Source organism: Hibiscus syriacus, unplaced genomic scaffold (assembly GCF_006381635.1).
Source record: "Hibiscus syriacus cultivar Baekdansim isolate YM2019G1 unplaced genomic scaffold, ASM638163v2 tig00110319_pilon, whole genome shotgun sequence".
NCBI classification, from domain to species: Eukaryota; Viridiplantae; Streptophyta; class Magnoliopsida; order Malvales; family Malvaceae; genus Hibiscus; species Hibiscus syriacus.
In genome coordinates, this window is record NW_024062678.1 from 2,433,153 (window position 1) to 2,489,364 (window position 56,212).

General features: G+C 34.8%; 3 protein-coding genes and 1 pseudogene across 3 annotated transcripts; 2 read left to right on the forward strand and 2 right to left on the reverse strand.

Moving 5' to 3' along the window:
- The first annotated feature begins 4,094 nt into the window (after nucleotides 1–4,094).
- Nucleotides 4,095–4,493, forward strand: LOC120117210. Its single transcript, XM_039137504.1, has one exon. It carries the CDS (start codon nucleotides 4,095–4,097, stop codon nucleotides 4,491–4,493), a length of 399 nt encoding a protein of 132 aa, XP_038993435.1.
- Nucleotides 4,494–19,526: 15,033 nt separating this feature from the next.
- LOC120117433 (meiotic recombination protein SPO11-2) lies at nucleotides 19,527–22,042 on the reverse strand. Its single transcript, XM_039137722.1, has 11 exons — nucleotides 21,929–22,042; nucleotides 21,764–21,847; nucleotides 21,547–21,676; nucleotides 21,313–21,450; nucleotides 21,099–21,187; nucleotides 20,678–20,806; nucleotides 20,490–20,584; nucleotides 20,351–20,413; nucleotides 19,972–20,048; nucleotides 19,755–19,882; nucleotides 19,527–19,674 (listed from the first exon to the last, which is right to left on the reverse strand). The coding sequence occupies exons 1-11, from the start codon at nucleotides 22,007–22,009 to the stop codon at nucleotides 19,540–19,542; spliced, it is 1,149 nt and encodes a 382-aa protein (XP_038993653.1). The 5' UTR covers nucleotides 22,010–22,042; the 3' UTR covers nucleotides 19,527–19,539.
- A 1,190-nt stretch (nucleotides 22,043–23,232) lies between these two features.
- Nucleotides 23,233–34,967, reverse strand: LOC120117211 (annotated as a pseudogene).
- An 8,667-nt stretch (nucleotides 34,968–43,634) lies between these two features.
- LOC120117212 lies at nucleotides 43,635–46,388 on the forward strand. The gene is made up of 6 exons (XM_039137505.1): nucleotides 43,635–43,882; nucleotides 44,036–44,476; nucleotides 44,526–45,311; nucleotides 45,393–45,585; nucleotides 45,703–45,884; nucleotides 46,133–46,388. The coding sequence occupies exons 1-6, from the start codon at nucleotides 43,635–43,637 to the stop codon at nucleotides 46,386–46,388; spliced, it is 2,106 nt and encodes a 701-aa protein (XP_038993436.1).
- The last annotated feature ends 9,824 nt before the right edge of the window (nucleotides 46,389–56,212 follow it).

The window sequence follows — 56,212 nt, forward strand, 5'->3', positions numbered from 1 at the left end:
ATAGTAATAATAATAAATAATAGTTGATAATGAATATTTACTAATAGGGTTCCCAATATTGAAGGAAATAGGAAGTTAGGGGAGGCTAATTTACTTGATGATATTTGGCAAATAAGTTGACTTTTGACTAAAACTTGATCTCACTAATGCATTAATCATTTACCTAAGCAGCCTGGTTTTAATTTGATCGGACTTGAATGGTGGCTTCTAATCTAAGGTCCGCCCGCTTCGTACTCCGGCGGTCAGACACAGAGACTGAACAAGTTTGAAGCCCTTGGTAGGCGTTCAATTCCATCCACTTGCTTTTAACTTTCACTTTCGCTATCCATTCAAGTCTTGTATTTCATATTTGATGCAACTCAAAATATTTGACTCACGCAAGAATAGCGTTGAAATTTCTTATAGATAAATAACACTTTGGGTTATTGTTTGGTCACCAATTTTTCCCACTCATACATGTTTTTAAAAGAAATAAAAAAAAGTAAAACAAAAATAAAAACAAAAAGGAACATACGCCCTTCATATCAGCTGCTACCTCTGCCACCTGCTGCTCCTGCACCAAATCAACAACAAATTGGCAACCATGCAAAAGGAAAGCAAGATGCTGTCAAGACAAAGATAGAATTTTTTAGGCCTTATTATCATACAACATGTAAAAAAAAAAAAAGACCAAGGTGTAATAAACAAATAAAAATCAATCAAAGAAACAGATTCAAAAATCCATTGAGAGTAAAAAATTCTAAAGGTTTTTGGGAGTCTTTTCGTTTTTGCCTTTTCCATTCTTTTGTGGACTTGAGCGTGAACCAAAGGGAGGAGGGAGGAGAATCATTCACCCTAGCGAGTGAGCCCTCGTCGGTTGTTAGCCGGCGTTGGGAGCGTCGGAGCCGGCGACCTTTCGGCCGTTTGGAGGGGCGAGAGTTTTAGCTTTTGTAGGAGAGGCTCCGTTTTTTTTTTTATTTAGGGAAAGGGGCTGTTTTTATTTCAACCTTGGCTGAGATGGAGTTGTCGGCCACCTTTGGTGGTGGCCCGTGGGCGGAGGAGCGCCAAACGGCGGCGGCATTAGAGGCTTTCTAGGCCTTTCCGGCCTTTGTAATGAGAATGGGGAGAGGAGAATAGAAAGGTGCTGCTTTGGGTGGTCACTTCGACCCCCATACTTTGGCCACCGTTTACAGAGTAAGAGCGCCGCCTTAGCTCGGCCGGCGTGGGTTGGGTGTAGAGGGTGGAGAGAAAGTTTAGGGTTTGAGTCTCTTTTTGCTGATATGGAAAGGGGGATATTTGTGTTAAGAAGAGGTATCACGTATAGGCCCCCTTATTTTAGCATCTTTGCATTCTGGCCACATGTTTTAGGGGGAATTCATGTTTAGATCATCCGTGTTTAGCGCTTTTTACATTGTGGTCACCATCTTTTTTTTTATTGCATTTCTAACCCTCTAACTTTATTAATTCTTATTCTAACCCAGTGACTTATTTCAATGCTAACCCCTAACATTTTATTTTCTTGCACTTTCATATTTTGTTCTTTAAATTTCAGAACTTTAAATTTTCTGCATTTTAATTTATGTCCATTAATTTTAGTAATTTAATTTCAGCCATTTAATTTATGCTCTTTACTTCTGTTTATCCTATTTTGGTCACTATTACTGTTATTTTTATTTTATTTTGTTAATATTTGGCACTATTTTATCAACTTCCATTTTAGCTCTCGTTTTCTTCTTTGTTTTTCTAATATGCTTGATTTTAGTTTTAATTAATATTCGTGTCAGTGCTCATTAATTATTTGAATATTATGATTGACATTTTTTGCATATGGCATAATTGGCCTGCCTAGTTTACCATTTCCCTTATTTTAATCCATAATATATAATATATATATATATATTAGTTAAAATTCAATACGCATCAATACATATTAGTTTTAATTAAATTCAATTTCTTGTACAACAAGTTTGTACATATAAATAATTCAATTAATGATTGTCTATTTCAACTCTAAGCTGTGATCCTTATAAGTTCATGTAACATTAATAGTAGTATTAGAACAATTCTTATATTGCAAATAATGTGTAACATCTAGCAATGCATCCTTTCTACCTAAGTTACAGGAAGTCTTGGTTCTAGATAATCTTTCTATGATTAATTTTTCATGCATCAAATTCTTTTGTTCTTCGAATCTAAATTGGACACAATTCATGAAATAGTCACACTTGTATAGTTCATCTAATGTTTCTTGATATCCTAAGTAGACTACAATAAATGAATAAGTATAATATCTAATATCAACTTATTTGAGCATGCAAGGGCGCATGGGCGGATCCAGGGGGTTGCCAGGGGTAGCCTGGGCAACCCCTCAAATTGTGAGGAACATTGATCAAATGATATTATTTTAGTAATTTTATATATATATTTTGTGATTTTTAGGTAGAATCCCCATATTTCAGTTAAATTCTTATAGAAAAAAAATTTTGTGCAATAAAATTGTCTACTTAGTGTTAATTTTTTTTTATTTTTTTCTAATTAATACAAGTATCACCTTTAATATTGTGCAACCCCTAAAAAACTTTATAAGAATTTTTTTGTGCAACCCCTGAATTTTTGTCCTGGGTCCGCCCCTGCAAGGGCGGAGCTAGGATGAAATTATTGGAGGAGCCAAGTTGCTTATCTTTGAAACTAACAAGGTTCTAAAAGGTGATTAAACTAAAAAAATAGAGGATTGAGGCTTAATTTAACTAATTTCAAAGTTGACATGTCCTAGAAGGTAATTAAAACAAAAAGGTTAGAGGTAAGACTTAAAAAGTAATTAGAACAAAAAGTAATTTTAATGGCTTCAAAAATTTTAAGGGCTTAAAATACAATTAAATTATAAAAGTTGAGATTGGTCATGTCCCTCTTTGCCCCCACGTGGTTCTATCATTGCGAGCATGAGCATATATTTTTAGTCTCACTCAATCAATTGGCTTAAGATATTGCTCTTGTTACGTAGGAGGGACAAATCCTATATTGATCCACCATATCTCACTCATGAATTATGATATATATCAAACATAAATTTTTATGGTACAACTAGTTATGATAAACATTTTACTATATTAAAATATGCAACTCACGAAGTTAGGTAATGATGATCTCAAGTCTATAGATCATACATAGTTATCTTTATAACTGATGTAGTGACTATTATATAATATATTGCACCCGAATTCAAAACTAATTTTTTGATGTATTTAGAGACCAAAATTAATTTTTAGAAATTTTGGATCATATTATGTGAGATTTCAAAAATTGTAAGAAAATGCCATACACTTTAGCTTCTTTTTTTTTTTTCCTACCATCTTCGATGTCCATTCAATGAATTTCTATCATGTTGGAGACTAATTAAGGTTGGATTCAAATTTTTGTATAAAAAATATTAAATTCCTTGTCATCAAATCTTCTTTATCTTTTGATGATATATGGAGATACAATTAACAGTTCTGAATGGACAAATTATAAAAAATTAAAGTGATTAACAATATTTTACCCCCCAAAGATTTAAACAATCGTCATGATCACAACTATAATTTTTTATATTTTTTAACTCGCAAATATTTTTTGCGATTAATTAATTTATTTTTATTGATCATGATCATGAAAACTTAAAATATGATTAAAAATTATTTATTTAATGGAAAAAAAGTTATAGCGTAAGAGATTTATTTTTTCCCTCATATATATATATATATATATATAATTTTAAACTTTCTCAATTTTTTTTACAATTATTATATTTTTTACAACTTTTACTTTTTAAAATAATATTTAATTGCTTTCCAATTTTTTAGATTCTTTAGTTTTTAAAGTTTGTTTTATATGTATACAATTATTAAACTATTTTTTGCAAATTTTACATGTTTAAGTTTTATATTTTTAAATATTTTATATTTTCCAATTTTTAATTTTTAAAATTTTCACATTCATAAAAATTATAATTTTAAAAATTTATTTTTAATTTTTTGCAAAAATAAAATAACGATATCAATTAAAAAAACAAAAATCAAGAGATAGGAAAATGATGGAAGAGTATAAAGTTAACATAGACGCCAACCGGAATTTAACGAATGGCAACGCAACGTGTAGGCATCATAAGGAACCATAGTGAAAAATGGACTATAAGATTATACAAGTTCATTGAAGAATCTCGGTGTTGGAACCATAGCTATGGGAGAGCATATATTGGAATGTTGAAAGCATGGGATCTAGGGTTCACACAGCTTGAAGTAGAGATAGACAGTCTGGATGCGATCCGCCTGATCAAAAGCAAAACTGTCAGGCAAGGCACACCTTCAGTCATGCTACACATTCGTGTGTTAGAGAAAAAAGAATGTAACGTGCAATTCCAGCATGTTCCTCGCGACGGTAATCAAACAGCCGACAAGTTGATCGAAGTTGCGATCTTCAGATCTAGAGGTGTACTGTCTCCCCACACCACAACCAGACGTGAGAAGACTGCTCCATGAAGATGGAGTTTTGATTTAGTTTTAGAAGCTTTACTCTTTCATTCACCAAAAATATATATAAATAATAACAAATAATAATAAACACCCTCTTCATTATCGAAAGGACAAAATAGATTAAGTCAGCAAAATAGCTCCGTCGGAATTTGCCAATCTGACAAAAATTGAGAATCCCAGTGTCAAAAGATATGGGAAAAAATAAGGACTACAATGAAAAACGTTGTAAAGTTTAAGGGTAAAAAGTCATTATGCCTTTTAAAAAAGAGCCAGAAATTCGTCCATTTACAGATTTTCTTGTAGTGGGAAGTTTTACGTTCAACGACCAATATTTGAAAGGGTAAAATTCATAAATAATCCCCTAACTATATAATAATGCGTTGCTTTGTTAAATTTTTTTACTATTAAAAGTTACAAAATGATCATTTGACAATAGGGAGTTATTTTGTTGAGTCCCAACTATTAAAAGTTACAAAATAATCTTTTTAACAATAACGAGTTGTTTTGTCGAGTCCCCTAACTATTAAAAGTTACAAAATGTCACCCGACTATTCATTAGGTTTTAAACTCGTCTATTTTACAACATTCTCTTTTACTACCGATGTTACTCCATGAGTCTAGCCTTAAGATTTTACAACAGGGGGGGTCGGCTACTAGCAGCTCAGACTAGCCTCCTTGTGTAGGCTCGGTTTAGTCTTTGAAGAATTGAGGTGGCATTTCCAATCTCATAACCAGCCTCATTCATGCATGTGTCTCACCTGAAATGAACTATGTTTCAGAGGATGAGCATGATTAATCTACATACACTGTAACAGAGAAATCAAGTCTATATTCCTGGAATAGAACATATAAACAATGATGGCATAGAGTGATAAACTTGACCATATTACTGTAGACACTAGTTTTTTTGCCCATTTATTTTTATTTATGATTTTATTATTATTATTATTATTATTATTATTATTATTATTATTAAATTTATATTACATGCCCAAAATACAACAACCTGAAGCCTATTTACATATCAAGACCCAGAGGCCTGTTTACATGCCCAGACCCATTCCAGGCCCAACCAGAACCAGACCAAGACTAACCCTAAACCCAATTAGAGATTGTATCATCCCAACAGCCGCCCAACATCATCAGCCAAGATCCAACCGCCCACATGGCCCACATGGTTCCAGATGAAACCCTAAGGTATCATCACCCTAGGGCCACGTCGCCGCCTCCTTTGCTGCCACTGTTTCATCTCCTCTGCTACCACCAGCCGCTGTCACGCTTCAACAGGAGCTTCCAGAAGACTTGAAGATGACCGTCCACATTGAAGCTCTATGGTGAATCACCACCATAGTTTGGTGACTCACCGAAAAACCACCATATTATCCGGTCCGAAGGAGGTTTTGTGGTGGCTATAAAAACGACCACCGAATCTGCAAACTAGGAAGGGGAGGAACCAACAGCAGCGAAAAAAATAAACCCAAAGCAGCAAATCGAAAGGAAAGAGAGAAAGAACACCCAACAACAAACAACGCCAACAACAGAAAACCACCATACATAAAGCAAAGAAAAATAACCAAGAGCAGAGGAAGAGACTTACCAATATCAGAGGCCTTTGAAACGGAGGTCGGATTCGGCCTCATAACGACGGGATCTATATCATAGGGTAATTTGGAAATTTTCAGCCACCGACGGTGGTGGCCGGCTGCGGTTTTGACGGCAGCGTGCGGCTGTCGGCCGACAACCGTCGTCCCTCCGGTGAGGGAAAACTAGAGAGAAGGGAGAGTGTTCTCTCCTTAAAGAGAGAACCAAATAAGGAAAATGACTCCAAAGAGTCGGTTAAAAGGGTACTTAAACCCCTCTCCAAACGACGCCGTTTTGGGGGGTACCTGTGTAATTTCCCGCATGGGAAACCTCGTACGCAGTCCCTGAAGTTTGTAAACTTTTATTTTGGTCATTGAAATCAACTTTTATATCTTTTAATTCGGTATTTCAATTTTATTTTATTTATAATTCAGTCACTATCAGTATTTATATATATTTAGGGTAAATACCAGATTTAGTCCCTCATGTTTTAATTAATTTTTATTTTAATCCCGAATAGTTAATTAGGTTAAATTACACTGTTAACCATTATCTCTCACAATATTTTGAATTAGTATCTCTAATTTCAATATTTTATATTTTAATCCTATAATTTTAATTTTATTTATTTGATCATTATTCAATTGTAATTTAATTTTATTATTACCTTTTTATGTTCAATTTAATTAATTTAATGATTATTTTATTTTTTATTAGTCATAAATATATATATTAAATAATAATATTTATTTATTTTTTAATATTAAGAAAGGGGATGTCTTAAAGCAACTATGTAACATCCTCAATACCGGGTTAGTGACCAAATTGTACAATTTTAGGAATTGGTGATTAAAGTGGGATAATTCAATAGTTCAATGATTTATTGGAAATATGATGAAGGTTATTTAGTAATTATTGAATGAATAGAGGGTAAAATAATCAATTGACATGGAAGATTTTTATATTCCTTTTATAAGATAAGGAACCACGTGGGAAAAGAGAGATTATCCAGAGTCTTCTTTCTCCACCGTATCTCAAAGCTCAAAGGTGAGTTTCTTATTTATGGATTAATTGTTGATTTTAAGTTAGGTTTGATGATTAGATGATATAAACTAAGCTTGAAAGCTTAAGTTATCTTAAAATCAAAGTATGATGGAGTTAGGAGGGATTAAAGATTTGATATTCTTGGGTGAAATCTTCAAATAAAGTTCATAACTGAAGTTGGAAGTTAAATTTGACTTGTCAAGGGTCTAATTAAAAAGTTAGAAGCCATAGAATGTGAATTAAAACATATTGCAAAGTTGGTTCAATTCCTGAGTTACATATGAGGAATAAAATTTTGAAGTTAAAGATGGTTTATATGGGTATAAATTGGTTTAAGCATGTGTATATGAGTTGAGAACATGAAAGGGGATGAAAAATGAAGCATTTGAGTCGATTTGAGTAGATTTTCGGGATTTAAAATGAATTTTGGGCTATGTTCATCGATGCACATTCAAGGGTGCACCGATGCATCAAGGGTAAATTTTCAGAATTTGTACAGAGTGTATCGATGCACAGGGAGTGCATCGATGCACCCATATTAATGGAAACATCGAATATAATTGGTGCATCAATGCATAAGGAGTGCATCGATGCATCCCCTTAAAATGAAAACATCGAAGGTGATTGGTGCATCGATGCATTGTTGAATGAATCGATGCACTTCAAGGGAAATAGAATTATACCTTTCTTTGGTCTAAGAAATGAGATTAGTGTATATCAATTGGATATATGTATCATGTATGTATCACGAACAAGTCCCAACGATTATCAAGTCAAGATTCGATCGAATCATAAAGTGGATTGGATCTTTGTGAGGCTCAGGTGAGTGCATAGTAGTTAGTTTATGGTGCTAAATGGAAACAAGGCTTGTGATAAGTCTATTTCCTATGTTAGAATGCATGAATATATGATTATAAGTATATGAATAACTTGAATTGTATGTATATGGATTATATGTGTTAACATGTTTTTGATTGTGAGAATATGAGAAGTATGTGCTATGTGATGTATATATACGAACATATGAGAAATTGAACTATATGACTGCATGAGAAAGATATGAGCCATATGACATGTTATATGTGAACCTGAGAAAACGTATAAGATATGAGCTAAATCTTATGAGAATATGAAAAGAAGCTATGTGGTTACATGTATATGTGAAAGAAGCTATGAGCTTATTCACATGTGAAATGATAAAGTGAAAATGCCCATGTTATATGATACGAGAGCTATAGGTATAGTCAGCATGCCAAGAGTCGATGGTCTACGCGGTCCTTCGGGATATACAGTGATCCTTCGGGATTTCATAGGTCCTTCAAGACAAATTTCATAGCCCCTAGTAGGACCCCTACGAGCTGTGGTGACAGCATAGTACACAAATCAATAGACTCACATATCTACATTCTCACAGGTGTACATGGCTAATAGAGATAACATTGATACAATGTATGTGATAAAATATGTGTTTGTGACATGAATTATATGATATGATATATGTGTGTTAATGATTATTGTATATGTTATAAGATATATGATATGAACATAATGAAATGTGAATGATATAATATGATAATGATAGAGTATAAGATAATTATATGCATGTGTGGATTTGTTATATGAATGGATATATTTGGGTATGAGGTGATAGCAGTTTAATGATTATTGTATATGTTATAAGATATATGATGAACATAATAGAAATGTGAATGATAATAATATGATAATGATAGAGTATAAGATAATTATATGCATGTGTGGATTTGTTATATGAATGGATATGTTGGGTATGAGGTGATAGCAGTAATTGTTCATGCATGATTACAAGCTATAGTTTATATTTTATGTTTATTGCCTCACTAAGTCATCGACTTAGCGTGTGATTGTTTCACACGTAGGTTAACGAAGTTAGAAGAGTAAAGAGCAATGTGGAGCAAGACAAGTCAGTTCTCCTTACCAAATGTCATCAGAAAAAGGTGAATAATATGTATTTTAATACATAAAGTTCTAGTTGGATGTATTTAAAATAATTGTATAAGCTAGAATAGTTCGATAAAGGTTTTGAATAAGTTATATGTAATAATAAATTTTAAATTACTCACTATTTTATACAAGTTAAGGTTTTGAAAAGTCAATGTGACGCTTCTCGGATCGGATACGGGTTGGGGTGTTACATTTAATGGTATCAGAGCTACGGTTTAGATTCTCGGCATAAACTAAAGTCCAAAGTGTTATAAAATGTGTACATGCCAACACAGAGTGAAAAATATCTGATCTGAGTGTAAGGAGTATGTTGTCTTGCTAATAGAATAAGATTAGTTTAATATAGTAGAAATCTGATTATGAAATTTTAAAAAAGAGGGGGTGAACCTGAGGTTGTAGCAATTCACCTGCCCTGGCCAGGCAGGAGGAAGAGCGGACACCTCAGGAAGTGCCTCATAAGATCAAAGACTGATTTCAGGAAAGTTGAAATCATATTAGAAAGAGTAAGTTTGTATTTCGAAAGGGATTTGAAGTGCCTTATATTAAAGTAAAGATCTAAGGATGTGGAAGAGTAAGGGATTTGCATTTTAGATACCTAATAATAGACATAGTGAAGAAGATGAGGATTCGTATGTTTGAGTAAAGCTAAGAATTGATAAGAAGAGTTTTTAAGAATGGGTACATCAGTGAACAATTTATAAGACAAAGAAGTCAAAATGTTGAGTGAACATTGGAAATTACATGGTGTATGAGGATAGAGGTGAAATTGATAAGTTAAGTATTTGCATGGAACCTTAAGGAGGGAAAATACAAGTATAAGAAATGATAAGAATGAAGATTTGTATAGTAAATGTATGGGTTACAAAGTATGAGGATGCCATGAAGATTGGTACATAGAGATGAGTATAGGTGATAAGACAAGAGTATGTGAATATGAAAAGACATATGATGTGAATAAATAGGAGTAATGGAGTAAAGAAATGAAAGGAATTTAGTTAAAGATCAGATACGATAAGGGTTATATGGAAGTGTAGATGATAATTTGATATAGAAGTAGAAAAGTGTGCAAGGTGATGTGAAAAGATCTTAAAGTGTATGTTGAATCATATTTAAAGAGATTTAAAGTCGTGTTCTTGATTAAATGATAGAAAAAGAGTTGGTTATGGTTATAGGTAATTAGAGATGGATGGTTAATGTCTACATGATTAGTGATATTATATGAAGTCGCAGAAATGATCAAAGGAAAATGCATAACGGAAGGAGAGAAAAGACAGAAAAGGATTAAAGTTACTAGTTAATGTTTATATGATCAGTGACATTATATAAATGTATAAAGGAAAAAGGTGGTTGAAGAAATATAGGAATAAAAGATTAAGAAATGAGGTAATATGAGAACAATAGAAGATGTGTTCTTATTGATTTGTTCAGTGAAAATTCGAGGACGAATTTTCTTTTAAGGAAGGAGAATTGTAACATCCTCAATACCGGGTTAATGACCAAATTATAAAATTTTAGGAATTGGTGATTAAAGTGGGATAATTGAATAGTTCAGTGATTTATTGGAAATATGATGAAGGTTATTTAGTAATTATTGAATGAAATAGAGGGTAAAATAATCAATTGACATGGAAGATTTTTATATTCCTTTTATAAGATAAGGAACCACGTGGGAAAAGAGAGAATTATCCAGAGTCTTTTTTCTTCTTCTTCTCCTCCCGTATCTCAAAGCTCAAAGGTGAGTTTCTTTATTTATGGATTAATTGTTGATTTTAAGGTTGGGTTTTGATGATTAGATGATAACTAAGCTTAGGAAAGCTTAAGTTATCTTAAAATCAAAGTATGATGGAGTTAGAGGGATTAAGATTTGATATTCTTAGATGAAATCTTGAATAGAGTTCAGAACTGAAGTTGGAAGTTAAATTTGACTTGTCAAGGGTCTAATTAAGAAGTTAGAAGCATAGAATGTGAATTAAAACATATTGCAAAGTTGGTTTAATTCTTGAGTTACATATGAGGAATAAAATTTTGAAGTTAAAGATGGTTTATATGGGTATAAATTGGTTTAAGCATGTTCGGGATTTAAAATGAATTTTGGGCTATGTTCATCGATGTACATTCAAGGGTGCACCGATGCATCAAGGGTAATGTCAAAATTTGTACATAGTGTATCGATGCACATAGGGAGTGCATCGATGCACCCATATAATGGAAACATGAATATAATGGTGCATCGATGCATAAGGACTGCATCGATGAATCCCTTAAAATGAAAACATCGAAGGTGATTGGTGCATCGATGCACTGTTGAATATCGATGCACTTCAAGGGAAATAGAATTATACCTTTCTTTTGGTCTAAGAAATAATAGATTAATGTATATCAATTGGATACTAATATGTATCAATGTATGATTATATAAATATTGAGCACGAACAAGTCCCGGAACGATTATCAAGTCAAGATTCGATCGAAAGAAATGAAATCAAAGTGGATTGGATCTTAGTGAGGCTAGGTGAGTGCATAGTAGTTAGTTTATGGTGCTAAATGGAAACAAGGCTTGGTGATAAGTCTATTCCTATGTTAGAATGCATGAATTTATGATTATAAGTATATGAATGACATGAATTGTATGTATGCTGGATTAATGTGTTAACATGTTTTTATTGTGAGATATGAGAAGCATGTGCTAGTGATGTATATATACGAACATTGAGAAATTGAACTATATGACTGCATGAGAAAGATATGAGCCATATGACATGTTATATGTGAACCTGAGAAACAAAGTATAAGATATGAGCTAAATCTTATGAGAATATGAAAAGAAGCTATGTGATTACATGTATATGTGAAAGAAGCTATGAGCTTATATCACATGTGAAATGATAAAGTGAAAATGCCCATGTTATATGATACGAGAGCTATAGGTATAGTCAGCATGCCAAGAGTCGATGGTCTACGCGGTCCTTCGGGATATACAGTGATCCTTCGGGATATTTTAGGTCCTTCAAGACAAAATTACATGTATATGTGAAAGAAGCTATGAGCTTATATCACATGTGAAATGATAAGTGAAAATGCTCATGTTATATGATACGAGAGCTATAGGTATAGTCGGCATGCCAAGAGTCGATGGTCTACGCGGTCCTTCGGGATATACAGTGATCCTTCGGGATATTTCATAGGTCCTTCAAGACAAAATTTCATAGCCCCTAGTGGGACCCCTACGAGCTGTGGTGACAGCATAGTACACAACCTCAATAGACTCACATATCTACAGTTCTCACAGGTGTACATGGGCTAATAAGAGATAACATTGAATACAATGTATGTGATAAATATATGTGTTTTGTGACATGAATTATATGATATGATATATGTGTGTTAATGATTATTGTATATGTTATAAGATATATGATACGAACATAATAGAAATGTGAATGATAATAATATGATAATGATAGATTAGAAGATAATTATATGCATGTGTGGATTGATATATGAATGGATATATGTTTGGGTATGAGGTGATAGCAGTAATTGTTCATGCATGATTACAAGCTATAGTTTATATTTTATGTTTATTGCCTCACTAAGTCATCGACTTAGCGTGTGATTGTTTCACACGTAGGTTAACGAAGTTAGAAGAGTAAAGAAATTTTAATACATAAAGTTCTAGTTGGCATGTATTCAAAATAATATATTGTATAAGCTATGAATAGTTCGATAAAGGTTTTGAATAAGTTATATGTAATAATAAATTTTAAATTACTCACTATTTTATACAAGTTAAGGTTTTTGAAAAGTCAATGTGACGCTTCAGACTCGGATCCGGGTCGGATACGAGTTGGGGGTGTTACAAACTAGATGTCTTATTCTGATATTTTTAAATAAAAAAATATCATGCTTATAAAAATATATATATATTTTTACTTTAGTTTTATTTACATTATTTTAGGAAATATTATCATATTATTATTAGTATTTATTTATTTATTTATATTAAAGAAAGAGGTTGTCTTAAAGTAATTAGATATTATTTCTGATTTTTAAATAAATAAATACCCTATTTATAAAACCCTAAGTATATATATATATATATATATATTTGAATCTTAAATTCTATTATTAGAGACAATTTATAATCGACAATGACCAATTTTGGGCGTTGTGGGGGTGTTAATCATTCTCCAAACATAACCGACCATGAATCCCTTTTTATTACTAAAAAGAATGAATTTTTGGTTACACGCAGACCGATTTTTTTTTAAATAGTTTTTTTCTTAAAAATTCTTTTAAAAGATGATTTTTAGATGTTCGACCTACCTAATCCAAAAAGATCGATGGCAACTCCAAAATATTTCATTAAAAACCATTTATTTATTCACATTACTTTTTCACCAAGAAAAATTCGTGTCCGGACGAAAACTGGTTACGACAATTACATCATCCAAATTTAGTTTTGGCAATCTCGGATTAAGTAAACTTTTTAGAACACTTAACACCCAAGTCCTTGAAATTAGTTCTAGAATAGGCATAAGGGGAACAATCGTTCTTTCAGTTAACGGCCTAGATTGACGTCAGAAAGGATTCTCCGGTACAACTTCTAGGGCGAGGCATATGGCATAAGATAGAATATCGCAGTTCACTTAACGGCCTAGATTGATATCAACATATAGCATCACTTTGGACGTCAGGTATGATAAAGGGTTTTCCAGCACATAAATGAATATCTATAGTTCAGTCGAGAATAAAAGTTGATGAGATTTCCAACCACAAACAAATTAGGTTGTGAAGAAACATTCATCGAATTGTGGTTGGTGAGGTACTGTCAAATAAAGTATTAGGATTTTTACAAAATTCTGCAGTGAAAGAATATCATACATGACAGACTACTCTTAAAAGCATCTTTATACTTTTAAGCAAAAGTCATGTTTAGAAGATGTATCCGCGTGTAGAATCACTTTCACAGGCTGCATAGAATTAAAGGATAATTAAGTCTAATTATTAGTAAAGTGTAGAGAGGGGGGAGGTCTCACTCTCACATGCTAATGTTTTTCACTTAGCTTCAAACACTCATAATTTTGTTGTCCACTTAGGGATACGTGAAATATATTGTAATTATGTTGGATTTGGAAAATAAAAAGGAACCTAATCCATCCAATCCTACCAGCGGATTGCTGTGAATTTTAAGTCAATTGCTAAAGATAAGTGCTAAAGCCACTGTGTTTTTTTTTTCTATTATTATTATTAAAAAGAAAAAGGAGGAATAGGGAGCAGGGGTCTTTACTTTTGGTCACACACTCTTATTTTATAGAGGAGTTTCAATTCTTTCATCATTCTCCTGTGGAACTCTTGGCTTGTACAGTATGTACCCAGATGAAGTTTCCTTTATTATGTACATGCACTTACAATATTAGTGATTAAAGTCCAATATGCCCTAAATCTCATTTTCAACAATAAACAAACAACAAAGCTCTTCTGAAGAAAGCTTCATTGCCTGTTAGGTTCATTGTGTCAAATAAAGCACCAAGGTTCATTGCATCTTGGTTGGGAAGTCGCTATCAGAATCAAAAATCAAAACATCAAAGGTCACCTCCAATGCAGCATTTCATATGCAGTTCATATATCATTTTACTTTGCTGATGAACTAAAACAAAGTACTGAATGCTTGAAACTAGAGAATCGATTGTTGTTTATAATCGGATCGAATTAACCAGTGATGACCCTTAAAATATCAACAAGCGGTGCCATATCATATATGGATTGAGTACAGACTACAAAGACAATGTAGACCAACCCACTCAAGGAGTTTCTTCTATTTATTTTTTTCACATTAGCAAGGCTAAAAAGGACATGAAGCACCATATATATAAGGGTTAAACATGAAGCACCATACATGATAGACTACATTGGTCAGGACATGTTTCTTCTATTTTTTTACAAAAATTAGTGGAGCCTACAACTTTCAGAAAAATTAGGTTAATCATTCACCCAAACTAAAATAACTGCGTAGTTATTGTTACTTTCTATTCAACAATATTTTCTAGAGTACTGTGATTATTTTGGTACTTGAAGTAATAAAGTCGTAATACAGGATCAGTATCACAATATTACACTTTTAGAGATGGAAAGGGGGAGTGGCCTTAAAAATTAAAATTACCATATATTTTAAATTTTTTTATATATTTTTATTGAAAATCTATTTTTGACCTTAAAATTTTATAAGTTTGTTATCTCTTAAAATTTTGAGTAAACTATACGGTTAATACCTAAACTTTCACGTTTGATCCGATTTAGACCTGAACTTTCAATTATTTTAAAATCGTACCTAAAGTTTAATTTTACTACCCGTCGTTAAAAACTTAACGACAAAACTAGCATGGTATTGGTATTTTTTAATTATTTTTATATTATAATTTAATTAATTTTAATCAACTAATAAGGTGGTGGCACGTGTAACCACCTTAATAGAAGCAAACAAACAAATTAACCTACCAAGGGGGTTGGTAGTAGGGGTGTATTCGGTTCGGTTCGGTTCAGTTTTTTACCAAAAATTGAACCGAACCGAAATAAACGGATTTTCAATATTTAAACCGAAACCGAATAGTTAAAAAACCGAAAAAACCGAAACCAGTTTTTTCGGTTCGGTTCAGTTTTTTAACGGTTCGGGTTTTTTGGTTCGGTTCGGTTTATCGGTTTTTCAATAAAAAAAATCACTTGAAACTATAATTTTTTTTTACAAAAATTGCCTATTCGGTTCAATATGGAACAAATGGGTTCCATATGAAAAACCCGAACCGAACCGAATCAAAAAAATGAAGCCTTTAACCGAATCGAAAACCGAACCGTTTAAAACTAAACCGAACCGAACCGTTTTACTCGGTTCGTGTCGGTTTTTCGATTTTCTCGGTTTCGTTGCTCATCCCTAGTTGGCAGGATTTGAACCTGAGTGAGACAATCAAGCACTAAACCATCAAAGCTAGGCAGCTATTATATTTAACTTTACCAAATCATATATTTAAGTTATATTAAACCGCCACTATAAATAAACCAAAATCCTATGATTCGAACTTTAGATATCTCACAAAATAATTCAATAATTTAATCACTAAATAATATTTAGAATTAAATACAAATCAAAGTTATTATTTAACTTATACACACTTCAATTTAAATAAATAATTATTTATATAATTTATAAAAGTAATATTAGTTATTTTAAAAATTAAATTTATGATATTTATTTATAGTGAAATATAAAATTTAAATTATATTAAAAATAAATAAAAATTATAAAAAATTATATTATAAGTAGTTTAAAATTATATGTATTTAATTATTTAAAATTCAAACTAAAAATTTTAGAAAATAAAATTTAAAATTATTTATATTTATTTAATCATTAAATTTTAAATACAAATTTATTATTATTTATGAAAATAAAAAATATATATTTAAAATTATTTAAATAATTTCAATGATAAAATAATAATTTTAATTTGAAATCATTAATTAATTAATTATAAATAATAATTGTAAATACTTGTTCAATTATTTTTTTTATTTCTAATAAAATGAGAAATTATTGAATGTTAAATTAATATTTATATAAGTTAAATAATAACTTTGATTTGTATTAAATTTTAAATATTATTTAGTGGTTAAATAATTTAATATTTTTACGAGATATCTCAAATTTGAATCATAGAATTTTGTTTTATTTATAATGACAGTTTAATATAAATTAAATATATGGTTTGGTAAAATAAACTAAAATCTGCCTAGGGACCCAGGTGCAAATCCTTCCACACCCTCGTCACCCTTATTAGTTAATTAAAATTAATTAATATAATTTTAAAATAATTAAAAGTTTAAGTATTAAATTAGATCAAACGTAAAAGTTTAGATATTAATCGTGTGATTTACCTTAAAAATTTAAAAGTTCGCCCGCATCAAATTATGCTTTTGTACTGTAGACTTTCATCTAAGTTAAGGCCCAGATGACGGAGACAAATTTCATAAAACGGCAATGGTCATGAATCAGTTGTTTATTCCCTCTGATTTAAAGGAAACAAGCAGGGAAACCATACATCAGTCAAAGGAGAATCCGCTGAGAAATTAAAACCCTAAAAAAATTGATAAATAAGACGAATATCTCAAAATTACCCAGAATCTAAATCAAAGAAATACTCACAGCTTCTTTGATGAAGACAAATGCAACCCCCTTCCACTTAGATTCAGAGTCTGGAAATATCTGCCCTATATCATAAGGCCGAAAGCCCCCACGATTGCATCTACAATACAATAAAGAACCACATCGCCTGCAACAATTACCCCCCCCCCCCAATGTATTTAGTAGCATTAGAATCGAACTGTGTAAAATAGCAAATAGATAAATTCGGAGAAAATTGAGTGAAATAGAAAAGGAGAAAATTGAGTGAAATAGAAAAGGATAAATGAGAAAATACCAGCAGAATGAACCTCACAGCCCCTATCATGAGGAATATTAATCCCACCAAACAATGAAAGTAGAATCCATGACCCATTCTAAAGTGTAAAGACTTGGAAGGAATGGTGGGTGGTGGTGGGTCCATCTACTTTATCACGTATAAGAGCCTTCAAGTTCAAAATATCGTTTTAACACAAATGTAACTACTACAAGCCATCAAAATTAGATTATAGTGTGGAAGTGCAAACACAATCATGACTACTCTTAATCACCAAGAGAGATAACAACACAAAGAGACTTAAAAACAAAACACACAAGAGATAGAATAAATGTTTTAGAACTTTATTACTATCTCAAGAGAATGAATGGGATGAGATGCTACAAATGAGAGGGGAGACTCTCTATTTATAGTTAAACTCCCTCTAAATCAATGGTCTATATCTATTTACGTCGACGGTTAAGATGATTTCTATTAATTACAAATCTTTGTATCTAAGGAAACTCCATCAATCAAATTCTCACTTTTTTTGTTTGCACGATCAGTGTGACACTTGCACTAATATCCCGAGCACAACTCCACGGCCTGTGACAGCTGCAACGGCAGTAGCAGCTGGTGAAATTGAATCTCGAAGTGTAGAAGAAGATGGAGATGATGATGCTACGAGGATATTGTTATAGACTGTTCTGGTGGTGGGTTTTTGTGGGATTGGCAAACAACAGTAAAAGTGAGTGGCCATCGCCGTTGAAATCATTATATAGGCAGAAAACGGGTTCTCTGTGGTTTTTTCTTGAATAGTTTTAGGCTTTTTCAGTTTCACTGCTGACTCCGTTTTGTGGTCATAACTAATAGAGCAAAACTACATTCAAGTCATTCAGTTATTAGTCAAATTACAAATAGATCACATTTTCCCAAAAAAGTTACAATTTAATCATTTAGTTAAAATATTAATATATTATTACAAACATGTCAATGAACTTATGGAGCGTCAAGTATTAGACAAGTTAAGTGGTCTGGTACACTAACAGTTTTAGTCTTTAAAATTTATATATTTTATAAATTTTAAATTCTAATTTAAAAAATCAATTAATTTAATTTTTTTATCAATTTAGTATTTATTTATTCTTCTTCTAAATTGTTTGTTCTTCATCATTCACCATTCATCATCATCAATGTTAGACGTAATGATGAGGATGAATGGTAGAGAACAAATAATTTGATAGAAGAATAAGGAGTAAATCGATAAATTTTTTGTGTATAAAGATTTAAATTAGAGTTAAATTAATAAAATAATAAATTTTAATAAATAAAATTATTATTATATTATGAAAATTATTATTAAACTTATTAAATTATTACAAACTTGTCATTAAACTTATCATAATTTATTATTACTTATAATATTATATAAATAATTTTATAACAATTCAATAAATTTAAAAATCATTTTATAATATTTGAAAATTGGATTAAAAAAAGATTTGACATAGTTGAATTACATCTAATATTTTTTGCATAATATTAAATTGGGTAAAACTCCCCCCCCCTTTCATTTTAGTGAGCCCAATAGATTAATACACAATGGATATGGAAGACCCGGATATAAATGAGTCATGAAAAGTTTTTCGGTGGAATCCATCAAGTAATTTAAGTTGTTAAACGGGGTTTTGGTTTCTATTAAGATGTCATATTCGTTGTTTCTGTAGGATATATACTCACAAATATTATCTTATAATCATCTCAATTCAAAACAAAAATTTCCCCACAGGGGAAGTGTGTAAGTCTTACATCAAGAAGCTGCTAAACATTTATGCTTCATTTGTATTGTTTAACTATGTTAATATCCAGTTTAATTTAGAGAGACGTTTCATAGAATTGGTCAACGTAAACCTCTTCCAGTTCTTTAAACCCTAAACCCAACAGAATTTATCTAAATATTTCTGTTTTACGGGTGGTAGTTTTGATTTAAGTTTCTTTTACAATTGCCATTATTTTCAGATGTAATTGGCTTGAACAATTTTCTTCGCTATATACTTACCTAAATAATCGTAGCCATGGAAATACAGAGCTTCTATCTCTGCTCTCTGACCACTCTGCATCATCAGTTCCAGTTCTTGCCTGTAATTATCCTGTAGATCACTATTTAACTCTCAAAAAAATGAAGGCAATAGGTTATCTCTTATCTATTGACTGATACAGGGTACTGCACCTGCAAGATTGGCGAGGAAACAAGGCTTCTAGCGATTTGGAGGTCACGTGGCTTTAGTTGAGCTAAAGACTGTTCAGGTATCAGATGTAGATCATTCCCTCGCAGCCCCAGCCACTTCACGTTGCATGCTGAATGGTGCATAGAAAATATTACTGTTTTTACGTTGTAAACAAGAAGAAAACGGGTGCAAATTGGCATGGCTGCAACAAAATAATACCGTATCTGTATGCCTCTAGACCCATCCCTATGCTTCCAAACTTATAAGTGGACAATATAGCTAATCCAGCTGGGTTCCTGTAATGGTTCAAATTTGTCCGGATGTATGATTTTATTCTGGAGTGTGAACTTTAAAACTTAAAAAGAAAATATGACCTTAAAAAATTCTGCGAGTGAAAACAAATTATCAATAAAAAATATAAAAATATATTTAAAATATATAATTATTTGAAAATTTTAGAGGGAAATGAAACTTCCCAACCACCCCTCCATTTATCCCTGTCAGTGTCCATGGTACAATTATATATCCATGTACAAGTAAGGATAAAGGGCAAAAGACAGAACAAAAGAAGTCCTCGATTCTTATATGTGATCCATACCAGTCAACCAGAGCTAAAATGGGCAATTCTGGGAAAGCTCGACTCATTCGGTGAAGAAGAAATCTGTAACATTGAAGTCGGTGATTACAAAGAAGCATCTCCAAATGACAATAGGTTTAGTAAGCTAGAAAATGGGTACCTTGTAGCAATATCTGGGTAGCCTTTTGCAGTGAGGAGAATGCTTGGAATCTGGTTAAATACATGATCCTCTGCCAATCGCTGGAAAATTGCATGCTTTAAAGCAAAAATCATGGAAAATGTTCAATTGGATGCAGAGATAATAAATTCATAGTGATTACTACTTTGGGTTTTGATGAAAAAAAGCACCTTTTCAACTACAATAATATAGCGGGCATCCGTCTTCATAATCAAGCTCTCTAACAACTTCAGGTCACCTGAAATTGCATATCCAGAAGAGCCACAAGCAGAACAATCTACAGCCTCTTGGTTTGGCTCCTGCACTTGGTCCATAAACAAGAAATCAGTAAATCACCCATATTTGCACAATGTTAGAGCAAGCGGCATATGCTATTTCATCAATTATTTTCCTCAGCATGATTAGTGATATTTGCCAGGATTAAAATAGTGGTCCGTCATCGTAATAGAGGCCGTTATACAACGGCAATAGTGTCGTCCAAAATCGTTATTACACGACCGGATACTTGCTATGTCCGCATAGGTCGCAACTGCAATTTAAATCCATGATATATGCGATGCAACAAAATAAGCAGGAAAGAAATTGAAGTGCCTGAAGCAAGATACGCCCAGCAACAAGTCCTCTGCTAGATGCCATGATTCCAAGACTGTAACGGCTGCACCGAAGCAATGCTACAACATCTTTGGCAAAAAATTCTCGATCAATTCAAGCATTAAGATGATAATGAAAACTTTTCCTTTGAACGCACACATCGAGTGAAATCATTAATATTATTAATAAACAAGTGAGAACTCAGATAAGTGACCTTGGATTGTCCTATTGACCTGCAACTGAGATGAGAAGTAATCTGGTGAATTACAAAGCAACTTGTAAAAGAGTTCCCTCTGTGTAACTCGTTTCTCTTGAATCAGAATCTCAAAACACATTTCCATAACCTTCCACACTTCATTTTTAGTAGGGATAAGATCAAGAACCAATCTAATTTAGAACAAAATGAAAAATAAAAATTAAATCCGAGAACCGTTATAGAAGACAATACCTCTAATAAAGGCCTTAGCAGCGTTGGCTCTCGTCAATGATCTTGTACAAAAATATTGAGACAGAAAAATCCACGAAACATCAGTCAAGATCCCTTCACTCACTTTGCTATTACTCGACTTCCTCTTGATCTATACGTCATCGGGGGGAAAACGTAACTCAGAAAAAATATTTCCTCGCTTTTTTTTCAGAAACCAAACACCGAAAATTTTAGCTACCAGAGTTATATTGGAGATTGCAGGATCAGGAGAGGCCAAAACCTTGAGGAAATTAAGGACCGCTACTTGGATTCTGGCTTGGACCTGGAACAGAGGTATTTTCATCTTTTTGGATAATTAACAAAAGAGAATAAAAACAATGATGAATTCATGGAGAAGTCTTACCTCATGAGGAAGGAGGATTTCGGCATAACGGATCTGTTGATCTGAGAAGAACTTCATAGAGGATTTGCAGAGATCGTCCATTGTTTTTGTTGAATTCTGATTAATTGGCGCGAAATGAGAGTGAATTTTTTAAAATGCCAATTGAGATCGGGCTAAATGGGCTTCCATGCTATCATTCAATTCAAGGCTTATATTTCTTGGCCCATAAACCCCTGAAGTTTCAATTGTTAAATATTTATTAATAGGAATATTATTTTAGATCGACAAAATAAATATTAGATGACTTTTCAAACATACTCTTAAATCATTATTAATTTCATCTATTTTTAATAAATAGAATTAAAAATAAATTATAAATTGTATGCATGTAAGATTTTAAACTAAAAAAATGAATATATATCCTAACATATATGTTTTATACAAGTAAAATGCATCTATAAATATATATATATATATATATATATATATATATATATATGTTTCTATAATCGAAAATTTTATGAAATTTTTGAAACTTTCATGTTATTTTTCCTTTGAAAAAAATTACAACAGATTAGTTGTAGATTAATCTATAACCAAACCGTTAATAACAATTAATCATGAACGATTAACCGTTTCTTAATAGTTAGGCTAAAGTTAGAAAATTTTAGTAATTGTTACAAGAGCTAATCAACCATTTAGGCTAAACGATATAATTAACCAACCATGAACACACTTGACAAACAACAAACATGTAAGTCCCGGAATCATATTTTGAATCTCTTCCAAAGGTAAAAAAATAGTAAATAAAGATAAGTATAATGTATGTATTTACGAAGTGTTGGTTGTTAACTTTAGCTAGAACTGTTTCAGAATGGCTGCACGAGCTGATAAAGGTTATAAGAAACGGCTTCAAGACTGTCGCAAGTTACACTAAGGCATAATGTCAAAAATAATCTCCAATGTCCATTAAAATGATTATTTTGGTTTCTATTTTTTTTCATAAATCATTTTAACCTTTAACGTTTTACTTGAGACAAGAAATTCCTTCTATAAATAAAAATTATTAGTTAAAATATGATTAATGCTCTAAAATAAGAGTCTTTTTAACCTAAAATAAATTTTGAGAGCTAAAATGTCCTAAAAAAAGAATAAGGGACAAAGATATTATTCTATCAAATTGTAGGGGCTTTTTTGCCTTAAAATGTTGAGAGCCAAAATACTCCCAAAGATAGAATAAAAGATAAAATGATCATTTTTGGTAAATGTTAGGGACTAATTTTGGCATTATGCCTTACAAAAAATGCAAACATTAAAGACCGAGAAAACTGAAGCTGATGAGGCTTATAAATCCAGACTTACTAAAACTAAGAACAGGAGAAGCTGAACTCACTTTAAGGCTTAATATCGGGGAGGAACTGTACAACAATACAAGTGAGATGCACAAAATTGGCCATAAATATTTGTACATACGGCTCCATCATATTACAGCTATGTCAACACTACTTCATCCCACTAGACATATTTGGCAAGGTACCGGAACTACTACTCATGGCTGCAGTTTGAGTCATTGCATTGTTTTGCATTTGTGGGGCAACAGGAGTCCTACTATTCGCGAGAATCGCCTGCAGATGAGGTGGAACACTGGGTGGAGATGTTATATTTGTTTGTGGCCTTGCAGCTTGTGTTGACTGGGTGGGTTGAATCATCATGTGGCTAAGAGCTTCAGAATATACTCTACCCGTGAGGCATCCTCGCATGCGCCCTGTAGGCCGCCAGTTCTGCTCAGATGCCAAATCAGCTGGGGTATCAGGTCTTGAAGTTGCTGGTGCTGATCCACCCATGTTCCATCTCTGGTCGACAGCTGAAGTCCTACTCCCATCAACATTTCCAGGATAAGAAGGTGCTGGTCTTGGTTGTCCAGCCAATTGGATGGCTCTCTAGGAAGCGGCAATAAATCTGGTAGGATTTCTGTTCACGTTGCCTGCTGCATAGCGTATCCCGACTTGTGCAGCTCCTTGTTGAGTCTGTGCTCGTAGTAGAGGTGACGGTGATCGTATCAGGCCTGGAGATGGACTCCTAGGTTGAGACAACCTCGTGTTCAGTGCTTGCTGCAAGTGTGGGTTCTGGAATTCACCGAGACCTCTGTATGGACCTGGGAGTTGACTTGGAGCTGCAACACCATCTTGTTGAACTGACTGACTAGGAACAAATGTACGTTCTTGCTGGTTCCGACTCTACATTGAGAAGATTATACCAAAAAATCAGAACAAAAGCCTGGAAAAAAAGAGCATAAACAAGAGCAAAGACAATAACAATAATAATAATAATAATAAAATGTATGTTATAATGGAAGTGAAGCCATATCTAGCACCTGATGTGGAGTACGTGAGGAACTGTTTGTGCTCATAGTATTAATACTATTTCTGAATCTCTGTTGTGGTGTTGGAGTCTGAGTCTGGGACATTGCTGGGAGGGCCTTAACTGCTATAGGTGTCCGGCTTACATGTCTAGGTATCATGTTATGCAAATTTCCATGTTCATGATTTGGCATTGAATTCATCGATTGTGAAGGCTGCGATGGCAAATTTGCAGCAGCAATTTGATTTTGAACCACAGGGGTAGTAGGATTAGCATTACTGCAAGTATCAGCTCGATTGGGCACCGGAGAAATAGCGTCAGAGTACACTGGTGATACTGTAATATTTGGAGTAGACTCGGATCTGCCACCAACTTGGGTATCTATCCTAGTAGAGGTGCCAGACATAAGACTTGAGTAAAGTGCAGACCAAAAAATTATCCTCCATATTAGAAACGATATTTTGATTCGTTCCAGCTGTATTAATCAATTCTGGTGTTGTGGTTAAATTTGGAGCAGCAGATAAACTTAGAAGATTAGCCACAGGAGGCTTCCTGTCTTCAATTTCAATAGTTTCCATTGCATCCACCTCCGTGTCAGCCTGAGTAAGATCCAGAACGATAGGAACGGCCGTAGCAGATTCTTGCTGCTCAGACCCATCCTTTTGGCAATTAAGAATCTTATCATGCAACTCTTCTACATCATCATCATTTTCCATCACAGCTTTCCATGATCCATCTGCAGAGATAATCACATCGGACACATCCTCTGCCACCTCTTTCACCACCTGAGGACAGAACAAACCTTTAATAAAAGTGCAACAAGAAGAAAACACAAAAGCAAAGACAACAAAATAGCAACTTGCCTTAGCCATATTTTGATTAATGCGAATATTAGTGTAGCATACATGTTGATTGCAATGTGGGCAGCGCCAGGATGGTCTTCTAGAGTTTATGTCAACATAGTTTTTGAAATCAAACCACTGCACCAAATCAAAGAAATTTTATAAAAATCAGGAACAAGAAGAACCAGATTACCATGTGAATTGCAACGCTAGGCAAGTAAGAAACTGTTCCTTTTAGTATAGAATTTTAGTCAGGCTTTTCGAAATTAAAGCAGGATTTAGTGATAAAGGTTTAAGAGGATCAAAATTCGCCATAAGGAATTCAGGATTTAGTGAGCTATTATCTCAGGGAAACTGCTGTAAATTTTCTTCAAGTTCCACAACTTTATTATTAATGCAAAAATACCTCAAGATAGACTCACCTGGAGATGCTTACATGCATGCCCTTTGACAGGAGTTCTGATGTGTGTTCGGCTGTTGGAAGAAAGAGAGTCAATCAACAGAATTTCAACAAGTACACGGAATTATAATGTCGAGATGAATTAGCAAATTCTTAATCCTCAAGAAAAAAATAATTTCATGAACCATTTATAAAAAAAATTACAAAAAATTAAAAATTAGCAACAACTCAGAAAATAGTAATAGAACAGCAGAACCAAAATAGAATAATAAAGAAAAAGGAGAACTAATGAATTGAATGCATACTCTACTGAGTTTCATGAAGAAAATTGTAGTTTGACTAACCTTATGGGACATTTGAGTGATATCCGTGATGGCCCTTCAATTAAATCAGAATCTTCTGTACCAAAAGGAAAGAGACAAAAATTTAACTTGAAACTCAACATAAAAGAATGAAATCATCATTGGGATACAACAGAAAGTATTTTTAGTTTTGTACTGGCATACCTGAACCTGGTGCAACGTCACCAGATAGAACATAATATTGTAGTGTGGAAGCATCAGGTGATGACTCCATACTCATGAAGGCAATCAAAATGACATAGTGACCTTTTTCAATATTTAGTCTATGTCAGCAAGCTCAATAGAAACAAAAATTTAGATATTTGAACTTTAGTCAAAGAAGGCATATACTCATGTCATACCGCAAAACTGGCCCACAGCTTGGAGAAGATTTGTCCCATATTTCAACATGGAAGTCACATTTGTTGGAAGCTGAGGTCCCATATCCTACTATAGGAGACAGAGGAGCAAAGCATTAATGACAAAATATGTGCCTCACACAGTCTTACAAAAAAGTAATCAATAAATAAAATAATGGAGTAGAAAGCATACCATTAAAACATTTGTTTTTCTCTGCACACCCTTCCCATTTAATAGAAAACTGTATATTTTAAAATATATTATCAGAAAAATCAAACATGGCCAGAGAAACATTAAAATGTGGAAAGGGTAACATAAAACTATTCATACTTCACTTGTTGCGGACTTATAATGCAAGCAGATGTCTCTATGTTATATTTTTGAGCTACAAATAACCTCTGTAAGAGAAACAGAACAAAGATACAAAGCAAGATGCGGGAAAATTTCCACAATCAGTGTTTTCAATTTTAATCAAAAGAAAATGAGCTGCAGAGACAGTAGATACTCGAGGAAAATCCATGTGCTCACAATTTTCTCATTAGGAGAATGTGTTACATTCTTTGATATATGAAAATCAACCACAAGAGCCCCGTATCCAGGCTGCAATGCAAAGAAACAAGATTAAAACAGGCTCAATTAGTATAAAAATAGGGTCTAAAATGATTAAAGAAAATACCTGAGCTTCAAGAAAAGCAAGTATCTGCCCCATCTTCATTAATGGATAGAACCTGAAAATGTGGATTTATTTTCAGATCATTCATAAGAAATAGCAGAAAAAAGTACAACACTTAAACATTGTGACGATCAACATATGAACTATAGGAGATAGGCAACCTGACATTTTTTACCTATAAACGGGGCACATATTTATATAAAATACATGCAGGTATAGAGATATTAAAAATACAGTTACATATTCAACAGACAACAGTGGCATGAAATGCTATCATATAATTATTAAAACAACTGTGACGCCCACCATGCTCATGGTCAGCATCAATACTTGATATCCGAGTCAGCATCAATACTTGATATCCGAGTCAAATTTCTAACGGCACACTCCATATGATAATGGAAATTCAAAATCAGAAATGGTATATCCACTATCTTGCTTGGACAGAAATAAAAATAAACACTTACGACATAAACTAGAACTTAAATTTAACATCTCCTGGCAAATATCATTTTCGAACAAAACATTAAACATTGAAATAGAAATATAATTGTTCCTGCAAATAATTATAAATGAGTAAAAGCACCAACTACCTTGACATAATTTCCAAAACAGTTGAAAGTGAACCATCCAATCCATTGTTAATATCTCCAAGGGTGCAAAAGCAACTGCCCACCTAGATATGCAGAGAAACTACAATTAGCAACATAAAGGGTTACATATCAATAAAGAAAGGCTCCACCAACTTGTTACAGAAGTGTTTATGAACCCAAGGGGAGAGGCTCAAACCTTTACTTTCGCTCAGGCAGAAACCATGTATCATGCAGCAAAATTTTTTAAAAAAAGTGTTGGCTAGGAATCAAACCTCATTGGCAAGAAAAAGAAGTTCTTCAGCCTCTCTATCTGAGAACCAGTTCATTTTACAGGCATTCTATCATGCACAAAAAAAGTCAACAAAAGTTATCTTCATTTTTAAACACATAATAATTAGTTCAAGACATGCTAATGTACCACTTAGCGTTGTAAAACCAAAGGCATGTTAAAAGACATGAAAAAAATACTTAAGACATGGTTAAAGGAAAATTAAGTAAATAATATTCCATTAAACCTAGGTAGTCTGTAGTACGAATACAGGCCTGCAGCCAATCATGCACAAGCAACATAAATGTTTAAAAGAAGAAAGCTATATTGATGTGAACACCTAAACGACTAATCTATAATACATGACAAACCAGAGTTCTGAGAAAAAGAAATTCAAAACCAAACAAGTCTGATAAACCAGGCATCAGAAACCAATGATATGGAAAGAAAAATCAAATACAGAGTATATTGTACCATATCTTTGGCCAAGAACAATGTTAAATATGACTATTAAAGGAATCAACTTGAAATCAAAGTAACTGTCGATGTGCACCACACAGATTACCACCATTTTTAAGGTGCCACTGAAGATTCAAGTGATCACACAACTAGCAGCAAGGATCTATATGGATGAAACTATTCAGAAGTATCTTTACTGATATCATCAACACCATAATAGCTGCTTGTAAGAAGAGGTCATTTTTTCGTTGGCATATCTATAAAGCAGAGAAAAGTATATGTGATAAATATATCATTTGCATAGACAGACATTCTACTATAATTCCATCTGTTGGCTGATATGAGAACAACTATCATCAGATGGAAGGAGTAAAGAGATCTATAAGTGGCACTTGCAACAAAATTAGGTAATAATTAACATAATTAGATAATAACACCTGAGGGAATGCAGCATAACCATACATGCTTCAACAATATAGGTAATTCTTGCACTTTGGCAGGAACCTCATTGTTTGTAATGGCATAATCGATGCCTCTGTAATTTCAAAGACATCCACCGTACATGTAACAAAATTGTGAAATGGATATCAACAATAAGAACAAATTGTATTCAAGTGCAATGGAATAATATGCAACAGTGGAACAAGTATAAATGAAAACAAAATAAAGCAAGTACAGAGCTAAATGAAAACAAAATAGAAACAACTAATACATGCAAAAATAATTTCCATTTTGAATACTTGAACGCAACAAAAACATCAAGGTCTGTAATCCTCCTCCATAATCACCACTCTTTACGCATAACTTGCAAACCAAATGTGAAAACACAATTCTCACGGGCAATAAAATCTAAAATCACTCAACTAATAATAATTTTTCTGAATAACTAAAATAAAACATGGAAAATTAAAGCAAATCTAAGGTTGGAAACAGAGCTGAATGAGAAATTCATGTCCACGTTCGTTCAGAAAACACGCAATTTCAAGACCAAAATAGTCGAATGTCTCACTGAACTTCACTAAATTGCACAAATTAAAATCTAAATTACTCAAACCCTCCGTTTTCTGTAAAACACCAATATTGTGTTAGATTTGTCTAGAAATTAAGTTGACAAGTTGGAAATTTCATCTTGGTTGGTGGCCAACTTATTGGAAATTTTATCTTGGTTGGTGGCCAAACTTTGAACATGTGAATTTCATATTTGGTGGCTAACTTGTATACATTGGAAAATTCTTTGGTAGGTGGCCAAACTTTGAACATATTGTTCTTGAAACTCAACTATAAATAGGCCTAAGTATTTCCATTAGAAATCATCCCAAAAACAAGTTCTCTCTTCCTCTTGTATTCTTCATTCCCCCACTTTGGGAATTCCAAAGAATTCTATTTGTTGTAATATTGGCGATATAGTGAAGTTATCATCCGGTGTGGTGCCCGAGGAGTAGATGATATTCTTGTCGAACCTCGTAAATTTGGTGTGTTCTCTCCTTTATTGTTTTTTATTCGGTTCTTTTCCATTGTGTTTCAATATTAAATAGTTTGACAGGTTTATCCGCTGTGCACCCTTTGGTGGTTTTAATCTTGACATTTTAGGTTAATTTTAAAACTACGTTCGTGTGGGAAATAACTCGTTTTTCCCAACAATTGGTATCAGAGCTTCGGTTAAGGTTATCCTAGTAGTTTCGTTGCTGAAAAGATACAGTTCGTGATATTGAATATTGTTCGTTAGAATTAAAATGCCAAAATACGGATCAGTTGAGACATCAAGCTCTTCATCTGGACCGGTGAGGAGGGTGATGTCAAATGCAAATTTCTTGGTGGAGTTGTTCGATGGATCCGGTCATTTTGGCATGTGGCAAGGCGAGGTGTTAGACGCTTTATTCCAACAAGGTCTAGACATCGCCATTGAGGAAGAAAAGCCCGAAAATATGGAGGAGAAAGAATGGGGAACAATCAATCGTTTGGCGTGCAGCACGATTCGATCTTGTCTTTCCAGGGAGCAGAATATGGCTACAAGAACGAGACTTCTGCAAGTAAGATATGGAAAGCTTTGGAGGAAAAACTCCTGAAGAAAAGCTCTCACAATCGTCTCCACATGAAGAAAAGATTGTTCAGATTTGATTATCAACCAGGCACCAGTATGAATGAACACATCACTGCGTTCAATGAGCTAGTGGAAGACTTATTAGGCATGGATGAAACCTTCAAAGATGAAGATTTGGCTTTGATGTTGTTGTCATCTCTTCCAAATGAATTTGAGCACCTTGAGACAACGTTACTTCATGGTAAGGATAATGTTACCCTTAAAGATATAATTGCTACTTTGTATAGTTATGAACTCAGGAAGAAAACCAAGAAGGATAGCAAGTACGAAGCAACAGAGGCCATGGTGGCAAGAGGTCACTCGAAAAGTCAAAAGCCAAAGTGGAGAGGGAGATCAAAGTCGAAGTCCAGACTAGGAAAAGATGAATATGCCTTTTGTCATGAGAAAGGCCATTGGAAGAAAGATTGTCCGAAGCTGAAGAAGAAAGGAAAAGCTGCTCCAGATGCATGTGTTGCAGAGCATGATGCACATGACTCTGACATATCATTGGTTGTTTCATCAACAACATTCCATTCCGATGAGTGGATATTAGATTCGGGTTGCACCTATCATATGTCCCCTAATCGGGAGTGGTTCTCCGATTTAGTGGAACTAAATGCAGGAGTTGTTTATATGGGCAATGACAATGCCTGTAAAACTGTTGGGATAGGTTCAATTCGATTGAAGAATCAAGATAGATCAACCAGAGTTTTGACGGATGTCCGATACGTGCCCAGTTTGAAGAAAAATCTCATCTCGTTGGGAGCCTTAGAATCCAAAGGCTCAGTAGTCACTATGAGAGATGGAGTTTTAAAAGTCACATATGGCGCACTTGTGATGATGAAGGGCATCAGGAAAAATAATTTGTATTACTACCAAGGTAGTATAATTATTGGACCAGTTGCAGCAGCTTCCGGAGGTGATGATTTGGACGCAACCCAGTTGTGACATATGCGGTTGGGACATGCTGGAGAGAAATCCTTGCAAATTCTGGCAAAGAAAGGATTGTTGAAAGGTGCGAAGGCTTGCAAATTGAACTTTTACGAGCATTGTGTTCTGGGAAAGTAGAAGAGAGTGAAGTTTGGCACCACTATACATAATACAAAAGGTATTGTAGATTATATTCACTCAGATGTATGGGGTCCTTCAAAGACATCGTCTTTGGGAGGAAACCATTATTTTATAACTTTTGTAGATGACTTTTATAGAAGAGTTTGGGTGTATCCGATGAAGTCTAAAGATGAAATGCTTCAAATTTTTATGAAATGGAAAAATATGATTGAGAACCAGACTGGTAGAAAGATCAAACGTCTTAAGACGGACAATGGAGGGGAATATAAAAGTGACCCATTCTTTGACGTTTACCGTGAGTATGGTATTGTTTGACACTTCACTGTTAGACATACACCACAACAGAATGGGGTGGCAGAGCATATGAATCGAACACTACTGGAGAAAGTTCGATGTATGTTGTCTAATGCTGGGTTAGGCAAGGCATTTTGGGCTGAGGTTGTGACATATGCTGGCCATCTCATTAATCGTCTGCCGTCATCAGCGATAGGAGGAAAAATACCATTGGAGGTATGGTCTGGAAAACCTGCTACTGATTATGATTCCTTACATGTATTTGGATCCACTACTTATTATCATGTGAAAGAATCCAAGCTTGATCCGAGAGCAAAAAAGGCTCTCTTTATGGGAATCACCCATTGAGTGAAGGGATTCCGCCTTTGGTGTTTAGACACAAAGAAGATAATTTGTAGCAGAGATGTTACCTTTGATGAATCTGCCCTTGTAAAGAAGGTAACAAGTGAAGCTGTCCAGACAAGTAGTACTCCGCAGCAGGTGGAGCATACTCCAAAACAGGTGGAGTTTCAGCAGATGATGATCCCAGAAGTTGATGCAGCTGATTCTTCAACTCCAATAGAAGAATCAGAAGATGAAGATGTTCAAACCCAAGAACCATTGGAGATACCAGAAACACTTGCAGTTACAAGGCCAAGGAGAGAAATTCGTAGACCTGCTCGATTTGCTGATATGGTGGCCTATGCTCTTCCAGTTGTTGATGATGATATCCCTATCACTTACCAAGAAGCAATACAAAGCTTGGAAAGTGATAAGTGCAAAAGTGCCATGGATGAAGAAATGCAATATCTCCAAAAGAACGACACTTGGAAACTGGCACAATTACCGAAAGGTAAAAGAGCCATTGGATGCAAGTGGGTATTTGTAAAGAAAGATGGATCTCATAACAAGAAAGATGTTCGCTACAAGGCACGGTTGGTAGCTAAAGGCTACGCTCAAAAGGAGGGAATCGACTACAATGAAGTATTTTCCCCTGTTGTGAAGCATTCCTCCATTAGAATATTATTGGCCTTGGTAGCACAGTTGAATTTGGAGCTAGCTCAACTTGATGTAAAGGCGGCTTTCTTGCATGGTGATTTAGAAGAGGAGATCTATATGACACATCCAGAAGGATACAAAGATGGTGGTTGTGAGAAATGGGTTTGTAAGCTGAACAAATCGCTATATGGATTGAAGCAATCTCCGAGGCAGTGGTACAAGCGATTTGATAGCTTTATGAGGAGGCAAAAGTATACTAGAAGCAAATATGATCATTGTTTGTATTTGCAAAAGCTCAAATATGGATCTTTCATTTATCTTCTCTTGTACGTTGACGATATGTTGATCCCTTCGAAGAGTCAAAAGGAGATAGACAAGTTAAAGGCTCAGTTGAATCAAGAGTTTGAGATGAAAGATCTAGGTGAGGCCAAGAAGATTCTTGGTATGGAGATAAGCAGAGATAGACAGAGAGGGAAGCTTTGTTTAACACAGAAGCAAAATACCAAACATGTAAGTATCCCATTGGCTTCTCGTTTGAAACTTAGTTCTCAATTATCTCCTAAAACTAACGAAGAACGAGTGTATATGTCAAAAGTTCCATATGCTAATGCAGTTGGGAGCTTGATGTATGCAATGGTGTGTAAGCGTCCTGACATTTCACAAGTAGTTGGAGTTGTGAGCAGGTACATGCATGATCCTGGAGAAGGACATTGGCAAGCTGTGAAATGGATTCTACGGTATCTCCAACAAACCGTGGATGTTGGTTTAGTTTTTGAACAGGATGAAGCACTTGGTCAGTGTATGGTTGGATATGTTGATTCCGATTATGCTGGTGATTTGGATAAGCGTCGATCAACTACTGGGTATTTGTTTACTCTTGCTAAAGCCCCAGTAAGTTGGAAGTCTACATTGCAATCTACGGTGGCCTTGTCTACTACAGAGGCAGAATACATGGCAGTTTCAGAGGCTGTAAAGGAAGCAATTTGGTTTAACGGGTTGATAGAAGACTTGAGAGTTGTTCAAAGTCACATTAGTCTCTATTGTGACAGTCAGAGCGCTATTCACTTAGCGAAAAATCAAGTCTACCATTCAAGGGCTAAGAATATCGACGTGAGGTATCACTTTGTGCGGGAGATCTTTGAAGAAGGAAAGATTCTACTTCAGAAAATTGCGACATCAGAAAATCCTGCAGATATGATAACCAAGGTGGTAACAGTAATCAAGTTCAATCATTGTTTGAACTTGATTAACATCCTGAAAGTATGAACACATTTGGGTGTGTGGCGCTTGTGAGCGCAATTAGAGGAACTATAAATTTGGGGGGTTGAAGAAGTTGAGTAGGCTTGGTAATTTCAAGCCAAGGTGGAGATTTGTTAGATTTGTCTAGAAATTAAGTTGACAAGTTGGAAATTTCATCTTGGTTGGTAGCCAACTTATTGGAAATTTCATCTTGGTTGGTGGCCAAACTTTGAACATGTGAATTTCATATTTGGTGGCTAACTTGTATATATTGGAAAATTCTTTGGTAGGTGGCCAAACTTTGAACATATTGTTCTTGAAACTCAACTATAAATAGGCCTAAGTATTTCCATTAGAAATCATCCTAAAAACAAGTTCTCTCTTCCTCTTGTATTCTTCATTCTCCCACTTTGGGAATTCCAAAGAATTTCATTTGTTGTAATATTGGCGATATAGTGAAGTTATCATCCGGTGTGGTGCCCGAGGAGTAGATGATATTCTTGTCGAACCTCGTAAATTTGGTGTGTTCTCTCCTTTATTGTTTTTTATTCGGTTCTTTCCCATTGTGTTTCAATATTCAATAGTTTGATAGGTTTATCCGCTGTGCAACCTTTGGTGGTTTTAATCTTGATATTTTAGGTCAATTTTAAAACTACGTTCGTGTGGGAAATAACCCGTTTTCCCCAACATATTGAACATTTGTATCCGAATATCTTCAGATATGGATATGGGTACTATTCTCTAGAGTAAAATTAAAAAAAATTGTAACATAACCATGTTAGACACACACCTGATACTTTCTAACAAAATATTAGAAGAAGGGGAAAATAAGGAGCAAGTTAAAGAAAAAGATAACAATCTAAAGATACGAATGTATGCTTTCTTGGTATAGAAGAAATGGATATATGTTAGAATAAAGAAGAGGAAGTACCTAGCGAGAGAGAGGCAGAGGCTGAAGAACTCCGTGCTTTGAGGCTATCTACCAGGCTGAATATGAGTAGCCACCGCCACCACGCGAAACGAGTTCACCATCGACACCGATAACTGCTGGTCCGAACTTAGTCCCGACGCCGCATTCGCCGCCTGTGGTACCGCCGTCATTGCTCTTTTCTCCCGATGACGTCGACTAAAATTTAATGTTTATGGTGAACCTTTGGGAACTTTAGTTTTTGAATTTGTATTTATTTCTGTAGTTTTGGGCTTTCATTACCAAAATGCCGAAAACATACTCGTTTGAAAGGACCAACTCCAAAAGGCTGGGCCGAAAATATAACATCGCCTAGTGTTCCACCTAAGTGTTCTTTTAAACGATGAAGTCATAATTACCCATTATTAATTACAATATTAATTACAAAAGGTCTCTCGATTATAGAGTATTATTTTATTAAATGTTTTGAATATTAAAAGTTATAAAATAATTATTTGATTATATGGTGTTGTTTTGTTGAGTCCTTCAATTGTTACAAATTATAAAATGGTTCATTGATTATAGAATGTTGTTTTATTTAGTCCCTTGACGATTAAAAATTATAAAGTGGTCATCTGATTATTCATATGTTCTAAACTCATATTTTTGTTCAAAATTAGTGATCATCTAAGATGGACGTTAACTCATTGACTAGGATATAATAAAATCTTATCCTAAAACCGTTTGAGATATGTTTTGTGGATTCACACTCCGTTTACATTATGTTGTCGAGCTAGTGCTTAAAAGCAATGATAATGTCAATATACATCATTAAAATATAATTTATTATATATCAACCAGCAAGTTAACATACATCTCAAACGATCGTCCATATTTTAACGGAAAAAGACGAATTTGAAACATATGAATAGTTTGGTGACTATTGTAATCACCATTTTTATCCCAAAATATTTAATATTATAATATTGTTATTACCAAAAAATCATAAAAAGAAAAAAGAAAAAAGGAAATCCCTTAATATCTGGGGCATTCAATGCCCCGATTACGGCTACCAACATTGTCTTCTGCCATCATTGTTGCCGCTGACGCCTGATATGCCTGGAAACCTACTACTTGTGTTGTTTTTCACGCCACCACCAAGGAGACTCTCCATTTAACCTGCAAAGAAAATCAACAAACAGGGGGAGTTCTGGGATTTTCTTTTTTTCTTGTAACTGGAAGGGTTCTATAGAACCCTCTTCGAAAATATGTAAAAACGAGTCTAATTTTTCCCCATTCGAGAGCACCCGAATCAAGAAATGTAAAAGGGATCTCTCCCCATTTTTTTATAAATCAAAACAATACATATATCATTTTTTCTTTTCATTTCTTACCGAGAATGTCGACACTCGATATTTTCGTCCCGTTATTATTATTATTATTATTATTATTTAAGATTACTAACATAATGTTTTTATTTACAGATTCGGCCCAAATACCCCAAACCCAAATTACAGTCCAGCAAACCTAAGGATGAAAACCCAATACCAACTAGGGTTTCATCATGTAGCTTCAGCCGCCACTTCATCTCAGCCGCACGATCAAGTTGGAGATGGACGGTCTAGATCAACCCTCAATTAAGATTTCCCCCTTGGATGATGTCGTCGCCTTACAAGAGTCCGTCCGATCTGGACCCATCCAACGGTCCAGATCGAGCCCAGGCCACCGAATTTGGCACCATCATAATCTTCTCCACCAACTGACAACTGGATTCACAAGTCAAACATCAAGACCAAGACAAACTCGTGATTTCAATCTATTTTTTACTTCACTCATGATGTTTCAGAAAAAACAAGAAAAAAGAAAGTAAAAACCTATTGTAGAATCGGTTATATAACCGGAACGAAAAAATGTAAAGAGGGGGGACTCCCAGATTCGAAAAGGAATAAAAATAACAGAGTTATTTTCAAGGTATATTTTAGTTTCGAAAACAAAGAAATAAACTCTTTGCATACAATATATATATATATATATATATATATATGCGAGTCTAAAAGAGGGTCGATCAGTAGCTTATTTGAGTCAGAGGGAGCCTTCACGGTGGTCGGAGTTCAAGGAAACCGAACAGTCGGGGTTAGATTTGTGGTTGTTTGGGTTTGTTTAGGGAGTTTTTAGGTTTAGTTTGGTGCATAGGGTAGTAGATCTAGGCGTTGGGATCTTTTTGGGTGAATTTTGGAGCTCCAGCCACCACACAAGGTGGCCGAAATGACGGCCGAACGACAAGTTGGGTTGGTCGGGGAGTGTCCGGCCGAAGATTGAGAGAACTTCTCTCATTTTTTTTATAAAACCAAGTGAAAATGAAAAAAAAAAAAAGATAAAATGGTGGTATATATAGGCTAATTTAATGGTATAATTGCATCTTAAATGACTCTAATTTTAGCGTGTTTTACAAAATAGTCACTAGTAGGGACCAATTTCATTATTTTTCCATTTTTCTCTATGTTTTATAATTTTTGATTTAATCATAGTTTAATCCCCTACATTCACCTCGTATTTGCACTTTGATCATCGATTTTGCATTTTTTATATTTCAGTTTCGAAATTATGTCCTGATTGTGTAATTTTTATTCTTATTTCATTAATATTGGCTTAGATAAATAATTGGTAAAATTGTATCTTTAATATTCAACATCAGATCCCTTTAACTTTAGTGATATAATTGCTTTTTAGGTAGTATTGATCATTGTTCCCTATGATTAAAGTAATATTCTTTTAATTATGTGATATGTTTGTTTATTAACCCACGTTGGTGGTGTCTTATATATATTTTATGTATGATTACTTTACCTTTATATTATATTTTAAAAGTTGGTAATTCTCATAATATATTTTATGCCATTTACTTTGTAGTTTGTAAACATATACGATATATAACATATTTTTGTTAGGATATATATATATATATATATATTTAAGTGTATTATATATATATATATATATATATATATATATATATATATATATATATATATTATAGTATGTAGAATGTATATTTATTTTATTATCCATATTATGTAATATATATAATATAGCATATATAACATGCGTAACACTTATATGTATATATTATAATTATTTTTATTAATTACATAATATATATATATAATTTATGCATATTATTTTATTAAACATCAATCTATGAATATATATATATATTTTAGTTGGTTGATAATTTAGTATTGGTACAAAATCACTACTTTTGTTTGTTTAAGATATAGTAGTTTGTTTTTTTTATTATAATATATATATAATTATTATAATATTTCCCCCCACTTATTTCCTTAATTTAAGCTATAGTGGTTTAGTTTTTTTATTGATTATAATAATATATGGAATCATTGTAATGTTTGTTTCTTCACTCTACTAATGTAAGCTACGTATGATGTTTAATTTCTTAATAATATACATGTAATCATTATACTATTTGTTTCCCACTAGTTTCCCTAATTTAAGCTTTGATTTGTTTGATTTAATATACTTTCTTATCATAATATTTTCTTTATTATAATTTATTGTCCATAATTTGTTTTAATTTAAGGGTCACGTTTCTTTCATTTGTTTTTTTATGTTCACATGATGATTCCTTATTATGTTTTGATGTATGTGTCTTATTTTTATTTATCTTTAATTAAATATTTTGATGTATTTTCATTTTTATTTAAATACATTTATGTGTATATATGTTTTGCATGAGATCTTAATTAATTTTACATGATAGCCTCATAAGCATCCTTGACTCTAATCGAAATAAATTGGCTAAGGGTGATATTCGATCATTTTAAAATTATCGAAAGAAATTTTCTAATACGTGAATATTTAATCCATTTTAATGTATAGCATTAAACTTTAATACTAGAACTGACATTTTAGATTTGAACCCTAAGTTCCTTAATTTTCATAATTTGACACTTTAAGTTATAATAAGCCTTAATTTACTTTTAGTTTAATTAGGACAAATAAAATTTTGTTTGATTGCATTATTTTTTACAAATCTAAGGCACTGTTCACTTATTAAGGAATTAATAGTATATCTCCCGCGATCGTGCTCAGGGGGTGACTACTGGTAATTCCTTGAATAAGTCGACATCCTTTTCAAAATCACATCATGTTTTCTAAAAATGAGGTAATATTCAGTTATTAGGCACAATAGCTAATCTCACGCATTTATGCTCGGGGGGCGAATGCTATCGGTATCGATAAACGAATACCATTTTCAACTTTGCATCCTTAATGATTTTTAAATTAAATAAAGATCGAACTCTAAATTTCTGATTTTAAATATAGGGTAATCAACTAGGTACCAATTTTTGGGTGCTTGTAGGGGTGCTAATCATTCCCCACGCGTAACCGACTCCCGAACCTGATTTCTAGATTTTCGTAGACCTCAAAACTCGATATTTTGATAAAAAAACAAAAATGTTTTATTAAAATCATCCGTTTTTTATGGTGTTCCAATCTCACCTTAAATGATTGGTGGCGACTCCTTACCTTTCAAAACAATTTTCAAAGAGAAAACCCCAGTCGATATCGGTCTTTCCCCGCCCGATCAAAAAACTGTTACGACAGCTTGGCGACTCCGCTGGGGACCTTTGTTTTACTTTAACAAGTTGAGAGTCTAGCCACAAGTTGGGTACCCTATATTTATGATTTTTTAAATTTTGAGTTTGATCTTATTTAATATATGGCTCATTATGGTCTTAAAAAAGATTTTCTCTCCGGTTAATGCTTACACTTCTGTGAAATATTTAGGAGTGTTGCATATCATAAGCTTTAACCCGAGCTCAGTAGCCCCGATTTACCTAAGTAGAGAGAAACGTCACACCTCACGAGGAGTATTGGGCTTCCTTGTGTGGGTCTGACAAAGTATCTCTGGAAAGCACCCTAAGTTGCCTATCCGGATACCAGATCCGAGGTACGCTTTTAGTGGTGTGATCCCCTGAGCTGAACCCGATTCGCAAGTCTGTAATAGGCCAGAATCGGGGGGTAACCTTAGCATGTTGTAAAGATGGCTTGGGAACCATTTTCTAGAACCCAACCTCATATAAAGAATTTAGTAAGTCTACCCCTTTAAAGCCATGCGGATAACTTAGAAGAACTAGATCACATGATGTTAGGATTTTTAAATTTCTTTGATTATTTCGCATTCGATACTTTAAATTTTTATTAATTATTCTTTGATTTTTTGAATTATTTTAATATCAGTGACTTATTGTTTTGTTTCCTGATTGCATGTATCATTATCATATCACATCATTTCATAAACGGTATTGATTCCCAGATCACCTAGTTATTATAAAAAAAGCTTAAGGCAGAAAATGTCTTCCGACGAGACTGAGAATGCAATCAGTGTTCAGACCTAGTCTGAATATGGGTAGACACGGTTCGGGACACCTTGTCACTACCGAAGATTCAGTTTTGCCAGAAAATGTAACTATCCGAGTCAGACAGGCACTGGGTTGAGTTATCAAGAATTTGGTCTACCTGGGATGATAATGAGAAGACACTATTCAGAGGGATATACGGCGACATTATAGAGCTATTGAGAGTACCAATAGATTCGGTGGTGGTTCGAGCCCTTGTCGAATGTAGGAATCATCTTACAGGTGTTTCACTTTTGGTAAAGTAGACATGACCCCGACCTTGGAGGAGTATACAGCTTTGCTGAACATCTCGAATATTAGAAGACATTTCATTTACACCAAGGTAATTCGACCTAAGGGTTCATAACCAAGATGATCACGCTGATAGGAAAGACCAAGGAGTGGGTCGAAGAGTATATTCGTGATGAGGGGATCTCCTGGGCTCAGCTGAAAAGTTTAATTTACGAGCAAACTCCATCGAAAAGAAGAAGAGATCACTTCGCCCTTGCGGTATATGGTTTGGTAATTTTTCCCAGGAACGAGGATCACTTCGACATCGCCTTAATCGATTTCGTCAAAGCTATCGCTAGAAAGAATCCTGCATCAGCCATCCTTGCGGAAACATTCTTGTCACTGAACCAGTGTAGACGATTGGGGGGGAGATCAGTTCACCGGATGTGCCTCACTATTATTAGTTTGGTGGTGGAGCCACTCCTGGATAGTCGAGAAAGGTTGGGCTCGGAGACATCAATCAAATTTTTCGCCTATAGTGGATTTCCTGCCTATAGTGGATTTCCTCAACAAATGCCAAATCCCCGAGAATCGTAAGAGGAAAGACTGGGTTGAAGCTCTCCATAACATGAAAGATATTGAGATAGTATGGAAGGCTTACTGGTTACCCAAAGAGGACATACTTTTCAGGTGCGGTAACGATAGTTTTGTAATGCTGCACGGATTATGGGGAGCGATCGGGTATACTCCGCTAATTGTACTCAGACAGTTCAGTACCCGGCAGTTCGTACCAGTTACCCACAACCTGAAAGAGGCAGAGTTTTCTTTCTCTATTCTGGGTTACCGAGAGCAGATTTCAAAGATCTATGCAGCTTGGCAAAAGCCTCAATGCATGAGCTTCAAGATGATAGAGCCTGTATTCACGCCGACCTATGACGTTTGAAGGTCACAAAGAATTAACAACAACATACCTAAGCCAAATTTAGAGGACAAGTTGACTATGGAAGAGCGATTGAGGAGGCTCCCGATAGAAGCTGAGTTGTTAAAAGAGGAAATGCGACTGATGAATCTAGAGAGAGAAAAAGAACAGAGAAGTTTCTCGGAAGAGAAGACAATATGGGAAATCGAAATGATTAAGAAGGATTGAGTGATAAAATAATTGGCCAAAGAGAAAGAGAAGGTCTAGGAGAATTTTGATGCGCTAAACCAAGATTTTCGGGCCTTAGAGAAGAATATGAGAGCCCATGGTCTACATCATACTGCCAAAACCCTAAAGATAAAACTCGATAGGGTAGAAACAAGCGCTAGAAGAGGCCAAGAAGAAAAGAAACGAGCCATACAACATGCTCAAAAACTGAGAGAGCGAAGAGATGAGGCCAACCAGGAATTAGCACAAAGGCGAGCACATATTGAACAGCTTGAGGCACAACTGCTTAGTATCGATAAGACTTTTCAGAACCCTTACAACAGTCTTCAAAAACAAAATGAGATGTTAAAGAAGAAGATAGCGGAGCTAGAATGAGCAGGGTTGATCCACTCATCCACACAAGAGGTAACCATGCAAGAAAACGAGGCCTTAAAAGCGAAGATTACTGAATTAGAAGTCATAGTACATAGATGCCATCAGCAAATCCAACAGTTAGAAGAGAGCTGACCATTAACTAATCCAGAGCTTGGAATTGCTCTACGACAGGCTCAGGATACCATTCAAAGGCAACATGAAGTAATGGATCTGGCTCGCGATGTAGCTCGCCAAGTCTACGAGTTATCTGAAGAAGCGACAACTTTAAGAATTTTTGTGATTCTAGAAACAGAGGAATAACATCGCATAATGGGATTGATGATAGAGCTCAAAATATTAAGAAATAGGGCAAGATTCTACGTTTAGTATTTATGTCGATATAATCTCTTTGCCTAAGTGCTTAGATGTTGTGTGTTGTTGAGTACTTTTTATATAAACTAAGTTATTTTTGAATCAATATTGGGTTACATTTGCATTTGCATTTGCATTTTCATATGTTTTTTCTCTAAATTTTCAAAATCTTAATGATTACATTATAACAATTCATTCATTAAAATTCACAAAATAATAAAATATAATTTTTAATCATTTGTAGTTATCCTGGCATACACCTCACATCCATACGATACTCGTCAGTCAACAAAGAAAATGGAAGACAAGATCATCCAAATCGAAAAAACTCAGCTTGACATGCAGGAGAGCTTTAAGAAAGTTCAGGAGGAGATACATGAACAAATGATAAAATCTCAGAATGATTTGATGGAGAAACTAGCGAGTATGTTACGAGGAAGAAATTGAAAGAAAAGATACCTCAGTTGTCGGTGTTACTATCGAATAACCTTTGTATCCCCCAGTTTTTGTACCACAAGTGGATCGTGGAAAAGCTTCAAATATTGGTGTTACAGCTCCAACTATTGGTATTACCTCTGAAGAACCCCTATACCCCCCAGGCTTTACACCACCTCATGTTAAAGCACAACAAAGAGCAACTACACAATCAGAAAGAATACAAGTAAACCTACCTGGCTCTTCTTTAAACCCACAACCAATTGAAGACGTCCCTGATTTGGATGAGGAAGACAAAAAAGAACATGATAAGGAGCTCAAGAAAGAATGGGAACAAATGAAGCATGAATTTCGAGCTATGAAAGAAGATGTTACTTATATGGAATTGACGCCAGAGAGCTAAGCTTGGTCCCTAATTTAATACTACCACCGAAGTTCAAAGTTCTAGATTTCGAGAAATTTGATGGAACCCGTTGTCCTTCTGCACATATTACCATGTTTTACAGAAAAATGACAGGCTATGTGAGAGATTATCAACTATTAATTCATTGTTTTCAAGAAAGCCTGGCAGACTCAGCAATCCGTTGGTACAATCAGCTAAGTCGGACTCAGATTAAATCATGGAAGGATTTGGCTAAGGCTTTTCTAGAGCAATATAAACACGTAAAAGATGTGAGGCCAAACGAATTTTGTTACAGAGTATGGAAAAATGATCTAACGAGAGCTTCAGGCAGTATGCCCAAAGGTGGAGAGATATAGCTGTGCAAGTTCATCCACCATTAGAGGAGGAAGAAACTAATATGTTTTTCGTAAATACTCTGAGGGCCCCGTTCTTTGGACATCTTATTGGAAATTCATCCAAGAATTTTGCTGATTTAGTCAACGTATGAGAAATGATTGAGATGGCGATCAAAAGCGGGAAGCTAGACGGGGGAGAATCTAGCCGAAAACCTCTAGCAAGAATGAATGATAATGAGGTTAGTAATGTGAAGAAATATAATTCTAATAACATTACAGTATCCCGACCTCAAGCCACCACATCGTCTGCACTAAATCCTGTTAAGCAAGGGGTGAAAGAACCAAGACAAGAAAGAGAAATGGTTCAATTTGACCCCATCCCTATGACCTATAAAGAACTATTCCAGATCTTGTACGACAAACATGTGGTATCACCTTACCACACTTCTCCAATACAGTCTTCTTACCCAAAATGGTTTGACATCAATGCTTAATGTGAGTATCATACGGGGGCATCAGGGCATTCAATTGAAAACTGTCTAGCCTTTAAAAAGTTGGTGCAAAGATTAAGGCAAAGAAATGTCATCAACTTCGGTGATAGCGAGCAGCCTAATGTGGCTCAGAATCCACTACCGAACCATGTAGGGGTAGGGGTTAATGCTGTTATTGAAGAAAGAGGGAATGAAGTTATAATCAGAGTCAATGAAGTGAAGTCACCTATGCATTGGTTATGGGGGCAAATGGTCAAATTAGGCTGGTTGACCTTTAATGATGAGGGGAATAAGCATGCTTGCCCCTACCACCGTTGCGAGGATCATGTTATTCAATATTGTGATGAGTTCAAGGCCTTGGTTCAAAGGCTGATGGATAGTAAAGACATGGAATTTTACAATGAAGCTAAGAAAGAGAAAGATGTAGAGATTTTCACTTCCGAAGGCACATCCAATGGACTTTACAATACTAACTGCCCTTTAGTCATCACATCGAAAGCTTGGACTATAGAAAAGTTAATCCCTAAAGTGATGATCACGCTTTCGTCGTCCTTTTCTTATAAGGACAACAAGCAGTGATCTTGAGAAAAGAGCAGCCGTTGATAAAGGGGAAAGGGTTGAGATATTGCTGAAAGATGATGAGCCAACAATTAAGGAGCCAGTAACGGAGAACGAGGCTGTGGAGTTTTTAAATTTTTTGAAGCATAGCGAGTACATCATCGTCGAACAACTACACAAGTTGCCAGCTCGTATCTCGATCCTGGCTCTACTATTAAGTTCTAAGGCACATCGAAATGCCTTGCTGAAAGTCTTGAATCAGAATTTCGTACCGAAAGATGTGCTAGTAGAAAAGATAGATCGACTGGTTGCAAATATTCAGGCGGATAACTTCATCTCTTTCTCTGATGACGAGATCCCATCCGGAATGATGGGCAACCCCAAAGCCATGCACATTACCATCAGGTGCAAGGGACATGTGTTATCACGAGTACTGATCGACAACGGCTCTGCCCTAAATATGATGCCATTAATAACCTTGAAGAAACTCCCGGTCGATAGTACACAAATGAGAAATTGCCAAAGCATTGTTCGAGCTTTCGATAGAACAAAGAAGGAGGTACTGGGGAAGATCGATATTCCTTTAACCATAGGACCATCAACCTATGAGGTTGAATTCCTTGTAATGGATATAATGCCCTCCTATAACTGTTTGTTAGGAAGGCATTGGATCCACCAGACAGGAGCCGTGCCATCCACTCTGCATCAGAAACTCAAATTTGTAATTGAGGGGAGACTGGTATGCCTTAATGCCGAGGAAGATATCATTGCTTCCATATCTACTACTGCCCCGTATGTTGAAGTAAATGAAGATACGGTCGAGTGCTCTTTCAGAGCCTTGGAATTTGTTAATGCCACATTTGTTGCTGAAAGAAAGAAAATTCCAAAGCCAAGGTTGTCCAACTGTACCAAAATGGAACTGAAAATGACTCTGGGAAGAGGAGCCAAGGTTGGGAGAGGGCTTGGAAGTCGCTTACAGGGAAATATTAGTCCAGTTTTTCCCAATATTAAGCGAGATCATTTTGGTCTGGGATATCGTCCGACCTTAAAAGAAAAGTTGAAAAATGTTTAAAAGAGCCATGAAAGGAGAAAATCCAGGTTATCCAGGGAGGATATTAAGTGGGAGCCCATGATTTTCTCACCGTTGTGTAACACCTTCATATCCGGAGGAAACATGTTTCAGGGGGCCCGATCATCTAAAGAGCCTGTTATTGAAAATGCCCTGAGGGATTTGGGTATAAATGTGATATCGGAGGAAGGAATCGAAGATGGAATGGCTATGGGCATATACCCTGCACCACCAGGCTTTGTGCTAAACAATTGGACTGCAGAAGAATTACATGTAGTTTACAAAATTGTTTCAGAGTAATGCACAAAAACTTTCCCTATTGTCTAAACCCCGGGACAATAAGTGATCTTCTGTAAGGGGTTAATCTATATGTTTTTATTTTAATAAATGATGCATTCCTGTTAATTCACGAAATGACAAACATCATCCCTTGCATTTTTCTCGTTATTTATTTATTATATATTATTATTTCATTCTATTTTGATATGGATAGATCATCTTGTATTTGTATATATATATATCCTTTCGTTCGTTATTCTTTCAGGACCTCCGGTATTAATAGTATGAATGTTGATGACTCTGACCTGAAGATAAATATAGAGCTACCCATATGTCAAGGGGAAATTGGAGGTTATGATAGTGATGAGGTAAGCGACTTACCTTCTGAACTACTGAAAATGGTAGAGAAAGAAGATAAACAAATTCTACTTCATGAAGAGCCCATTGATATCTTGAATCTAGGATCAGAGGAAGATAAAAAGGAGATAAAAATTGGCACCATCATATCTGCTGAGGGATGACAAAGTCTGATTGAGCTACTTCGAGAGTACAGAGATGTGTTTGCTTGGTTGTATGAGGACATGCCAGGTTTAGATACTGAGTTAGTGGTACATAAGTTGCCAATAAAGCCCTTATGTAAATCGGTACAACAAAAGCTCAGAAGAATGCGACCTGAAATGCTACTTAAAATTAAAGAAGAAGTAAAGAATTAATTTGATGCTGGGTTCCTGAAAGTAGCCAAGTATCCAGAATGGGTAGCAAACGTCGTTCCAGTACCAAAGAAAGATGGGAAAGTCCGCATGTGCATCGACTACAGAGATATTAATCGGGCCAGTCCGAAAGATAATTTTCCTCTGCCATACATAGATACCCTGGTGGATAATACGACTGAAAACTTTCTATTTTCGTTTATGGATGGGTTTTCAGGTTACAATCAAATAAAGATACATCCAGATGATATGGAAAAAACTACATTTGTCACCATGTGGGGCACGTTCTGTTACAAGGTGATGCCGTTTGGGCTTAAGAATACAGGAGCAACTTATCAAAGGGCCATGGTAACACTATTCTATGACATTATGCATAAGGAAATAGAGGTCTATGTCGAAGATATGATTGTTAAAGCTAAAACGGAGGAAGAACACATCGAGAATCTGAGGAAACTCTTCCAAAGATTAAGGAAATGCCAGTTAAAACTCAATCCAAGCAAGTGTACCTTCGGGGTAACATCGGGAAAACTCTTGGGGTTTGTAGTAAGCAAAAAAGGGATTGAAGTAGATCCTGGCAATGTCAAAGCTATACAGGATTTACCAACCCCACAAAAACAAAAAGAAGTTCAAGGATTCATGGGAAGATTAAACTATATTTCCCGATTTATTTCGCAATTAACTGAGAAGTGCGATCCCATTTTTCGCATTCTCCGTAAAAATAACCCATAGGTGTGGAACGATGATTGCCAAGGAGCTTTTGAAGCAATAAAAGAATATTTGTTGAATGCTCCAGTCTTAATGCCACCAATATTAGGCAAACCATTAATCCTCTACTTGTCAATCTTTGAGAATTCAATGGGGTACGTATTAGGGCAGCATGACCAAACTGAGAAAAGAGAAAGAGCAATCTACTACCTCAGTAAAAAGTTCACTGATTGCGAGACGAGGTACTCACCAATAGAAAAGTTGTGTTGTGCTTTAGTTTAGACTACCCGAAGGCTCATGCAGTATATGTTGTATCACACTACTTGGCTGATATCTAACCTTGATCCTCTGAAATATCTAATGGGTGTACCTGCTTTATCTGGAAGATTGGCTCGTTGGAAAATCTTATTGTCTGAATTTGACATCCAATATGTAAGCCAAAAAGCAATTAAAGGAAGTGTTGTGTCCGATTTCATTGCAAGTAGGGCTTCTGAAGAGTATGAACCACTGAACTTCGATTTTCCGGACGAAGATTTAATGGTTATTTCAACTGAAGAATAAGTTTCCTCTACTAATGAACAATGGAAGATTATTTTCGATGATGCCTCAAATGCCTTGGGGCACGGAATTGGGGCAATTTTGGTCTCACATGGTGGAAAACATTATCCTTTTACTAGCCGATTGAACTTTGATTGCACGAATAACATGGCCGAGTATGAAGCATGCATCTTGGGTCTTAGAGCTGCCATTGAGCGTAAAGTGAAAAAACTTAAAGTATACGGGGATTCAACCCTGGTAATTTATCAACTCAGGGGTGAATGGGAAACAAAGGATGCGAAGTTAGTGGAATACCATAAGTTGGTCATAGAGCTCATTAAAGAATTTGAGAAAGTGACATTCCTTTATCTCCCCAGAGAAGATAATCAAATGGAGGATGCCCTAGCCACTTTGGCAGCAGCCTTTAAAGTCAATGAACATTCAAGCATGATGCCTATTACGATGCAAGTTTATGGGTATCCAGCCCATTGCTATGGCATAGAAGAGGAAGATGGTGGAAATCCTTGGTATTACGACATCTTACAATACATTAGATATCAAAGTTATCCCGAGCAGGCCACTGAAAATGACAAAAGAACTATTCGAAGAATGGTCGTAGGATATGTGCTTGATGGCGAGATCCTGTATAAGAAAAGTCATGATCATGTCTTGCTACGATGTGTGGATGCCAAAGAAGCTAGAACGATCATTGAAGAAGTGCATGAAGGAGTATGTGGTACCCATGCTAATGGGCATGCAATGGCTAAACAAATAATGAGATTTGGGTATTATTGGTCAACCCTGGAAACTGATTGTATTAATTTCGCCAGAAAATGTCATAAATGCCAGATTTATGGAGATAAGCTCCATACCCCTCCTCATTCATTGCATGTAATGACTACTCCATGGCCATTCTCTATGTGGGGCACGGATGTTATTGGGCAAATTTCACCCAAAGCTTCTAATGGCCATCATTTCATATTCGTGGCAATAGATTACTTTACTAAATGGGTAGAAGCAGCCTCATATGCAAATGTTACTCAGTCAACAGTTTGCAAGTTCTTGAAGAGAGAAATTATTTGTCGATATGGGCTACCAGAATGGATCATCATTAACAATGCCTTGAATTTAAACAACAAGATGATGAAGTCAGCATGTAAACAGTTCCAGATTAAACATCATAATTCTACCACCTATCGCCTAAAGATGAATAGAGCGATAGAGGCAGCCAATAAGAACATCAAGAGGCTCATACAGAAAATGACTGAGACTTATAGAGACTGGCATGAGAAGCTACCATTCGCTCTGTTTGCCTATCGAACTTCAGTGAGGACGTCCACTGGGGAAACTCCGTTTTCTTTAGTTTATGGGATGGAGGCTGTGCTACCCATCGAGGTTGAGATTCCGTCAGTACGAGTGATGTCAGAGGTTAAGCTAGATGAAGCAGAATGGGTGCAAGCTAGGTATAATCAGTTGAATTTGATTAAGGAAAAAAGATTAAAAGCTATCTGTCACTGCAATGTACCAGAAACGTATGATAAGGGTGTCGAAACGATTTTTAAAGGCGAGATTTGAAAAACCACGTTATTTTTAATTATTCTCTTTATGTTTGAGTTTAAATTAAAAACAATTTGATTTTAGAAAACCTCTCGTTTCAAGAATTTGGGAATTCATTCACGATAAAATCACAGGTTCGAAGAGTCACCACCAATCCTTGATTAGGGTGTGATTGGACACCCAAAAATGTTTTGTCATTTTAAATAAAAGTCAATTTTAATTAAAACAAAAATTTAAAGTCTGGGTTACCAGAAAATGAGTTCGGGAGTCGGTTACGCGTGGGGAAGGATTAGCACCCCCACAGCGCCCTAAATCGGTACCTCGTCCATTAATTAATGTCTTTGCCAGGAAATTTACAAATTTGAGTTTAATTTGGTTTATGATCCCCGACAAAACAACAACACATGAATTTTACATTATTTCAAAGCACTAAAATTGATTACAACTACCAAGCCTTTAGAAAGATAAATAATATTCGATTATTTACAAATATCGAGACCATATCTTAGATAAGTTCCAACTATCTTTTCTCGATAAATTTAAATAGCTGAATATTTCTTTTTCTTCCGCTCCAAAATTTTAAAGTGATAAATCAATTTTTTTAAAATGTCAATAATGGGATACCCTTTTAATTTAAAATCGTCAAAAGCGGATACCTAATTAGTTAAGACAACCCACTTAAAATAATTTTAAATTAAAAGGATATTACCCTTAATCTAATTATGAATAATGTCGAGTGGTACAAATGAGGATATCATGCAAATTATGCAAGAAAATATGTCATGTAAAAATTAATTAAACATATGATTAAAATATCATGCAATATTATTTTAATACAAACAATTACACACGTATTATATTACCACACATTACACACATTATACCCAACATATATATTAAAATGTAATGCACCAGTATGACTAACATGCAAAAACATAACAAGTAAAAAAAATACATGTTTTAGAAAATAACCATTCTTGTTAAAATAAAGATTAAATTATATTAAACCAAACTTCACTACCTTAAATACCAACATAATAAGAAATTAAAGTGTACATGCACATATTACCATATTGAATACTAACAACTGAAATAAATTACTATTATCATTATGGATTAAAACTAGAATAAACCCAATATATACAGGACCAAAACATAACATACAAAAACTTGGAGCTCAAATGTCTAAATGACAAAAAAAAATCAACATTTATGACTAAAATTAAATAAACATGAAATACAAAGACCGAATTAAAATACAATAGATTAGCTTTAAAGGACAATACACCAATTAACCACAATTAAATGCTAAATACGTAAACCACCAACAAAAAAGAAAATAACATAAACTGATGACTGAAAAGGAAACAATGACAAATGCGAAGATCAAATTATAAAATTGGAAACCCCGATTTAGTGACAAAATTAAATGGACGCAACAATTGAGAACTGAATTAAAAAAATAAAAGATTTAATCAAGGACTAAAATATAACATGCAAAAGGTTGAAAACCAAATGTGCAAACGAAAGAAAATACATATACTAGCATTCAAGACTAATATCAAATGTGCATAGAAGATAAAGTCCAAATTACAAATCAAACAAGACTCGATTGGGACCAAAATGGAAATCAACGGCAGAGGTGTAGTGACCTTAAAGAAATTATCCCTAAAAATCTAATATAAAACCTACTTTACACTAAACCTAACCCTCATTCTTCATATTTTCTTCTTCCTCACAACCGCAATGCTCCCCTCTCCCTATCTAATCCCTTCCTCTCGTCTCACTCTCATCAAGGCGCCGCTCCTCAACTCTCCAAACTCTCAACCTTTTTCCGTTCAACCTTAACAATCGAGTGCCTAGAATCCCCAAACCGATGCTTAACACGACCAAAAACCCTAACCTACGAGCTACGACCCCTAAGTTCTACGATCGATGAGACTCCTCAACCAAAGGTAAATGCTTCACACTCTTCTATTTCCTTTCGTTCATATTTTTAGCTGAGTTCTATGGGTTTTTCGTTATTATTATCATTTTTAAAAAAACAGAAAAAGATGGAATGAAATAATACAGTATTCACGCTGAAATCGTTTCAAAACAAAGAGCAATAACAGAAAATAAAATGAAATAGGAAAGTAAATCGAAAACCTTAAAATGTATATCCTGCTTGGTATTGCTTCTCGAGAAGAATCGAAAATGTTTTACAAATCTCTCCTTTTTTAGCTCACCGATTTCCCCCTCATTACAATGGATCCCCTGTTCAAAAATAGTTGCGGATGAACCTCCCCTGCGTGTGTGTTTTTTTGTTTTTTGATAATAGCCCATTCCTCCTCTGCTCGAAAAAATGTTCTTGCTGCTCTCTGTTTTTTTTTCTTTTTCTCTTTTTTTCCTCCCCTCGTTGATCTCCCCCCATGGCCTTTTAAAACTGATTTCTTTTTATGTTTTTATTGGTTTGTGCTCCTCGTTAATTGTTTCGTCTTGAATTGTGTGGTCATTGTTTTTTACGGGCGTGGGAATGGTGAAGCATGAGTTGCTGCTCGGTTGGGAACGGTGAAGCACGGGTAACAAAAGAGGTGTCTTCACGTGGGCTGTTGGTGGAGGCATGGAAGAAACTTGGGGAGTAGCACATCATGGGCGTCGGGTATGCTGAACCGGGTCGGGTCTTGTAATCTGGATCCGGGTTGTAACCGGGTTGGGCTTGTAATTAAATTGGTTTGTAATTGGGCTTTAGGCATTTAATCTGGATTTGAATTTGAATTTGGTCTTTAATTTATATCTTGAATTCCAAAGTGAAACGAATATGGTTACGATCCAATTAAGCACCTAAAATTTCCAAATGCAAGCTTCCACGATTTACCACTTGAATTAGTTCGTTATTGAGCACAAAATCTCCAAATAAATTTTCGATCATCTTCAAATGAATTCAAATGGCCCGGACAAAATTAGGGTATTACAGCTGCCCCTCTTTGCTCGTTGTTGTGAACACAAGAACGTGGCAAAGGCAAAAATAATGACCTAATTTTGTCTAATGGCAATGTCATTTCCCTTTCTTCAGTCTTCTTCTTGACCTTCGCTTCCATCTCACGTGCACAAGCCCTTTTAATGGATTGTTCTGCTTCTTCGTACCCGAGAATCTTTGATTTCCTCCCACATCAAATGATATGATGGTTTGCTCCAACATTATTCTGATAAAGGCTAAAAATGGCTCGGATGACTTATTATCCTGGTGAAAACAATCTTGCCCGAAGGTCTTATGGATGGCCCGAAGGACTTATCATCCAACTCTAAAGGCTTACGGATGACCCGAAGGATTTAAGCACCATGCTCGAAAGACTTACTGATGGCTCGAAGGACTTACAAATCGTGAAATTTTGAACTCGCATTCTTTGTTCAAAATTTCATCTTAAAACATCATTTTTCATTTTCAATTCTTGTGAAAACATCCTACCCGAAGGTCTTATGGATGGCCCGAAGGACTTATCATCCTGCTCTAAAGGCTTACGGATGACCCGAAGGATTTAAGCATCATGCTCGAAAGACTTACTGATGGCCCGAAGGACTTACAAATCGTGAAATTTTAAAAAGCGCATTCTTTGTTTTCAAAATTTTCATCTTCTTAAACATCATTTTTCATTTTCAAATTAATGTGAAAACATCCTACCTGAAGGTTTAATGGATGGCTCGAAGGACTTATCATCTTGCTCTAAAGACTTACAGATGACCCGAAGAACTTATCATCTTGCTCTAAAGACTTACAGATAACCCGAAGGATTTAAGCATCATGCTCGAAAGACTTACTAACCCGAAGGACTTATAAATTGTGAAATTTTGAAATCACATTCTTCGTTTTTAAAAATTTCATCTTCTTAAAACATCATTTTTCATTTTCAAATTAATGTGAAAACATCCTACCCAAAGGTCTTATGGATGGTCTGAAAGACTTATCATCTTGGTCTAAAGACTTACAGATGACCCGAAGGATTTAATCATCATGCTCGAAAGACTTACTGATGGCCCGAAGGACTTACAAATCATGAAATTTTGAAAATCACATTCTTTGTTTTCAAAAATTCCAGCTTCTTAAAACCTCATTTTTAATTTTAAATTCATTTGAAAACATCCTACCCGAAGGTCTTATGGATGGCCCGAAGGACTTATCATCCTACTCTAAAGGCTTCCGGATGACCCAAAGAATTTAAGCATCATGCTCGAAAGACTTACTGATGGCCCGAAGGACTTACAAATCGTGAAATTTTGAAAATCGCATTCTTTGTTTTCAAAAATTCCATCTTCTTAAAACATCATTTTTCATTTTTAAATTCATTTGAAAACATCCTACCCGAAGGTCTTATGGATGGTTTGCTTCACTGCTCTTAAGATGGACTTGCTCCAATCTCATGTGTGCATGTCCTTCTAATCGATCGATTCACTTTTTTATACACAAAAATATTTGTTTTTCTTCTATATCTGATGGTCATCACTTCAGAGTAATGCTTCTTCTATGGATTAAACCTCTCATTTCTTCAGGGTATACATCTCTAAATGTAACTGTTTGAGGTTGGAAATTTTCCTTTCAACTTGTTGGGATTTTGATATCCTGTATCTTCTCTTTTCACTGGAAGACCTATCAAAACCATGTGTTTATGCATGAAACACTAATGCAACTAAATGTATCAGTGTACTGCATTTTCTTTTATACAAATGATGTTTTCATGAATGCATAAATGTTGAATCAATCTTCGTTTAGCTCCAGAGTGGTGAGCTTGATCTTCTTCTATTTGATCATTCTTTCAAGGGTCTACTTCATATGCTCGTGTAGCAACTCATAGTTTCTAACTTGCATCTTTGACGAGCCCTCTGATCTTCTTTTATCTTCTTGTCGTCTTTTTTTTTCTTTCTTCATTCTGGAGAAAGTGTTTTATCTCTCAACATCTTGTTATAGTTAGAAATACGACTGTGTTGCCCCATTTCCATCCTTGGCTCAATTATACTTTCAGAGTTATTCTTCCAGGACTTTGCCATTGATCAATGCTTAGTTGATTTGTTTTACAAGGTAAGCTCTGCTCAAATTCACGGTCTGCCCTTGACATTTCAAGTTGCGAGACTCATTCTCAATAACTTCTTGGTCTGAATCTTGTCATCTCAACATGTTGTGGGTTTAGTCGTGCCCCAACATGGTACATGCCTTCAAAATGCCCCATCACCTCAAATTTTAATGATCATTTTTTCATGTCTCCTTGATCTGAATCTCGTCATCTCAACATGATGTGGGTTCAATCTTGCCCCAAAGTGGGTACTCATGGATCTCTTTCTGCTTAAAATATCCTAACTTGGATGTTCTCATTCTGGTGTCACTATATAGTAATGTTGTCAAATAGTTTGAGGGCTTCTTTTCATACTACCTAAGAAGTGATCAATTCTTCTTTTTCATACAAGCTATGATATGTGCCCCTTTCAAATATGGTGATCATCTACATGTTCATGGGTTACTGGAAGCGTCACAAGGAAATGCTGCTAGTCATTTTTTCATGTCTCCTTGATCTGAATCTCGTCATCTCAACATGATGTGGGTTCAGTCTTGCCCCAAAGTGGGTACTCATGGATCTCTTTCTGCCTAAAATATCCTAACTTGGATGTTCTCATTCTGGTGTCACTATATAGTAGTGCTGTCAAATAGTTTGAGGGCTTCTTTTCATACTACCTAAGAAGTGATCAATTCTTCTTTTCATACAAGCTATGATATGTGCCCCTTTCAAATATGGTGATCATCTACATCTTGATGGGTTACTGGCAGCGTCACAAGGAAATGCTGCTAGTTCTATCCTTCATCCATTCTGATCTCTCGGACCATTTGCTTCAAGACTGTGGAATGCTTCATGTTCTGACATTGTTTATTCTTCTTCTCCTATAGAGGCACAATGAGACTCACCAGCTTCAAGGACCTTTCACATTTGAACTGTCATGTTTGAAAATGTTTTTCCCCTTTCTCTTATTTTAGGGATAAAAGAATGAAAGAATTTTATGAAATATTGCCCCTTAATTCAGGCTCACAATCGAATCAAATCATAAACATGAGTTCATAGAATATCAAAAGAATCAATAGCTCTTTAATATTTTCAGGGTTATAGCTCTTTGACAAGTATCAAAATTGAGGGGTTGGCTTCAAGTTGGCTTCCTATTTTCTAAGGTTTCAACCACCGAAATATCATTTCTTTCTCGGTCATCGTGAATATTGCAACATGCCCTTATTTCTTGGCTTGGTATTTTAATCGGATGCGAACAAAATGACGCAACTAGCATAATTCATTACTAGACTTTCTAGAACACTTTCATTTCAGTTCTCTGAAATCTTCCATTTGTTCAAGCTTCGTAGACTCCTCTAACCAAGGCAGTGCATAAATATCGATCTAAAAATGAAATTTCTTGAGTGCTCGTGTGAAATTGACTATAACAGGTGTTCCTCAAATCCCTTAGTCCATCTTTACCGCAACTCCTTATTTAGATAAACTTGATTTAATTTGTCGTTGTCTGGCTAGCTGAAATCAGCTTTACTGTAATTTGCCTTTATCGGGCTAGCTGAAGGATTTATCTCATCACAAAGTCTTTGACTTGACAATCACAGTGGAGCATACACCGAATTGCCGAGTACCCGATCAAGGTCATGGTTTGAATATAATCTATTCATAAAGCCAGGGCTTTCGAGTTTCCTCTATAACCAATTGCCTTAGTGGAATAGCTCAGCTTTATTGTAATCACACACACACACACACACACACACACACACACACATATATATATATATATATATATATATATATAGATATATATAATATATA

Coding starts and splice junctions, on each gene's coding strand:
- LOC120117433 (XM_039137722.1), bottom strand. CDS start 22,009: ATGGACGATCTCTGCAAATCCTCTATGAAGTTCTTCTCAGATCAACAG. Junction 20,414..20,489: donor TACCCAGATATTGCTACAAG/GTACCCATTTTC, acceptor TCAATGTTACAG/ATTTCTTCTTCACCGAATGA. Junction 20,049..20,350: donor ATTTTAGCTCTGGTTGACTG/GTATGGATCACA, acceptor GAACCATTACAG/GAACCCAGCTGGATTAGCTA.
- LOC120117210 (XM_039137504.1), top strand. CDS start 4,095: ATGGCAACGCAACGTGTAGGCATCATAAGGAACCATAGTGAAAAATGG.
- LOC120117212 (XM_039137505.1), top strand. CDS start 43,635: ATGGCGATCAAAAGCGGGAAGCTAGACGGGGGAGAATCTAGCCGAAAA. Junction 43,883..44,035: donor AAAGAACTATTCCAGATCTT/GTACGACAAACA, acceptor GTTGGTGCAAAG/ATTAAGGCAAAGAAATGTCA. Junction 45,586..45,702: donor TAAAAGAAAAGTTGAAAAAT/GTTTAAAAGAGC, acceptor AACATGTTTCAG/GGGGCCCGATCATCTAAAGA.